The 60,948-nt window shown below is 43.8% G+C and overlaps 2 protein-coding genes across 2 annotated transcripts; one reads left to right on the top strand and one right to left on the bottom strand.

Annotated features, from left to right (window-relative positions):
• Positions 1 to 219: 219 nt before the first annotated feature.
• Positions 220 to 34,751, bottom strand: pdia6 (protein disulfide isomerase family A member 6). Its single transcript, XM_033022075.1, has 14 exons — positions 34,622 to 34,751; positions 32,158 to 32,273; positions 27,746 to 27,936; positions 27,609 to 27,666; positions 27,387 to 27,513; positions 27,195 to 27,301; positions 22,425 to 22,549; positions 15,212 to 15,326; positions 12,391 to 12,528; positions 9,901 to 9,988; positions 9,728 to 9,800; positions 7,881 to 8,039; positions 6,605 to 6,695; positions 220 to 672 (listed from the first exon to the last, which is right to left on the bottom strand). The coding sequence occupies exons 1-14, from the start codon at positions 34,749 to 34,751 to the stop codon at positions 607 to 609; spliced, it is 1,584 nt and encodes a 527-aa protein (XP_032877966.1). The 3' UTR covers positions 220 to 606.
• Positions 34,752 to 40,424: 5,673 nt separating this feature from the next.
• Positions 40,425 to 45,010, top strand: kcnf1 (potassium voltage-gated channel modifier subfamily F member 1). The gene has a single exon (XM_033021594.1). It carries the CDS (start codon positions 42,955 to 42,957, stop codon positions 44,398 to 44,400), a length of 1,446 nt encoding a protein of 481 aa, XP_032877485.1. The 5' UTR covers positions 40,425 to 42,954; the 3' UTR covers positions 44,401 to 45,010.
• The last annotated feature ends 15,938 nt before the right edge of the window (positions 45,011 to 60,948 follow it).

Raw genomic sequence — 60,948 nt, 5'->3', positions numbered from 1 at the left:
ATTTTTAAGCCTTCCATCCCACATTCCAAGCCCTCAGAGATATCCAATTTATCAGTTTAAGTATGGATGCCCAACAGCATAATGGAATTTCTGGAACCATGAAATTCCACCATTGATTACAAAAGCAGTTCACATGCTGGTCAGAAGTTGTATTCCACCAAGTATTTTGGATTTATAGGATCCATAATTCAAATTTTTCAATGAGTAGTTCAAAAATGTATGTTATCAAAAATATTTTTATTCTGTAACTGAAGTACAGGGTATTTCCAAAGAATACAGAAAATGAAAAACATTTATTTTGTACACAGTGGAGAGCAATTTTGGATCTGAACAAGCTGACAAAGAATTTCTACTCTACTGAGATGTGCTTAACACACTACAAGTTTTGTAAAAAAATAAGCAGGTTGAAGAATTTGAACTGATAGATGATATTAAGCTGTATACAAATATGATTGTTGGAAAACCTGCTGGGTGATATATATTGCTTAATTAAATAAAGGAAATATATTCCAGGCTCTAAAAGCACTTAAGGTTATGAAAGTACTTAAGCAATACAGCATTAATTTCCTCTGGAAATTGGAAGCCTTGAAGGAGTTAAGTGTTGACTCACAACTCATCATTTTCTAACTCTTGAATTGTTGGGCCACTTAGGATAATAGGATCTTGAGGAAACTTTAAAACAGAAATATGCATATATTAATTTCAAATATTTGAGTACCCTGTATAATGTATTAAAATATAAAATGGTAATCTGGATACCAAGTTTTAACCACTATGGCTGTTTCATCCATCTCTAGCAGTAACATAGGAAAGTAAGTTCAAGAGAAATTTTACCAATCTCTCACCAAAATTATAGTGGAAGATGTTACTCTTGTGAGCTCTAAATAAATAACGTAGATCCTAGGCTTATAATATGGAACAATTTGATTACATTTGTAACAGTGAATTTGGAAAAGTGAAAGGATAATGATCCAAAAAATGCAACATCCTAATGTAATAGGTAGGATATTGGATATAGGTAGGTAGGATCCTTGATGTATGATAGTTCCTCTCGAACTAGGGGTCACTGGGTCATAAGGGTCACCCATTTAAAACAGATGAGATAAACCTTTGCTCTCAGAATTGTAGGTTTTGGAACTTTACTGGGTTGAGGAAGCAGTCTTTGAATATTTTTACGATAGAGGTGGATAGATTCTTGATATGCAAGGACATTAACCTTTTATACTGGCAGGTGGGGTTGTGGAGTAGAAGTTACCATCAGATTAGCTATGTTTAAGAAAGAACTGCAGATGCTGGAAAAATCGTAGGTAGACAAAAATGCTGGGGAAACTCTGGAGGCAGCATCTGTCGTGGCCATTTGGCTTGTTTTGTGCATCATTAATGTTGGCATGTGTCTTTAAATTTTAGACTGCCCGTTATATTGTGGGTGGGATTTATGGTGTATTTTAGGGCGTGTTTGGAGCTGTTTCTTGCACAGAAGCTTAGTTTTCAGTTTAGTTTTGGATGAGCATGGGGAAGGTTTACCCTTTGACCATGCGAAGTGTAATGGAGACAAGAGGAGTTTTCTAACGTTTAATGCAATAAGCTGGAGTTCGATGAAGATTATAGTGTACGAGTCGGAGGAAGTTTGAATGTACCTTATTGTTTTTCATCAACAATAAAGAATTTATTAATCAAAACACTGTATTTTGAAGATTTATCTGTGAAGAAGCTCTGAAGGTCCCCGACGGAGAGCTTGCATGCGTACAAAGACATTCCCCTTAACTATGTAGCCCATTTAGCGGCTAGAGGGAGTAATCTCTTGAACAATATAAAAATCTGCCGCTACAGCATCTATGGAGGCTGAAGCAGGGTCTCGACCCGAAATGTCACCTATTCCTTCACTCCATAGATGCTGCCTCACCTGCTGAGTTTGTCCAGCATTTTTGTCTACATCAGATCAGCACCGACTTAGTCCCCCTACATATCAACGGCGAGTGTGTGGAGAGGGTCAACACCTTCCGGTTTCTCGGCGTCCTCATCTCTGCTGACATCTCCTGGACAGACAACACGACAGCGGTCATCAAGAAGGCTCAGCAGCGGCTGCACTTCCTGAGGGTTCTCAGGAAGCACAACCTGGACTCTAACCTGCTGCTGACCTTCTACCGCTCGTGCATCGAGAGCCTGCTGACATACTGCATTACAGCATGGTACGGCAGCTGCACCATGGCAGACAGGGAAAGGCTTCAGTGGGTAACTAGGACAGCACAGAAGATCATTGGTTGCCCCTCTCCCCTCCCTGATGGATATTTACACCTCCCGCTGCCTTAGCAGGGCAAAGAATATCATCAAGGACAGCTCCCATCCTGCGTTTGGACTGTTCGACCTGCTGCCCTCTGGAAAGCGCTATAGGTGCATCAAAACTAGGACAAATAGACTCAGGAACAGTTGTTTTCCGAAAGTCATACCTACTCTTAACTCACACATGCACTGACTTCACAGCCCAACACCCGGACTTCCATCTATTCTATCCACGTACTGAAATTTGGAACTGTAATGTGTATTGTAACTGTAATTTTTAATATTTTTAAAATAATTTTTAATATTTTAATATAACTTTTAAACATCTGCCTAAGAATACTACCTATTCATCCTTCACCATTTTGCCTTTATAGATATGTATATAGCGCCGCAGAATTGTGCATCTATCCCCCCCCCTTGTTTTGTTTTCTGTTTCTTGTTTTTTGTACTAAATTATATGTATGCACTGAGTACGAGCTGCTTTTAATCTCATTGTACATGTATAGTGACAATAAATGGCATATCTATATCTATCTATGATCCTATTAAAGTGAAACGGGGTCAAGGCACCAACTAATTTACTTGTGCTTCTGATTCTTGAGTTCATGTGTTCACATGTTCATTAAACACATGTTCATATCGCACAACTTTCTCTAAGCTAAGGTTCCCATAAACATTTAAGTCCAAAGTGCAGAAAAAAAGTTGAGATCAAAATTTAATATAAACATACTACATAACTGGAGATCTCTCAGCTCTGCAAAGTTATTTACACTAAGTATTTATTTCCATTATCTAAGAAATCTGATAATTTTTAACATGGTGTAATACGGGTGTATTCTTGCATCAACACTATAAAGGCCTTTTTGATACACTATGCGAGCCAGTCCCAAGTAATAGCACCTAGCGAAATTCATACCAAATCCTATCAATATAACCACAAAGAATTCCATTCTCTTTGTTTTTTGTGGAATGGTACTACATAGTGGTGTGAAATAAATTGGTAAATTAAACTTCACATAGTGCTAATTGAAACTTTGGGTTGCACATTTGTGTGTATAATACACAAGCATAAATTATGCTGGGCATGCAGTGGTAATACATTGCAGATCTGATTCTACTTTTGCCTCACTGGACTCAATACTTACAGAAAATAAATTGTTTGGCACATACACAGGAAAGCATGTACGAGCAGAAGGTGCCACACCTGCTTGTGTGCTACTTAAAGGAGTACTTACAAAATTCTTAAGGGGTTGGACAGGCTAGATGCAGGAAGATTGTTCCCGATGTTGGGGAAGTCCAGACCAAGGGGTCACAGTTTAAGGATAAGGGGGAAATCTTTTAGGACCGAGATGAGAAAAACATTTTTCACACAGAGAGTGGTGAATCTCTGGAATTCTCTGCCACAGAAGATAGTTGAGGCCAGTTTATTGGCTATATTTAAGAGGGAGTTAGATGTGGCCCTTGTGGCTAAAGGGATCAGGGGGTATGGAGAGAAGGCAGGTACAGGATACTGAGTTGGATGATCAGCCATGATCATATTGAATGGCGGTGCAGGCTCGAAGGGCCGAATGGCCTACTCCTGCACCTATTTTCTATGTTTCTATGTTTTCTGACAATTCTTTACAGTAGATAAAGGAATCAGCTGAATTGCAATGATGGGTTGCATTTCAATTTGTTATTTAGTGAGGTCTTATATATTTTGTTGGCTGCCTGAGTGCTCCAATTTCCTTTCTCTGGTGCCGAGCTCTGCCCCAATGATCCCCAAATCATTATTAGAGAAAGCAGCATGTCTGCTGCCATGTCCATTTCAGCATTCTTTCTAAACCATTGCACAATTTCCAATAGCAATTGCAGTTGAACACAGGTGCTTTAAAACCTAGTCGAAACAACATTAGTGCAAGATCAGGCGCACAATTACATGCAATTAATGTACACAGCACACTGAACATCTAAACCATACTGCTTCCATGAACTAAGTCGTATGTAATGTGTATTGGTGAAAATTGGTCGCTTGTGGCACCAGAATAAACTGGCCCACGTCTTATGAGTAGCACCTTGTATAATTTCTTGCAAGTAAGAACTTTTATGGCATTAGTCATAAAGGTTTTTAGGACAGTGTCAAATAGAAAGCTAATGATCTCTCACTCAGCCAGGCAGTAGTGCCCAACTGTCTTAAGAGTGCCACCATCGTCCCTGTCCCGAAGAAACCAAACCCAGCCTGCCATAATGACTTTCGACCAGTGGCTCTAACACCCATAGCAATGAAGTGTTTTGAGCGACTGGTTATGCAGCACATCAAAAAGAGTCTACCTGCCGACCTAGACCCACTGCAGTTCGCCTACAGAGCCAACCGATCCACAGAGGACGCAGTCTCAACAACACTGAACCTCGTACTGTCACACCTTGATCGGAAAAATACTTATGCCAGGATCCTCTTCATAGACTTCAGCTCTGCGTTTAACACAATCATTCCGCAGCAGCTGGTGGAGAAGTTGGAGCTATTGGGGGTTGATGCTGGCACATGTAACTGGGTCCTGAACTTTCTAGCACAACGGCAGCAGACAGTCAGGGTGGGCAGTAGGACATCAAAAACCATAGCCGTGAGCACTGGCTCGCCCCAAGGCTGTGTCCTAAGCCCCCTGCCGTTTAGTCTGCTTACACACGACTGTACTGCTAGACTCAATAACAACTTCATCAACAAGTTCGCTGATGACACAACAGTGGTGGGTCTCATCAGTGACAATGATGAGTCGGCGTACAGGATGGAGGTGGAGCTGCTCACAGGAAGGTGCAAATCCCACAACCTCATTCTCAACGTGGGAAAAACTAAGGAGATGGTGGTTGACTTCAGGAGGGCGGGAAAACAACACCATACACCTCTGCACATCGATGGAGCTGATGTGGAAAGGGTCAGCAGCGTGAAGTTCCTAGGACTCCACCTGTCAGATGACCTGATGTCCACAACCAACACCACAGCACTGGTCAAGAGAGCCCAGCAGCGACTACACCCTCTCCGAAGACTACGCAAAGCAGGTCTCCCCACTACACATCTACGAACTTTTTATAGGGGGACTATCGAGAGCACATTAACCAACGGCATCACTTCCTGGTTCGGGAGCTGCAAGGCGTACGAATGGCACCAACTTGAAAGGATTGTGAAGACCGCCAGCAGGATTATTGGTGCTCCACTCCCTTTCTTGCTGGATATATACAGGAAGAGATGTATCAACAGAGCCATCTCCATCATCAAAGACCCCTACCACCCATCGCATCACATATTCTCCATCCTGCCATCTGGGAAGAGGTACAGGAGCATTAGCTGCAAAACCAGCAGGATGCTCCTCAGCTTCTTCCCGCAGGCTATAAGACTGATAAACGGACTTAGCCCCCTGCCAAAGTATCGCGCACCAACCATCAACCTGGACACACTGCAGCAGCTGTCGATCGGAACGCCTGTTGATGTTTAGTAGAGAGTAGAGTGTTTAATTTAATTTGTTCATGATATATGTTTTTTATTTCTAGTTATTTGTTGTTATTTGTACTGCACACTGAATGGACACTGGTTGAGCAATGTTTTTTTGTTTCCTCTGGGTATGTGAGTACTCAGGAAATGACAATAAAGATATACTGATACTGATACTGATACTGATAATGGTCAGGACAGTTAATGAAGTGGTGTGTGTAAGGGGAAAATGGTAAAATCACATCCGAGGTGAGCAGTGATAGCAACCACAAGGCAATTTGCCTTTCTGTAAGTGTGTGTAACTCCATAAAGGAGATGTGGATTAGCAGGAGCAAGATTCACAGGCAGCCATAATTCAGAATTCGTACAATCAGTGCTTTGAACATTAATGTGTGACATCAAGTTGTAACACATGACCAACTTCTTCAGTTGTGATTAGTATCAAGTAAATAGTGTATTGATATCAATCTGTAAAATGCAAGTACCAGTTTCTAATGTTATTGGTGATTGTCAAGAATTTGCAAGTATTTGTCCTCCGAGTATATCAATTTATACAGTTTTCTTTATAAATGTAATAAATGCCTATTTTTGAATAGATTGCATTGATTGTATTAAAATGTAATAAAAATGAACTGCAGATACTAGTTTGTACCAACGATAGACACAAAATGCTGGAGCAACTCAGCAGGTCAGGCATCTCTGGAGAAAATAGATAGGTGATGTATTGGGTCAGGACCATTGTATTTTTGGGAATATAACTGAGATGTAATTTATAATTGTTTAAAAAAAATAATTATTTGTCATTTTTAAGTACAGTAATTTATCTTCTCATCAAGGGTTAATTAAATGCAAGAAACTTACTTCTTCTTTGCTATCCCAACGTTTCACAGTTTGGACTTGAGGAAAATTAGCGCTCAGTGGTATTCTGGCTACATGTCCCAAAGATAGTTTTCTATGATTAGCAATAATTAAAAAAACAAAAAGTTACTTCAGTAAATTACCGAGGAAACCTTCAACACAATGAGATTTACATCTTTATTTCATCATTCAAGTATGTGAATACCTCACAACAATTTTACTGTTAAATCTTTAGAAAATATTTAAGGTAAGGGACCTTGGCTGAACTAATTCTTGCATTTAACAAACTCTTTCAATTCCATTTATTTTCTCCAAGTCAGAGGCATAGCTATAGGACCTTGTATGGGCCCCAAGCTATGCCTGACTTTTCATTTAATTCATGGAATAGTTCTTGATCCAGCTCTATTCAGAATCCCTCATTACACAGATGACTACATTGGTGTTACTTTTTACACATCTGTAGAACCCACAGATGGTGTTATCTTTAGCTACCAATTTCCCCCCTGCTCTCACTTTCACATTGTCCATCGCTGACTGTTCCCTTCAATGTTATTGTTTTTTCCATATCAGGGGATTGATTAGGTACCGATACATTAAAAACCCACAGACTTCCACAGCTATCTTGACTACACCTCATCCTACCCTAATTCCTAAACAAATTCCATTCAAATTTTCCAGTTTATCAAAAAAAAATGTGGGAACTCAGGAGAGACAGCATCTGTGGAGGGAATAAACAGACACTGCTTTGGGTTGGGACCCTTCTTCAGACCTGCTGGTGTCTTAAGAAGGGTCCAAACCCCATACACCATCTGCCCATTCTCCACACAGTTGTTGCCTTGCCTACCGAGTTCCTCCAGCACTTTGATTTTTGCTCAAGATTCCAGCATCTGCAGTTATGTATTTTCAGTTTATCTCTGTCCACTGACATGACGCTCCACCTTTAAGATCCTATTATTTTCCTTAATCTGTGGCTTTGATTCCAATAGAATTGACAGGACCCTCAACCACACCACCTCTATTTCCCACACCTGTTTTCAACCCCCCTGTCCTTCTAGCCAGAACACCGATAGTTCCACGGCAGCAACTCCCATATTCAGCAGATCATCCTCCATATATTATTACTTCCAACAGGATTCCATCACCAGACACGTCTTCCCCTCTCCTTTCAAAGCATTCCAAAGTGATTCACTTTCTCATTCCAGTCATCTCAATAAACACATTCAAAGAAGGCACTCAAACTGTGATTAAAACAATTCAAAAACCTACTTGATATTATTACCTAAAGAATTCAATTATTATGCGTTCACTAAATGACCCCTTCAAGAGCATATATTTTTTCCTTCTTGCATCAATAGATATTATGTTAGGATATGCAAGGTCTTTAATACCCAATGTACATTCCAACTTTGGCTGAGCCCCGGTTTCTGTCCACAGCCAGCTAAAATGAGAACAATAACATTGTCACATTAGAAACACATGGCAAAAATATATTGTTTTATCTTCATAAACAGTCACATGAACTTAGCTTCAAATTTAATTGAAAATTATAAAAGTTTTAAAACACAAAAAGACCATTTTGTCTTTCAAGTCTGCTCTGCAATTCAGTTAAAATGGAGAAGTAGATTATTTGGCTTTTCATGCTTGTTTCACCATTTAAGATCATGGTTGATCTTTTACCTCACTGGTATTTTCCAGCACTCTCCCTGTATTTCTTGATTTCTTTAATATCCATTTCCCTGATCTACATAACCCTATTCTTATCCCTATCAATTTAATCAATGAATATACTCATTATCTGATCATCTGGGTCACTATTAATAAAAGGTTGATCATAAATTAGATAATGATGGTACAGAAGACATTTGCTGGATCAAAGAACTGCCAATTGTACGAAGCCGTGCCACATTATCATATTTACCTGTTTTTGCGATGTTAGAAATTACCTTAAAATAGCTCATGTTTCACAAATAGTCAAAAAAATAGAACATAACCTTGAAATAAGATCAGTCACAGTTGGTGATATTTTCAAATTCCACCTCCCACAAATTGAACTACTAGTTTCACAAAGTGCTCAATGCACAATATCCCCATGACTCAACTATCAATGATATGTAAGATTTAAATCTACAGTCACTGACTTTAAGTTCCTGGGAATATACATCTTCCAGGATCTCAAATGGACAATGAACATCGTCACTCTCGTGAAGAAGTCACAGCAGTGGCTGTATTTCCTGAGGTCTCTGCGGAGAGCAAACGTTTCACAGCCGCTGCTGCTGTCCTTCTACCGGTACATCGTGGAAAGTATCCTCTCCTATGGCATCCTGGTGTGGTTTGCTAGCTGCACTGTGGCTGAGAGGAGGGTGCTGCAGAGAGTTATTAAAACTGCACAGAGCATCACAAACGCTCAACTGCCCTCCCTGGATGACATATACAGGGCCCGATGCTTGCGCCGGGCCACAAACATCAAGCAGGTCACATCCCACCCTGCCAACCACCTTTTCATCCTGCTACCCTCTTGGGAGGCGATACAGGTCTCTGAAGGCTCGGACCGGTAGACTAAAAAATTGTTTCTACCCATGTGCGAGAAAAGAACTTAACTCTAACAGAGAACACTGGGGGAAGCACAATATAATTCGGGGTGCAAGATAATGCGCAATATTCTTTTAAAATATTTTTAATACCTATTTATTATTTTCTTTACTGATCTTGTGTATATGTGAGTCAATGGCTGTTGTGTTTTTATCCTGTGTCTTTTATGTATACACCGAAGGAGTTGCAATGGAATTTCGTTGACAATAAACGTATTCTATTCTATTCTAAATCACCATGAATTTTTGATAACCATCGGTAAGGTCTATGATACCACTGACTTTAGTGTCATTGACAATCTTACTAGTCATACCTTATACATCTCATCCAAATCATTGATATAAACTGCAAGCACCAATGGGTCCTGCACTGATCGCTGAGGCAGGCCACTAGTCACAGGCCTCTAGTCCGAAAAAAAAACCTTCCACCACCACACTCTGCTTTCTTCCACGACATCAATTATGTATACATTTAGCTAGTATTATGATCCAATGAGAATTGAACTGTTGATTCAACAAAAAAGTGGAAATCACTTACCCCCATTTTTTCTTCTTGTACCTGTGTGCTATTTTCATCAGTAAGTTCAGATAATCACTTCTGCCACTGGTTCCTGGTAAAAGAGAGAGTTCATTTAAAAAAAAAAGACAATTAAAAATGAATATAGGAAATCTTCAAAACACAATTGTGTATCATTCAATAGAATAAGATACCTGTGTCAGAAATGTGTGGCACCACAGCAATAATACATAATTCCCGGAGACCACAGACTGATTTTAAGATCTCTTCACTGACCATTTGCTGGAACATATTAAAAATATAAAGTATTGTTAACAAAGCATATTACACTGCAAGTAAAATATCAGTGAGTGATAATGGTTGCGCTGTTGTTCACTGTATTTCGTTACATGTGACAATAATAAACCAATTCCTATACAATCTACATCCGAATTAATGCTGATGCGATTCATCAATCCTGCTTACCAGAGGACTCCTAATCAAATTATGTTGTTTAAAACAAAAGTCAGGCAAATATCAATAGTTTGGAACTTTGCTTTTCTTGCTATTACAAATAAATAGCTGCACTAAACTCTACATATAAATGGATTTACAAGAAAATGCCAAACCTTTATTTTTGTTAGACCCCAATAATCACCAAATTTCTATTTATTTGGCTTATATACAGTAAGAATTGCTGAAACTAGAAAATAGCTCAAGAGCATCCTAAATTCAAACATATGAATTAGGAGTATGGTTGACACTGCTTTGCTATTTTAAAAGGTCATGGCTAATCTGATTGCAACATTAATGCTGCCTCCCCATCTAGCTACAGTAACCCTTCATCTCCTTACCTATCTGGTACCCATTTACCTACACCTTAAGAGTACTCAAGACGCTGCTTCTACCACCCTTTGAAGATAGTATTTGATAGACACTATGTTCCTCAGAATATAATTTGTCTCTACATCCAAAATATTTTTAAACAGGCCCCCAGTATTAATGCTGTCATAAAAATAAATAGCCTTTCCACTTCCACCCTTCTCACTCTTCTAAATCCCACATAAGACATCCCATCTATTTGAAGTATTATGGAACCTTTCCCAAACTACATTAACACCCCAGCTGAAATGGAGAACAAAATTGGTTAAGAATATCAACAGGCATAGAGAATTGCAAAATAGATTGTTTTCAGCTCTGCAGATTTTACCAACATTTTTGGAGATGAACAAAAATACGAACAAAAAGCTCAAATCACTTTCTCCAAAACAGCGGCATTGGTGGCGGCGCCTTGTGGCAGCGGCTCGACTGCAGTCTGTCCGTTTTTTCTTTCTTTTTATCCCGTTAGGTGTATGTTTTTGGGATTTTTTTAGATGTGTATATGTGGGAGGGTGGGGGGGGATGGAAACTTTTTAATCTCTTCCCTGTACGGAGATCCGACCTTTTCCCTGTCGGGTCTCCGTTGTCGTTGGGACCTAACATCGTGGAGCCGGTGGCCTCCAACCAGAATCAACCTGAGGGCTCCAGTCGCTGACCCTGCGGACTCACCATCACAGAGCTGGCCGACTTCGGAGCGTGGAGAGCTGTGGTGGCGCGCGGCTGCGACCCGACTTCAGAGCTTCAGAGGCTCCAGCCGCAGGACCGGTGGACGGTAACATCGGGAGCTCGCGAGTCCCTGGTGGGAGACCGCTTTTCGGAGCTCCCGCAACGGCAACTTCTCCCGCCCGAATCGTGGGGTTAAAAACGACACGGAGCGGTGCCTTACCTCGCCCCGCGTGGCTCTAACGGCTGCGGGACTTACCATCGTCCGCCGGGGGCTCCAACATCAAGACCCGGAGCAGGGCCTTACATCGCCCGGCGCGGCCTTAATGGCTGCAGGACTTACCATCGCCCGCGGGGGCTTTAACATTGGGAGAACAATAAAGAACAGGGGGAGACAAGGCTTTGCCTTCCATCACAGTGAGGAGGTGTTTGGAGATTCACTGTGATGGATGTTTGTGTAAATTGTGTGTCTATGTTTTTTTTCTTGTTCGTATGACTGCAGAAACGAAATTTCGTTTGAACTTAGGTTCAAATGACAATAAACGGTATTGTATTGTACATTGATCATTATAGCATTATTTAGTCGACTGACTTCAAGTGTCCAAAAGGCTAATTTTAGTTATTTTTGTGTTGAATCACTTGGTGGACATTAAACATATTTGAAATAGCTTGGTGCGCAACACAAACATTTAGAACCATCATCTAAATATGCCTTTTATGGAGTTATACAAATCACTCTAATTGGAATTACATTTTTGTTGGCAAAAATACCATCTGGGAAAGAAAGTGGTATTTAAATTAATTCAAATTATAATGAACCTGACAAATATATTTATTAATTAAATTTATGGAATTGCAAAAGCCATATCTTATGGCCTATTGTTGTTTTATGACGCATATATATTGCTATCAGTATATAAAGGAAAACAAAAGGTTAAGAAAAAGTACAATAGAGAAAATAAAGTACAGTTGACTATCTGATGTGGAAAAGTTGCTCTAATAATGGAAGGAATCCTGACACATCAGTATAGAAAACATTGTTTCACAGTACAACTTAAGCATTCCCAGTTATGTCACCTGTGCCTACATTGCTGCTGTCACAATTTGCATATTTACCCCAATCTTTTGTCATCCATATAACTCTTTCCAAGCCCAGTTCTTACCTCAAATGGCTTATATAGTGGCATCTTAGAATACAGCTCAAGTCCTGTGGCAATAAGGCTAGGTGCAGATATCTCACCACTATAGTCAATGACTTCTTTGTTTGTTTGAAATATCTTAATCATTGGCACTTTTTGTATCTAGGAAGTAACAACAATTCCTGCAGGCTTAAGATGACATGATTAAATAATATGTTCTTCGTCACTAAAATTACTAAGGATAAATACCAAAAACATGGTAAAAACTAAGATCAAAACAGACATTTCACTGTTCATCAATTGAATGAACCCAAAACAAGTACATTATCTCAGCAACATAATGAGACTGAATGTTCCAAATTAAGTGATTACAAAAGGTCAACTGAGAGCAAGGGAAGGACAAAATAAATGGATTATAGCCTTAAGCGGAATGAGTGGATACATCCATCCATTCATATTCATCCATATCTTATATACTTAAAACTCTGATCTTGTATGTGTCTGTAATCACATCTTCTCGAAAAAACGACGAGCTAACGGTAAAGGTTTCACACATTCCGATAGATTTATTCCCTGGAGTCCAAAATCACCTTATCTGAAAATTTTGTGCTTTATTTCTCAAGTTATTTATATGAAAATATGAAATAACTTTGAAAATACATCGGCTCTTTCGCTAATGACGTCACAATGGATCTGCTCGCTGCCGTCTTGCTCTCTCTGCGGGTGACGTCACCCCCCCCCCCCCACGTTATTCAAAAGACGCTCGGGCATTGTTGTCTCTCAGGGCTTTCTCTCGGCTCCTCGGTCGCCTCCTCTCTCTCCCCCCGGGCTCTCTCCCCCCGGGCTCTCTCCCCCCACCGGGCTCTCTCCCCCCAGGGCTCTCTCCCCAAGGGCTCTCTCTCCCTGGGCGCTCTCCCCCCCGGGCGCTCTCCCCCCAGGGCTCTCTTCCCACCCAGGCTCTCCCCCGGCCTCTCTTCCACCACCACTCTTCCCCCACCTCTCCCCCCCTTCCTCTCTCCCCACCCCCCCTCCTCCTCTCTCCCCCAGCCTCTCTCTTCCTCCCCGGCTGGCATCTCTCTTCCTCCCCCTCCATTCCCCCCTTTCTCCCACCTTTCCCCTGCACCTCTCTCCCCCGTCTCCCCCACTCTCCCCCTCCCTCACCCCCCCCACTCTCTCTCTCCGCCCCCTTCTCCACCCCTCTCTCCGCCCCTCTCTTTCCACCCCTCTCTCTGCCCCTCTCTCTGTCTCTGCCCCCTCTCTCTCTGCCCTTGCTCTCTCTCTACCCCCCTACCTCTCCCTCTCTAGACGTGCCTGCGAGTTGGGAGCTATGTGTGAGTGGATAGGGCGGGGATGGGGTAAAAGGAGCGAATGAATAATATTAATATAATATCAAGGGGGGTGGTTAGTGTGTGTATGTGTAGGGGTGGGTTTAGTATGTGTGTGACGCCCTGCGCGCAACATTGTTGCTATCCAAGTACACTGAGACTTGCTAGCCCTAGCAAGTGCAAATGCATTTTTTTAAGTCACAGCACAGTGACTTCTGCTAGCTAGCAAGTGCAATTGCATTTTTTTAAAGTTTAAAAATGAAGGAGGGTAAATATGGCGAAATGAGCAGCCCCTGCGCAGTTGTCAGCTATAGGTGAGTGGTGGAATATTGCATTGGGGAACGGGTTGCGTTGGGGGACCAGGCCTCCCGTGGGGGCTATGGGTGAGTGGTGGAATATTGCACTGGGGAACAGGTTGCGTTAGGGGACCCAACGGGTCCCACTTGGTCTAGTACAACTATAAAACTCTGATCTTGGATGTGTGTATGTGTGTGTGTGTGTGTGCGTGTAATCACATCTTCTCGAAAAAACGACGTGCTAACTGTAAAATTTTGACATATTCCGATAGAGATTTATCCCGTGGAGTCCAAAATCGTCTTATCTAAAAAACTCATGCATTATTTCTCGAGTTATTAATCAAGATGTTCAAAAATGTGAAGAAACTTTGAAAATAAAACTGGCTGGCTTTGGTTGATGACGTCACAATGGGTCTGTGTGTTGCGTTTCACGCGCTGTGAGTGACGTTGCCCGGCCGCTCACTGCCCGCCCCGCTTGCTGCCCAGCCACTCGCTGCCCGCCCTGCTCACTGCCCGGCCACTGGCTGCCCGCCCCACTCCCCACCTTCTCTCCCCCCTCCTCTCTCTCCCCCCTTCTCTCTGCCCCTCTCTCTCTCTCTCTCTCTCTCTCTCTCTGCCCCTCTCTCTCTGCCTCTGCCCCCTCTCTCTGCCCTCTCTCTACCCCCCTCCCTCTCCCGACGCGCCTGCGAGTTGGGGGTTATGTGTGAGTGGATAGCGCGGGGATGGGGTAAAAGGAGCGAATGAATAATATAAATATAATATCAAGGGGGGCGGTTAGTGTAAGTGTGATGCCGCAGGCCGCACCCCCCTCCCCCTCCCTCCCCTCCCCGCAACCTCGCATTGAGGGGACGGGACCCAACGGTCTTTTAGGACTGAGATGAGGAAAAACTTATTTACCCAGAGAGTTGCGAATCTGTGAGAAGTACAATGCTAAACATGGATTATGTAGCAAACTTCTTGAGGGTTGAAGTGTTCTGAAAGGGACCCACAGATAGTCATGATACAATAAAGATGAGAGAGATTAAGAAAAATGGAATCTTAAATAAATGTTGTCAAGGAATTTGAAGTGCAATAATATTTTGAGAGTGGCATGACTGGTTTGTTAGACATCAATGAGTATGGTTGCATACTTTTAGATTCAAGTGATATTACCCATTTTGAGTTGTAAACAATAACAAATAAATCAAATAAACAAACAAACTAATAATAAATACACACACTCACTCTAAATCGAGTGGCTAACATCACATTTATTGTAGAATCCACAGCTGCAAGATGGATCTTTCCCTTGGTCCGTCTTGTAAGTTCAACTACTGCATTAGTCCATTCAGGTTCTTGACTAAAAGACAATTGTGTTCTTAAAATATTAAATTATAAAATCATAGGAACAAAAATCATACATCAGTAGAATCTTGATTCAAAAGTAATAACCAAAGACAAAAACAATTACTTTATTACATTGTAAACATGTCAACTTTTTGTTTTTTTGTCATTTTAACATGCATTTTCAATATCTACTTTCAGTATTTATCCTTTCATTATAGCGCACAAAAACATTTAAAAGATTGAAAAGCCAAAAAATGCATATTCTGGAAACCTGGAATAAAAACCGAAAATTATCGAAACAGTCAGCGGATCAAGCAGCATTTGTCAAGTACCCCACATCAGTACTGGGAGAGAAAACAAGTTAGTTTAAAGTTGAAGGGAGGATGGAGGAGTGGTTGGAAGGACAAGGTGCATATTTCTGATAGGACTGGCTAGGATAATTGTGGTAACATAGAAACATAGAAAATAGGTGCAGGAGTATGCCATTCGGCCCTTCGAGCCTGCACCGCCATTCAATATGATCATGGCTGATCATCCAACTCAGATAGATAGATTAATGGAACCATGAGAGAGAAAACAAACAAAAGCCAAAAGGCAGTTCAGAGCTGTTGGCACTCCCCAGCAGATCAGATAGTATTGGGGGAGAAAAAATGAATAAACATTACAGGTAGATAACCAGCAGCATAACTAGCCACAACTGTTAGAGCAAGCAGGATACCTGAAATCACTGAATTCAAAGTCTGTGCATGTGCATTCACATCGGTGATATATAGGCCACATCAGGATCACCAAATGTATGAAGAGGTTGGAAGAAGTGCATGTAAACCTGTGTCTCACATGGAAGGGTAATACAGTCACAGTCACAGAGGCCGATGTCAGAGGATCCTTCAAGCACCTGGACCTGATGGTGCCCAGTCGAGTTCTCAAAACCTGTGCAGACCATTTGCCTGGAGTTTTTGCAGCCATTTTCAACCTCTCATTACTGAGGTCTGAGGTTCCCACCTGCTTTAAGATGCATCAATAATACCGGTGCCCAAGAAGAGTAAGGTGACGTGCCTCAATGACTATCAACCAGTGGCATTAATGTCCAAGGTGATGCAGTGCTTTGAGAGGTTGGTTATGGCACATATCAACACCTACCTCAACAAGAACCTCAACCCCATTAAAGTTTGCCTACCCCCATAACAGGCCAATGGAGGATGCAATCTCACTGGTTCACCACTCTGCATTAGACCACTTGGACAATAAAAACACACACATTGTTGTTTATAGACTACAGCTCGGTGTTCAATACCATCATCCCCTCCAAGCTGGTTACCAATCCTCATCTTCGGACACCCTGTGCGTAGGAGAGGATGTCCTGGTTGGCTTGCTCCTGGGCCTGGCCAAGCTGGCCACCCGCGAGTCATCGCGCCAGGTGGAAGAGGGCTGTGCCCGAGCTAGCTGCCTGCCTCTTTTCCGGGGTTACATCCCTGCCCGGGTGGTGTTAGAGAGGGACTGCGCGCTGTCCACGGGCGCCCTGGGGGATTTCCATGACAGCTGGACACCGCGGAGGGTTGAATGCATCCTTGACAAGGAGTGTAAGATAGTTGTATAATAGTTTATCGTTTGTGGTGTATTATGGTGGTGGGTTCTGTTTTGTTTTTTACTGTACTGTACATATTATTTTAATATTTGAATAAATATTTTTGATTTAAAAAAAAGTTGGTTATCAAGCTCACGGAACTAGGTCTCTGCACATCTCATAGAATCATAGAGTGATACAGTGTGGAAACAGGCCCTACGGCCCAACTTGCTCATTCCGGCCAACAATGTCCCAGCTACATTCGTCCCACTTGGCTGCGCTTGGTCCATATCCCTCCAAACCTGTCCTATCCATGTACCTGTCTGTTTCTTAAATGATGGGATAGTCCCAGCCTCAACTACCTCCTCCGCAGCTCGTTCCTTACACCCACCATCCTTTGTGTGAAAAAGTTATCCCTCGGATTCCCATTAAATCTTTTCCCCTTCACATTGCACCTATGTCCTCTGGTCCTCGATTCCCCTACTCTGGGCAAGAACTCTGTGCATCTACCCGATCTATTCTTCTCATAATTTTGTACACCTCTATAAGAGGTGGGTCCGGGGGGAGAGAGAGACCGCTACCCGGAGCTCCCGCAACGCGACGTCTCCAGCCCGTGTCGCGGGGTTGGAACGACCGGCACGGCTTCATGGCCGTGGGACATTCCAGCGCCCGCCGGGGGCTCCAACTCTGTGACTTTTGGACTGGGAGCGGGGTCGTAAATCGCCCGGCACGGCCTAAAATGGCCGTGGGATATAGCATCGCCCGCCTGGGGCTTGGAAATCGGGAGAGAAGTGGAGAACAGGGGAGAGAAAAGACTTTGCCTTCCATCACAGTGGGTCACTGTGATGGATGTTTGTGTGAATTAAATTGTGTGTATGTCTAGGAAATTGTCTTTGTTTGTATGGCTGTGGAAACAGAATTTCGTTTGAGCATCACTGAGGCTCAAATGACAATAAATTGTATTGTATTGAAAGATCACCCCTCATCCTCCTGCGTTCCAAGAAATAGAGACCCAGTAGACTCAACCTCTCCCTATAACTCACGTACTCTTGTCCTAGCAACATACTCGTAAATCTTTTCTGAACAATTTCAAGCTTGACAATATCTTTCCTATAATATGGTGCCCAGAATTGTACACAATATTCTAAATGCAGTCTCACCAACGTCTTATACAACTGCAACTTGATCTTTATATTGAACTTGAACTTCTATACTCAATACTCTGACGGATGAAGGCCAATGTGCCAAAAGCCTTTTTGACCACCTTATCTACCTGCGACTCGACCTACAAGGAACCATACACCTGCACTCACAATCACAATAATACTTTATTAGCCAAGTATGTTTACCCTTCTATGCTCTCCCGTGGTCGGGGGCCTCGAGCCCTCCGTTGACGGGACGATCTTGACTCCCATGGCCGGCGGCTTTTGGGCCCTCCGCATCGGGGCAATCAGCTCCAGTATCGGAGGGATGTCAGCTCCCCCGCGCCGGCGATCGGACCCCGCATCGGGGCTGGTCGAATTTCTGCGTTGTTGGAGCTCCCGTCTAGCCTCTCCGGAGACTGTGAGCACTTGATGGTAAGTCCGCAGGCCGTGGTTGGAGCAATCCTAGGGATCGGCTCCGATGTTGTCCACACCCCGCGGTGGGGCTCAAAGTCAGTCCGAGGAGGCCTCCAGCTCCATTGATGGTAGGCTGCAGATCGGCCGGAGATGCGACCCGGAATACAATTGCATCTTCAGCAAGGTAAGAAACTGAAAAGAAGTTTCCCCCTAGCCCCACATAAAACAAACCGGAGAACATTTACACATCCTTTTAACACACTAAAAATAAAAAAAAGACGAAAAAACAGAAGACTATTGGCGGGGCTGCCAATCGTGCAGTGCCCCCTCCTCGATCCCTCTGCTCTACAACACTCCCCAGAGGCCTATCATTTACTGTGCAGGTCCTACTCTTGTTAGATGTCCCAAAATGCACCACCTCACACTTCTCTGTATTAAATTCCATCAACCAAATCTCAGCCCACCTGGCCAATCGATCCAGATTCTGCTGCAATCTTTCACAACCATCTTCACTATCTGCAAAACCACTCACTTTTGTATCATCAGCAAACTTGCTAATCTTGCCCTGTATATTTTCATCCAAATAAATGATTTAGATCACAAACAGTAACGGGCCCAGCACGAAACCACTAGTCACAGGCCTCCAGTTCGAGAAGCAACCTTCCACCATCATCCTCTGCTTCCTTCCATGGAGCAATTTGCAATCCATTCAGCTATCTCTCCTTGGATCCTATGCGATCTAACCTTCCAAAGCAGCCTACCATGCGGAACCTTGTCATAACTGGACTCTCTGTAACTGGATCCTCAACTTCCTCATCAACAGACCATAGTGGGAGTGGCGGCGCCTGACGGCAGCGGCTCGACTACAGTCGTCTGTCTTTTTTTAAATTTTTGTCTTTTTAAATGTATGTCTTTGAGTCAGTTTTTATTATTTTTTTAGCTGTGTATATGTGGGGGGTGGTGGGGGGGGCTGTGGGGGAAACCGTTAATCTCTTCCCTGTGCGGGGACCCGACTATTCCCTGTCGGATGTCGATGGGCCTAACATCGTGGAGCCGGCGGCGACCTCCGGCCGGGACTAACCTGCGGGCTCCAGTTGCAGAGCCTGCGGAACTGACATCGCGGAGCTGGCCAACTTCGGAGCGGTAAGAGCTGTGGTGGAGTGCGGCTGCGACCCGACTTTTGGAGTTCGGAGGCACCGGCCGTAGATCTGGTGGACGGGAACATCGGGAGTTCGCAGGTCCCTGGTGGGAGACCGCTTTTCCGAGCTCCGCAATGGCGACTTCTCCCGCTGGAATCGCGGGTTTAAGGACATGGAGCCGGGGGCTAACATCGCCCGGCGTGGCTTAAACGGCCTCAGGACTTACCATCGCCCGCCGGGGGCTTTAACATCGGAGCCCCAGTTCGCCTGGACACTGCAGTTGGACTGCTGGACCGCGGGAGAAGGAACAAAGGGAAGAGATAAAGACTTTGCCTTCCATCACAGTGAGGAGATGTTGGAGACTCACTGTGATGGATGTTTATGTAAACTGTATTAAGTGTGGGTCTTGGATTGTTTTGTAATGTAAAAAACTGTAGAAATGGAATTTCGTTCAAACCTAGGTTTGAATGACAATAAATAGCATTCTATTCTTCTATTCTATTCACAGTCCGTTTGATTTGGCAAAAACACTTCTTCCTCAATGACAATCAGTACGGGTGCACCTCAAGGCTGTGTGCTCAGCCCCTGTTCTACACACTCGATATTCATGACTGTAGATGGACAGTCCAAACTACGTCCTCAAGTTCACCGATGACACCACCGTGTTGGACGAATTACAGATAGTGATGAGTGAGAGTATAGAAGTGAGATCAATAGACTGACCAAATGGTGCCAGCACAACAACCTGACTCTCAATGTCAGTAAGGCCAAGGAACTGATTGTGGACTTTGGAAGAAGGATGAAGACCCATAAACCTGTCTATATCAACAGGAAGAAGATGGAGAAAGTCAACTCCGACTAATAGATATATATGACCAATTCTTAAGGAGTTGGTCTCCTTTCATCGACTTTTTGGAATCATGTGATGCAGCGGTACCATAAGGATTGCTGATTTCAGTTCATGACGTGGATAGATCTACATCTCCGAATATAGATTTGAAAAATTCTCTTTTAAGGGGCCTTTTCTTCTATTTTTACTTTCCACCTTTTCTTTTTTATTTTATTTTTTTATTTTTATTTTTTATATCCACACTTCACATTTTTCTACTCTCTACCATCTATTTTTCCACTCTTTCCCCTTTCTATTGTTTTCTTTTTCTTGTCTTGCCTACTCATAACATAAAACTAGAGGTTGTACATAGAATGGATTACGGTATGGCATAGTTGGCACCTAAAATTAGGTGCCACTGTATTGTTTTGTATTGTATTAACTTCTAATAAAATAAAAAATAAAAAAAAATAAAAAAAAGCTTCAAATTCCTGGGCAGCATATTTCTGAAGATGTTTCCTGGATCCAGCACACTGATGCAATTATAAAGAATGCACATCAACACCTCTACTTATTGAGAAGATGACAGAGATTCGTTATGTCAGAGAGGATTCTCTTGAACTTCTACAAGTGCACAGTAGAGAGCAAATTGACTGGTTACATCACGGCCTGGTCCGACAATTTGAATACCCAGGAGCAAAGAAGACTGCAAAAAGTTGTGAATACTGCCCAGTCTATCACAGGTTCTGGCCTCCCCACCATCGAAGGGATTTACCCAAGTTGCTGCCTCAAAAATGCAGCCAGCATCATCAGAGACCCACACCATCCTGGCCACACACTCATTTCACCCCTGCCATTGGGAAGAAGGTACAGGAGCCTAAAATTGTAATGTCCAGGTTCAGGAACAGCTTCTTCCCTACAGCCATTAGGCTATTAAACACTGCAAACTCAAATAAGCTCTGAACTACATTGACTATCATTGTTATTATTGCACTATTATTGTTTGATTGTTTTTTATGTGTACGTATGCATGTGTGTATACACACACTGAACTTTTTTTTCTCATTCATTATATTGTTTACAATGTACTATGTTTACATATCCTGTTGTGCTGCTGCAAGTAAGAATTTCATTGTTCAATCTGGGACATGGCAATAAAACACTCTTAACCCTTGACTCTTGAAGGGTTGCTAGACTCCCTGGCTGGAAGAGAGAAGTACAGGGACAGATGATACATATAGTTGCAGGGAAAAGCCCGGGAGAGGGGACGTATTAAGTGGGAAAGGCTGAGTGAATCAAGGAGTTGTGGAGAAAGTGATCTCTATGAAAAGTGGAAAAGGGTGGGAATGGGAAGATGTAACTGGTGGTGGGATTGTGTTGAAGATGGCAAAATGTTGGAAAATTATGCGCTGAATTGGAGGATGGCGGAGTGAAAGACGATGATCTGGGGAGCTCTATCCTTGTTTGGTCTGCAGAGAGGGGGAGTGAGGGCAGAACTGCGGGAGTGGGTGGAGAAATGGGTGAGGGCTCCATCCACAACAACTGGGTAAAACCATGTTCACTGAAGAAAGGATATCTGATATCCTGGGGTGAAAAGCCTCATCTTGGGAGCAGGTACAGCACAGAGAAATTAAGGGATGGCGTCTTTGCAACAGGCAGGATGGGAGGAGAGGGTGCAGTCAAAGTAGCTGTGGGAATCGGTGGGCTGCAGTAGATTCCAGTCGATAATCTGTTGCTTGTGGTGGATTCAGAGAGAATGAGATGGATGCTAGCATTAAAGTTGATGAAATCAACATATTGTGATTGGGTGCAGAAAGCAGTCACGTTGCAGTCATTGAAGCAGTGGAGAATGCATTGGGGAATTATTCTGATACATTTGGAACAAGGAGTGGTCAATATAACAAACAAGAAAACACGACTATACCCTTGTTTTAAGTAAAACACTGCATCATGAATGGAGCTTCTAACCTACCTCAAAGGCAAATCGGCATGAAAAATTGCAAGGAATTTTATAACCCACCTTAAACAGTGCTCACACCAAGGTGCATAAAACTCCACGATCCATATTTCATCATCTCCAGCCACTTGATTGTCAAAATTGCTATCAGTCAGTTCAAAAGCATCTTTATCTGTTATGCGGTGACACTATATCAAAGAAAAGAAAAATGCTGCTGATATAGTTTTAGAAATAATTTCATAAATTAATGGGTGTCTGACACTTAAAATTTGTTTTCACTTATATTTAGCATTGAATTATTCAGAACATAGCATAAACATAAATCATGTTTAAATTCTCTTAGGCTTTTTAAATGAATTACAAGCAGTCCTCATTATCTGCTCATTTGCTATCAGCAGATCCCCATACTGGCAGTCATTCCTAAACCTTGTTTCAATTGTTTTTAAATGTATCTAAATGCATGTACAGACCGATAATCCTTATCTGTATGAATGCAGTTTTTTGACTAATAATATTAAGTGGATCCCTGCTGTGCACCATTTTAATAGAGTGGCTCTTGTTTGTGCAACTATACCTTGTGATTTCAAAACAAATCACTTCAAGTTTCAGTAGTAGTTTGTTGATTGGTAACATTTCCATTTTTATATTTAACATTTTTAATGTGCTTATTAATGTATGCTGATGCTTTGTAAACATTATAGGGATACTAGACGAAGGGCAGACCCATTGGGTCTGCTCCCCCAACGCAGCAGTCGTCTACCTGTAGCCCCCACGGGGAGCTTGGGGGGCAGAGAAGGAGCGTGAGGGGGGCAGAGAGGGAGCGGGGGGCAGAGATGGAGAGGGTTAGAGTTTGAGGGGTGGGGGGGCGCGTCGTCACAGGGGAGGGCTAGTTCCAGAGTGTAATACTCCCTCGCTCGCGGCTTACGCCTCCCGGCTGGCGGCTCCCAGCTGCAGGCTCCCCTCAACGCACCCGTAGCCCCCAGGGGAGGCTGGCTCCAGGGCCTGAGTACAGGGGGGTGTGGTCGTGGGCTTGTGGTCGCAAGGGGGGGGGGGGGTATGGGGGTGGTACAGGGGGGTGTGGTCGCAAGAAGACAGTGGGTTTTTTGTCAAAGTCTTTTCAGATTCTTGAACATTTTCATTAACAACTGGAGAAACAAAGCATACATTTTTCAGATAAGGCGATTTCGGACTCCAGGGGGAAAATCTCTAGCGGAATATGTAAAAATGGTAACGTTAGTGCGTCGTTTTTTCGAGAAGATGGGATCACACACACACACAAGATCAGAGTTTTAATAGTTACTAGACTAAGTGGGACCCATTGTGTCCCAGGTTCACACGGGAGGGCTGGTCCCCCAACGCAATATTCCACCTCTCCACCAATTCCAATATTGGTGGCCAGTGGGGGGGGGGGGGGGGTTCCGGAGCGCTAGCATGGGTGTTGTGGGTCAAGTCAAGTCAAGCACAGTGCGCGCAGGTTCAACAATCCATTTCAATCCATTTCAAGTTAAGTCAATCCATTTCAAGTCAAGACAAGTCAAGTCAATCTCAGGGCAGACGGGCCAGCCAACAATACAATCCATTTGCTTTCATTTCAGGTGAGGTCAAGCAAAGCAAAGGCAAAACAAAAGCAAAAGCACAGGGCAGGCCGAACAACTAATTTCATTTCATTTCCATTTCCATTTCCATTTCCATTTCAATTTTAAGCACAGGGCAGACCAAACAACTAATTTCATTTCATTAAGGGCTAACAAATCATTTATTGCAAGCACATTAAGGGTTAACAAATCATCATTCATTGCAAGCACCTTGCTGGCTAATAAATCATTTACTGCAAGCACATTAAGGGTTAACAATTAATCATTCATTTCAAACACATTACTGGCTAACAAATCATTTATTGCAAGCACATTAAGGGTTAACAAATCATCATTCATTGCTGGCTAACAAATCATTTATTGCAAGCACATGAAGGACTAACCACATAAAACACATAACCACATAAACCATATAAAGCGCATAAAGGGTAGACTGACAGTTCAGTAGACTCATAGCACAATCAGAATTGTGGCCTTTCCCTCGCGATCTTCCAGAGTGACTGACTCACATCCAGGCATCCGAGGTTTTATAGTCCTGCCCCCCCCCCCCCCCCCCCCCCCCCGGAAGAGGCGTTACCTTCATCATGGTCATTGACAGGCGAGGACACCAATTAGCTGATCTCAAATTTTTTTAAACTTTTTTATTTTTCATTGATGGGAAAAATCCTCGGGGCTGCCTCAGCAGAGAAGGACTGTGAGTAAGATGGCCAAAAATCATAGCGATATATGGTAGCATTTTTTCTAAAATCAATATACAGCGCAGACAGGAAGTGGTCAAGATGAGACTTTTAGTTATATAGAAATGGATTTTCTAGAGGCACCAACGTCATGAATAAACAGTTTCTTTATTCGGGATTTATAGGTTAGATATACATGCACGTTTAGTCCTCTAACACAAAAGTAATTATTGCTGCTGTGAGGCTGAAGCCCCGTGGGCTCGAGCTGAGCTTTCGCTGAGGTGGCAGGACACTCATGCGAAGAGAGAAGAGGAAGAGAGAGAGAAGTTTGACCCGGGATTCGTTATATACTAGGACACACCCCTATACCCCGTGACAACTCCTCCCCGCCATTACCCAGTCACGTGACCCAACTCTCGAGGGTTCGCTTAGCAAGCGGCCTAACCAGCGGGTGCCGCTACAGGACCCCCCCCAGAGGCAGGAAAACGAGCAGGCCGCCAAAACGCGGCAGCCTGAACTCGTAAACACACAGGCAGACCGTGAGGGCAGACGTCAAAAAGGGATAGAGTGCGCTCATCCTTCTACTGGAAGGTGCGCAAGCATGGTTGAGGGTGGCTCCTGCTGTGGGTCGGGGGCACCCTGGCTGTCGGTCGGGACGGTGGGACCTGCAGGCGCAGTCGACGCTCCGGGTGTAAGCCATCCCGGCCGTAAGCCGAGGGGTGCAAGGAGACCAACGCAAAAGTCGCAGGATGGATGAGGTACAGGCCCGTCATGTCGACCAGCATGGGATCGTGTCCTGAGAAATACAGCGGCCAGCGACGGCTGGGAGACATCGGCAACAATGCAAATACAACAAAGAAATAACAAGAAACGAATAGCAATATTGAGCTAGTTCATTACAGTGTAAAATGAAAATAAAAACTACAGTGAGCAAACATACAGCAAAGTCCAAAGTGGTCGGGTGCCGAATGTTCTATGGTTAGAATTAAGCTGGGTAGGACAGGAAACCAAAGTTCGAATTGTCCAATGTACGATCAGAAGCTTGTGCTTGAAACTGGAGGCTGTAGTGACACTTCGGCCTGAGGTGGCGCTGTTGATGTTGGTCAGGCTGCAAAAACACCATCCGACCTGAGGTGGTGATGTTGACGACGGTGGTCAGACTGCAGTCACGGCATCCGGCCGGAAAGTGGCGCTGTTGACGGCGGTCAGAGCAGGTCGAACGTCGCTTCTGGCCGGCCGCGGCGGCCATTTGGGCAGTCGACTGCAGCGACCATGTGGTAGTAGACCGTGGCGGCCATTTTGGTAGCCGACCAGGGTGGCCTTTACTGGCTGCCAACCGAGGCGGCCTTTACTGGCTGCCAACCAAGGTGATTCCCGGATGCGTGCGGGGCGGCTGGCATCGACGGGCCTCGCCCCACCATTGCAGGTAGGAACTCCACACACCGTCGCCGGTGTAGTCGGAGACCGGCTGCGCTGCCGTGCCCTCAGTGGAGACTGGAAGCGGCCGATGGATCCGTCGCGGGTTCGCCGACTCACGACCAGCCGAGGCTCTACCCCGCTGCTGGGCCGACCACAGCTCGACCGGACAGGCAGTCAGCGGCCGGGGATCTTCAGAAACCACGAGGAGAAGGCGGACATCAGCGGGCAGGTAAGACTGCTGGATCGGGAGGGATGGCCGGCAGCTGTCAATCAAGGCCAGGATCGCGCCCATCGACCCGGACGGCCTGCGATCGGCGAGACCAGGCACAGGCGGGAAGCGAGCGGCTGACCCCAGCAGTGGGGCCCAAAGTAACGTTACTGGCTGGAGTCGAGCGGCCCGATCGCTGCGGTTGGACCCAAGGCGGCGTCAGGGTGTGCTGGGCTGCCGCCTGCAGACATCAGGTCACCACGGTAGAGGTGGGTCGCCGGCTGCGTGCGTCGGGAAATCAAAAATCTCCGTTTTGGATCGTCGGGGTCACCAGTGTAGAGGCACCAAACGTCATGAAGTAAGTTTTTTTTTTAGTATTAGACAATAGGTGCAGGAGTAGGTCATTCGGCCCTTCGAGCCAGCACCGCCATTCAATGTGATCATGGCTGATCATCCCCAATCAGTACCCCGTTCCTGCAGTTTCTTTATTCAGGCATTATTGGTTAGATATGCATGCAAGTTTAGTCCTCTAACTCAAAAGTCATTGGTGTTGCTGCAAGGCTGCTGCCTCGTGGGCTCGAGCTGAGCTCTTGCTGAGGTGGCAGGACACTCACGCGAAGAGAGAAGAGGAAGAGAGCGAGGTTGATCCGGGGTTCGTTATATACTAGGACACACCCCTATACCCCGTGACAAGTCCTCCCGCCATTGCCCAGTCACGTGACCCAACCCCCGACTGCCGAGGGTTCGCATAGCATGTGGCCTAACCACCGGGTGCTGCCACAATTTATATTTAATGGAAGGTGTAATGGACACATACGAAAGGAGCACTGATCATATGTAGTTTTGGTTTTCTGCAGGTAGTTTGTGCCTTTATCCCATGTAGTGTAGAAACTGATTCTACTGATGGTGTGTAAATACAAAATATATAATTTACCTGTTCTTCAGATCCACATATGTTGCTTTTTTCAACCAGTCTCTCCCTTACAATGAACCGAATAGAACTGAGGACTCCATTAGTTATGGCCACACTTGACCTTCCACCTGAAACATTTTTTTTAAGGTATTTTAAGCCAAATGTCTTTATTTAAAAGTCAATGTGAACATTATGAAGCGGTTAACTGCATACCATAATACTTCTCAGGCTTGTTCTTATTAACTCCAAAGAACTTGATGGTGGGAAATTCTTCAATTTCATATTGATGTCCTATAGACGCATATTTAGTCACATCTATTGCACCAACTTTAACAATACCCTGTCACAAAAATAAAGGTAGCCTCCATCTTAAAATCAGACGTATGGAAGTGAAATGACATATTCAAATTACTTTAAATGATATATTCAAATTACCTTCAGAGCACTAGCCACCTGAATCCATTCTGGAACAAACTCTTCACAATGTTCACACCTGAAATATACATTAAACATGTCACCAGGTCTACATCACAAATAAAGTGTACAATTAACTAAAAAAGCATTTCACTTACCAAAGGACATAAAATTCTACTAGCCACAGCTTGTCACACTGAATAACTTGAGAGTTGAAGTTAATTGAGGTTAACTTTATCACATCAGTTGACGAGTAGAATGCATTCACAGTCACAATGCATGTGAATGCTAAAATACCTGAAATGGAAAAAACATTTTTCCAATTATTACAATCTGTACTTATATTGTTCTAGTCATCTTGTCGCTGAAAACTAGTTTTAATATTGAGCCAGGGATAGATATGAAGTCTATTCAAATAATTAAATCAAAGAAAAATAGGGCGGCACGGTGGCGCAGTGGTAGAGCTGCTGCCTTACAGCGCCGGAGACCCAGGTTCGATCTCGACTACGAGTGCTGTCTGTACTGAGTTTGTACGTTCTCCCCGTGACCGCATGAGTTTTCTCCGAGATCTTTGGTTTCCTCCCAATCTCCAAAGATGTACAGGTTTGTAGGTTAATTGGCTTGGTATAAGTGTAAATTGTCCCTAGTGTGTGTCGGAAAGCGTTAATGTGCGGGATCGCTGGTCGGTGCGGACTCGGTGGATCACTGTATCTCTAAACTAAACTAAACAAGAGAATTATTTGCTGAACCTGTAGCTAACAATTAAATAATGACTAACTACAGAGCAATGACCACCCACATGAAACATAGAAAATAGGTGCAGGAGGAGGCCATTCGGCCCTTCGAGCCAGCACCGCCATTCATTGTGATCATGGCTGATCGTCCCCTATCAATAACCCATGCCTGCCTTCTCCCCATCTCTGTGGCTATGATACCAAGAATAACCTTTATATTTTTGTATCTTTATTTATTCAATCGTCAATAGATCTTCTCAGTTTGTCTTTTGTTATTTCTGATGAGTGGCACAAGGATCCAATCTAAAGAATTTTGTTTTTTTTTAAATAAAGTAACAATGATGTGATGAAATCATACAATTCAATTCCTGCACAGAACCAAACATTCTGCGATGAAGCTCCTCTTTCTGTTTTTTTTATGTAGATTCCCTCTAGTGAGTGATGCTTCACTTATTTTAAAAACAATTCTGAGATGTTTAGGGTACCATGCAAGTCAGTGTGCAGATTTCCCTGTGGCAAACCTGCTACACCTGTTCACAGAGAATAGTGGGATTATGGATAGTGTGCAGCAGATGCAAGTTGGTCTTGGCATCATGTGTGGCAGACATTGTTGGCCGAAGGCTCTGTTCCTATGCTCTAGTGTTCTCTGATTATTACCTCACCAAACTCATACTAACATGTTCCCAAGACTCCCAATATGTGTTTAGATACGTCAGTGGTCCACACTTCAGTCCTGCAGGATGCTCCCAGGATGAGACGTTCCACACCAGGGCATCGGAAATGTCCTCGTTCTTCAGGGAACGGGGATTCCCCTCTGCCACCATAGATGAGGCTCGCACCAGGGTCTCATCCATACCCCGCAACACTGCTCTCTCTCCCCATCCCCGCACTCGCAACAAGGGCAGAGTCCCCCTAGTCCTCACCTTTCACCCCACCAGCCGGCAAATACAACAAATAATCCTCCATTTCCGCCACCTCCAACGTGACCCCACCACTCGCCACATCTTCCCATCTCCCCCCATGTCTGCCTTCCGCAAAGACCGCTCCCTCCGCAACTCCCTTGTCAATTCTTCCCTTCCATCCTGTACCACCCCCTCCCCGGGCACTTTCCGTTGCAACCGCAAGAAATGCAACACCTGTCCCTTCACCTCCCCCCTCGACTCCATTCAAGGACCCAAGCAGTCGTTGCAGGTGCGACAAAGGTTCACCTGTATCTCCTCCAACCTCATCTACTGCATCCGCTGATCTAGATGTCAGCTGATTTATATCGGGGAGACTAAACGGAGGTTGGGCGATCGTTTCGCTGAACACCTCCGCTCAGTCCGCAATAACCTACCTGAACTCCCGGTGGCTCAGCACTTCAACTCCCCCTCCCATTCCCAATCCGACCTCTCTGTCCTGGGTCTCCTCCATTGCCAGAGTGAGCAACACCGGAAATTGGAGGAACAGCACCTCATATTCCGCCTGAGTTGCTTGCGTCCGGATGGCATGAATGTTGAATTCTCCCAGTTTTGCTAGCCCTTGCTGTCTCCTCCCCTTCCTTAACCCTCGAGCTGTCTCCTCCCATCCCCCCGCCCTCGGGCTCCTCCTCCTCCTCCTCCCTTTTTCCTTCCTTCTCCACCCCACCCCCCATCAGTCTGAAGAAGGGTTTCGGCCCGAAACGTCGCCTATTTCCTTCGCTCCATAGATGCTGCTGCACCCGCTGAGTTTCTCCAGCATTTTTGTGTACCTTCAGTCCTGCAATTTGGATTTACTTTATCTGCATGTCAACCCTAGAATTTTGGTCAAAGCCTTTGGTGGGTTTAAATCTATTTTTGAAGTTCTCCTAAACCATTCAGAATGTGGCCATTACATTAAACTGCCTGAATTTTAATCAAATTTCCACATTCTGCCACTGGAGGGCTCTCTTTGCTCATTTGATCTCGAGTTTATAATTGTTTTTATTGCTATTGGTTTATTATTGTCATGTGATTTTGGAAACTAGGCACCAGCTCTCCTTCTAAATTAGTGAATCATGTCAAGGGAAATTGAAGATTTACATTGCAAAATTTCAAGGACTCCAGAAGCATTTCATTGTTATTTTATTCTTAGATTTTTCATTGTAAATAATTTGAAAATTTTAAGTCAATCATGGCAAGCTTTAAAATGTGCATCCTGGATTACTATGCAATATATAAAGACAATATTTCTAGCTCGCCTTCTTAGGCATTCCTTTGGGGGTGAGGATGACTTATTTTCATTACAGTTCAGTGGACTTGCAGGCTTTACCATGGGGGATGGCAGGAAGGGCAGAGGTGTTGGACTTCTGCCACTGTTTTTGCTGGGTTCCACATGCTCAAAGAATGATTGAGATGCTCCTTCTCCATTTTGACTGATCTCAGAGCAGAGATTCTCAGGAGTCAATGGGGATATGTTATCCCACTTTTCAGGAAAGGAGCGAGAGAGAAAACGGGGAATTACAGACCAGTTAGCCTGACTTCGGTGGTGGGAAAGATGCTGGAGTCAATTATTAAAGAGGTAATAATGGGGCATTTGGATAGCAGTAAAAGGATTAGTCCAAGTCAACGTGGATTTATGAAAGGGAAATCATGCTTGACTAATCTTCTGGAATTTTTTGAGGATGTGACAAGTAAAATGGATGAAGGGGTGCCAGTGGATGTAGTGTATCTAGACTTTCAGAAAGCCTTTGATAAGGTCCCACACTGGTGACTAAATTAGAGCACATGGTATTGGGGGTAGGGTGTTGACATGGATAGAAAATTGGTTGGCAGACCGGAAGCAAAGAGTAGGAGTGAACGGGTCCATTTCAGAATGGCAGGCAGTGGCGAGTGGAGTGCCGCAAGGCTCGGTGTCGGGGCCACAACTGTTTACCATATTTATTAATGATTTGGAAGAGGGAATTAGGAGCAACACTAGCAAGTTTGCGGATGACACAAAGCTGGGAGTCAGTGTGAACTGTGAAGAGGAGGTTAGGAGGTTGCAGGGTGACCTGGACAGGTTGAGTGAGTGGACAGATGCGTGGCAGATGCAGTATAATATAGATAAATGTGAGGTTATCCACTTTTGCGGCAAAAATAAGGGGGCAGATTATTATTTCAATGGGGTTAGGTTAGGTGCAGCGAGACCTGGGCGTCCTTGTACACCGGTCACTGAAAGTTGGCTTACAGGTACAGCAGGCAGTGAAGAAAGCTAATGGAATGTTGGCCTTCATAACAAGAGGATTTCAGTATAGGAGTAAAGAGGTTCTTCTGCAGTTGTATAGGGCTCTGGTGAGACCACATCTGGAGTATTGTGTACAGTTTTGGTCTCCTAATTTGAGGAAGGACATCCTTGTGATAGGCAGTGCAGCGTAGGTTCACGAGATTGATCCCTGGGATGGCAGGACTGGCATATGAGGAAAGATTGAAAAGACTAGACTTGTATTCACTGGAGTTTAGAAGGATGAGGGGGATCTTATAGAAACATATAAAATTATAAAAGGACTGGACAAACTAGATGCAGGAAAAATGTTCCCAATGTTGGGCGAGTCCAGAACCAGGGGCCACAGTTTTAGACTAAAAGGCAGATCATTTAAGACAGAGGTGAGAAAAAACCTTTTTCACCCAGAGAGTTGTGAATTTATGGAATTCCCTGCCACAGAGGGCAGTGGAGGCCAAGTCACTGGATGGATTTAAGAGAGAGTAAGATAGAGCTCTAGGGGCTAGTGGAGTCAAGGGATACGGGGAGAAGGCAGGCAGGGGTTATTGATAGGCCATGATCACAATGAATGGCGGTGCTGGCTCAAAGGGCCGAATGGCCACCTCCTGCACCTATTTTCTATGTTTCTATGATATTACATTTTGCAAGGAAACTTTAGGGACATCCTTAATATCTTCTTCTGTCCACCTGGTAATTTTTTGCTGTGGCACAACTTGGGATAATGTTTTAGGAATCTGGTTGTAAATGATGTGGCCTGTCATAGAATCAAACAGCACAGAAATAAGGCATTTTAGCCTACTTTATCCAGGATGCCTAGCAACACTAATCCCATTTGCCTGCATTAGGCCCTTATCCTTCTATACCTTTACTAACAAATTACCTGCCCGAGTGCCTTTTAAACATTGAGATTGCATGTGCCTATACCATTTCCTCTCGCAGATCAGTACAGACAACCATTACCCTCTTTGTGAAAAACTTACACCTCAAACCTCTTAAATTAACTCCACCCCATTTTAAACCCATGCCCTCTAATTTGCCAGTTCAACAGAGCCAGTTCTGTGTATTTGATGCTGGGAATATTAACCTGGGAAAGGATGCTGACATTAATTCACTTGACATTCCGGTGAATCAAAATAATTTTAGTCATATAGTATGGAAACCTAAGCTTGTCCCATTTTCCCATATTACAGATATATCTCTCTAGACCTTTCCTATCCATGTAGGAAGTCACAGGCAGAGAACAAATGAGATGCCCAATTAAAGTGACAAGGAACCGGAAAGTAACGGTTTCCTCTGTGGACTAAGCAAAGGTGCTCCACAAAAGTCATCCAATCTGCATTTGGTTTTTTAAACGTAGAGAAGACTACATTGTGGACGCAGAATGCAGCTCATTAGATTTCCAAAAGTGCAAGTGAATGCTGCCTTATTCGCAAAGACTTCTGTGTTCTTGTGTGTTAGAGGTGAAAAACAGGTATTGCTCCTGATGTCCTTACATGGCCATGAAAGTGCTATGAGTGGAGATTGGGAATTAGACGAGAGAGCTATCGAGTCAACTCGCCCTTGCCAATCTAGATGTCAGCCTACAATGGTCAGATTTGCCCGCATCTGACCTCTGTCTCTCCAAATCTTTGCAGAGGGAACAGGAGGAGAAGATGAGTTTGGAATTGGCATCTTATTGAAGGTAGAGGAAGTTGCTTCTCCAGTTATACAGTTTCAGTTTTACTTGTCATATGTAGGTTAACACAGGGTTAATGGTACAATGAAATGTGTTTGACAAGACAACGGGTCACCTCAGCAATAATATAACAAGGATAAAATAAGATAAAAATGACATTGGTAAGGTAAAAAGACAATAATAAGATAATCAACATATATGATGTGAAATGTGTTTATGAGTTCAGAAGCCTGATGGTAAAAACTGTTCTTAAGTCTGGTGGTACGTGCAGCCATGCTCCTGTATCGTCTGCCTGATGGTAACAAGGATTCTGGGTGGCTGTGGTCCTTGATGATGCTGTGTGCCTTCCGCAGGCACCGCCGGTGGAAAATGCCCTGAATGGCCAGGAGACAGTTGCCAGTGATGTGCTGTGCCACCTTCACCACTCTCTGTAGTGATTTGCAGCTGTGGGCAGAACAGTTCCAGTACCAGACTGTGATTCAACCCGTCAGCAGGCTCTCGATGGTGCATCTGTAGAAGTTTGTGAGGATGCTGGCATTCATGCCAGACTTCCTCAGTTTTCTCAGGAAAAAGAGCCGCTGGCGGACTTTCTTAGTTATTGTGTCCGTGTGCAGTGTCCAGGAGAGTCCTCAGTGATGTACACACCAAGGAACTTGAAGCTGCTGGCCCTTTCAACCTCAGCATCACCGATGTGGATGGGGAGGTGTCCACTCCCCTGCTGTTTCCTGTAGTCCACGATCATCTCTTTATGTTTTGTCGACATCGCGAGAGAGGTTTTTTTCCTGGCACCAGCTGTTTAGTGCCCTTACCTCCTCTCTGTAGGGCATCTCATTGTTGGCTGTGATGAGGCCCAGAATGGTCGTGCCGTTAGCAAACTTTAGGATGTTTGAGCTGTGCAGTCGTGCATGAACTGTGAGTACAGGAGTTTGGCAGTACAGTCGTGCGTGAACTGGGAGTACAGGAGAGGACTGAGCACACAGCCCTGTGGTGTGCCTGTGTTGAGGATCAGTGAGGAAGAGGTGTGACTGCCAATTCTTACCACCTGGGGCCTGCCCGTCAGGAAGTCGAATATCCAGCTGCAGATGGAGGTCTCCAGTCCAAGTTTTGAGGGAATTATGGTGTTGAATGCCGAGCTGTAGTTAATGAAGAGCATTCTCACATATGTATTTCCTTTGTCCAGGTGGGTGAGCGCAGTGTGTGTTGCCATGGCGATGGCATCGTCCATGGCCCTGTTTGGTCTATACGAAGAGGGTCCAAGGTGTCAGGGAGAGAGGAGCAGATGTGAGTTTTGACTATTCGCTCGAGGCACTTCATGATGACTGATGTCAGTGAGACATGACGGTAGTCATTTAAACAGGAGGTTATTGGTTGCTTTGGAACAGGAATGATGGTGGATGCTTTGAAGGGGGTGGGAACCACAGACTGACTCAGGGAGAGGTTGAAGATGTTGGTGAACACCTCTGCCAGTTGATCAGCGCACGCCCTGAGATCCCGCCCTGGAATACCATCTGGCCCTGGAGCTTTGCGGTCGTTGACCTTTTTGAAGGACCGCCTCATGTCTGCCATTTGTAGGGTCAGTGTGGTAGTCCCCCTGCACAGCTTCTGCAGAGCTCCGGCACGCTTCCCTCTTACCTTTCCTCCTCCACCGTGCAGGTAAACAAAACACCCAGGGGAGGCCGTCGTCCGTGACATCAATAGCCGGCTTAAAGTCTGCGTTGGCTGACGTTTGTACCTCCAAAAGTGTTTGTCGATCACACTGAAGTGATAGTACAGTATGTGCAAAGAGAGCAAGTAGTAAAAAGTAAATCCACACAAGTTTGCTGAGTTGACTCGGAGCTCTCGTCAGTAGAGCCATCTACATGGCGCACCAAAAGTTTCCCAGTGCACCTAAAATTTCCCAGGGCAGAAATTTTACAGGATTGTCATTAAAGGCCGATCTCCCAATGGCCAGGGCCCTACGGCCAGACAAGAGAGAGGCTGATCCTGAGTTTAGTTTAGAGATACAGCAGGCCCTTTGGCCCATTGAGTCAGCGTCGACGAGCGATCCCCACACACTTACACTATCTTACACACTTGGGACAATTTACACATATACCAACCCAATTAACATACCAACCTGTGTACGAAAGGACTGCAGATGCTGGTTTAAATCGAAGGTAGTCACAAAATGCTGGAGTAACTCAGTGGGACAGGCAGCATCACTGGAGAGAAGGAATGGGTGACGTTTCGGGTCGATAAGAAAAGGGTCAGCATTTTTTGTCTACTTTTAACCTGCAAGTCTTTGGAGTGTGGGAGGAAACCGGGGAAAACCCACGCAGGTCATGGGGAGAACGTACAAACTCCGTACAGACAGCATCCGTAGTCATGATTGAACCCGGGTCTCTGGTGCTGCAAGACATCAACTCTACCGCTGTGCCACCGTGCTGCCCCAATGGTCAGCTGTTGACTCCTCGCACAGCGCCGTTAACACAACAAGGGCAGAATCGAGGCCATTCTCCGAGGACCACTCACCCGCAGCGCTTATGCCTGACCGGCGATACTCATGCCCGACCAGTGGAGCTCATGCCCGGCTGGTACCACTCACCCACAGCTAGGGTTGCCAACTTTCTCAATCCCAAATAAGGGACAAAAGGTCAAAATAAGGGACAAATTTCCGACTGCAATTCGTTGACTGACTCGGCCGTGGCTGGGTGAATGATGTGTTTTCCCGGGTGCTGGACTGCACATAAAGCCCAGCCGACGGGCCAGCTGAGGAGTTTTGACCTCTTTAAAACTGCTCAGCTGGCCCGCCAGCTGGGCTTTGTGTTCTGCTGCATGCAAAGTCCAGCACCCCATCCAACTCATGAACCGATGATCGGCCATGAGAAGGAGAAGTGGTGGTGTCGGCGGTAAGTGAAGGTTGGACAGCTGGCCCGGCTGCCCACCGACGGGGCCACTGGCGAGGCGCTGCTGCTGCACTCCATGGGCTGCACTACGTCGGGACAGGTGAGGCGGGGCCGGACGCGGCGATCCGACCCGACAGTCCCCTCCACCCGAGTAGTAGCAGTCAAATACGGGACAAGGTCGGTACCGTAAGGGACAAACCAATATACGGGATGTCCTGGCTAATACGGGACCGTTTGCAACCCTACCCGCAGCCCCGGCTCCGGCGGTGGCACTCCCCCGCCCCTCAGGTTCGGTCGCTGACACCCACCCGCAGCCCGGCCGGCGACACTCATTCCCGGCCGGCGACACTCACCCTCAACCCCGGCCCTCATGCCCGCCGGTGAGAAACGCCTCCGCCCCCCGCAGTCTCCTCGGCCCGGCCGCGACCCGCTCGAGGAGTGGATCCGCACCAACGGATCTCATTAGCATAAACGGTTGTTGACGACCGGTAAAAAGGCGGGAACAGTGGGGCGAGCGCGCCGGGTGGGCGGCGGGCTGACGCATGCGCGCCGGGCGGGCGGGCGGGCGGCGGACTGACGCATGCGCCTTCCGCACACACCGTTTTAATCATCCAGTTGAAGTTCGTGGATTGCCATATGTGGAAGTCTGATTACAACATACTCCATGAAATTCATCTTTGTTTACAAGGTAGCTGAACTTCTGCAACTGTGAGGAGAAATGCCAAAGTCACAGAGAGGAGGCAAAGGGAACAGGGAGGGGGTGTGAGTTTGAAAGGAGCAAGGAGTGTGGGAAAGAAGGGGAAGGTCAGGTGGGAAAGTAGTGAGGAGAATTGAGTGATCAAGAGCCTGATTTCAATCAGAGGAGCTCAGACTCGACCTCTGGGAGAACGAGAGCTGTGCAATTATTCTCCACTATCCACTCTCACAGACTCTCTGTCTTCACTTTCCCTCTCCTTGCCTCTGTCTTCAGTATATTCCTCCTCCCTTTCCCATCTCTCTCTTCCTTTCTCCTCCATTCCTCGTCTCACCTGCCCAGAACATAAGAAATGTAAACAGAAGTTGGTAATTTGTCCCTTTTTTGCTTACTCAATCATTCACTAATATCATGGCTGATCTTTTACCTCAATGTTACTTCCTACATTAAACCTTGATATCCTTTTTTGACTTAATTTCTAAAAAATCTACCAATAGGCTCACTACCTGAGCAATTGCAACTCTCTTGGTCCGAGAATTCCGTTTTTTCGGTGTGGAGGCGCCTTGTGGCAGCGGCTTGGCTGCAGTCCGTCCATCTTTTCTTTCTTTTCGTCCCGTTAGTTGTATGTTTTTGGTTTTATTTTTTAGATGTGTATATGTGCGAGGGGGGGGGGGGGAGGGGGTCGGTGGGGGAAACTTTAAAAACGTTTTAATCTCTTCCCTGTACGGGGACCCGACCTATCCCTGTCGGGTCTCCGTTGTCGTTGGGCATAACATCGTAGAGCCGGCGGCCTCCAACCGGAATCGACCTGAGGGCTCCAGTCGTGGAGCCTGCGGTCTCACCATCGGGGAGCTGACCAACTTCGGAGCGCGGAGAGCTGTGGTGGCGCGCGACTGTGACCCAACTTTGGAGCTTCGGAGGCTCTGGCTGCAGGCCCGGTGGACGGTAACATCGGGAGCTCGCAGGTCTCTGGTGGTAGACCGCTTTTCGGAGCTCCCGCAAAGGTAACTTCTCCCGCCCGAATCGCGGGGTCAGAACGACCCCAGAGCAGGGCCTTACATCGCCCGGCGCGGCCTTAGGGGCCGCGGGACTTACCATCGCCCGCCGGGGGCTTTAACATCGGGTGCCCCGGTCGCTTCGGGAGAAGAATAAAGAACAGGGAACAGACAAGAGAGACAAGACTTTTACCTTCCATCACAGTGAGGAGGTGTTTGGAGACTCACTGCGATGGATGTTTATGTAAATTGTGTGTCTTGGTTTTTTTTGATGTTATGACTGCAGAAACGAAATTTCGTACGAACCATGTCTGTATGACAATAAATGCTATTCTAGTCTATTCTATCTATTCTATTCTATTTCTGGACTGTCCCTAGTAAAAATGCACACAGAAAATTAGAAGAAATATTAGCAACCAAAACATAATTAGCAAGCTTCCAAACTCAAAATTAAGAGTGCCACAACCAAAATTTGAACCTCTGCTTGTCTAATACTATTCCAATGTCCAATATGCTTGTTCAGTCTGGGAATGCCCTCGCCATTACAAACAAATAGCCACTGGGCAATCAGACAATAAGGAGGGGAACAAGTTAGCTAGATATTAAATCTTCCTAAATTCAAACAATTTAATCAATAACTCAACTGTGTCAGGAATCTTAGTGCTCGGATCCACATGGGCATCAGGGTGATTGAACAGCTTCGTATAGAGATAGACTATCTGAACGTCACTAAACTGCCTTCACTTCTAAGTCAGCCAACATAGGAAAATGGGAACACTCAATGGGAGTAAGAAGAGGAGATATAGCCAAAGACAGACCCCATAATTACTTTCTGGTTTGCTTCCTGATTAAGAACGGTACCTGCACGATGAAAGATCTTGCCATTGCCAATTTTTGAGGATTGAACTTGCTCATGATAGGAAAGAAATATGACTTTAGCATATGACAAGAGAAAAAGACCATCTCCCTATCTCTCTCTCTTTCACTCTCCTTTAAGATGATTCTTTAAACTTACCCCTGACCAACTCTACTGATCTGATCTCTGTTGGTCAGTACTCTCCATCTATGGCTAAGTTGTATTTTGTCTTTTTTTTTGTTTGACAGTTAAGTGCTTTGGGACATTTCATTATATTCAAGATAATAGACAAATTCAATTTGGTATTATTGAAAATTCCCGCACATAGATTAAACAATAATTATGGACTGTAACTATGTTGTAACCAGATTTCCACATATGACAATCCATGAACTTTAATTGGATTGACACCATGCTGGCACAAACATTGTGTGTTATTCTGTATTTTATAAAAAGGCAGAATAAGGCAGATTAGTATATCAAGCCTATGCTATAACCTAGCCTATGCCTATGTAATCTGACCAATCACATTCCTCCATTGATTTTACAGTCACCTCACACATGGCCATTAACTCTCCTCTGATTCTCCAACCAACTGCCTACACTAAGGACAATTTACAATAGCCAATCAACCTACCAATAACAAATCTCTGGGTGCACAAGAGCAAAATCCACACAGCCACAGCGAGTACGTGCAATCTCCACAAAACAGGACCAAGGTCATGGTTGAACCTAAATTGTTGGAGCTGTCAGATCAATTGCCGTTCCACTGACATGAACATGGGCGACAGTAGTTTTGTAATCACAGTTCCAGTTATATGATTCACTTATATCGTTATTTTTTTAGCTTACATTAAACTTTTAGTTCCATTAGAAAGTCAGGATTACACATCAGAAACAAGAAGAAAAATAATGGAGCCGCTTCAGTTCTACTTCATTTCTGGCCAAGTATTCCAGCAGTGCTGTTAAAGGAGTCATTTACAACAATATGAAGTTGTTTTCTCCAGTAATATTTCACATACAGTATTTACTACCAATCTGGGTTGGAAGTGGAACAGTTCTGATTACAGCTCTTGCTTGAAACAATACTATGGTATTATTTTGTAATCATAGTCCAAATTAAAGGATGTAATTATATCTTTATTTGATTAGGTCATATTAACCTTTCATTTCTATTGGAAAGTCAGGATTACACATTAGAAACAAGAAGAAAAATAATCTCTCTATTCCTCATTCAAAGTTTAGTCACCCAACCTAAGATGTGTAAGCAATTCAATAAATTGTTTCCGACTCATTGGGGAATATCTTTTGCATAGATACGTCCAGTATCATGAGATTATGGCACAGAAACCTCATGCCTATCACGTTCATGCTAACATTGTTTTGCCCTACACTAATCTCTATTGCTAGTATTAATACTATATGCTTCTAGGTCTACCTTATTTAACTATCTGTCTAAACGGCATTTAAACACTGTAATTTCACCAATTTTCCTAGTTGGGATTACCAGATATCAACCACTCTCTGTTTAAGAAACTTACTCCTCCGTTCCCTTTCAAAACTCTTTCCACAAAGATCAGAGCATCAAACCCAGATCATTGGCACTGTAAGGCAGCAACTCTACCACTGCAGCATTTATTTCATTTCTTAAATAATAAAGATAAATAAATAAAGGACTCTTCCTTTAAGTTAAGTATTGACCTAACATTGTAGTGAACTGATATCTGATGAAAAAAAGTTGTATTTAATGTTCAAAAGTGAGAAATTTATTGTTGTCTTTAATGTCACAATATTCATTCAGCAATATTTAATTGTTGCCATGTAATTTAGATAACAGGAATGTTATTATCAAATACAATGTGCAGAAAAGTAAGCTGAATAGCCAAGTCTGTTCAGAACTTTGAAATATTTTTCAAAGTGCTCTCCCATGCATTTGAAATCGGTTTGAGATCAGTATCTGCAGAGTTTATTTGAACGAGCAGTTTTAACACTCACGGCTCATGGTTCAGGTCAGCAAGAAATCCATTGCATGTGCATAAATCTGCTCTTTTGGTTCCCCTTTGTTGCCTCCTGGAGGGAGAAGTTAGCAGTGGTTGAGCTCATTATTTTTTAAAATAATATATACTTGGCTAATGCAAATCCTAAAAAGTGAAAGTGTTTGAAGAAGGATCCCGAACCGAGCTGCCTGACCCATGGAGTTACCCTAGTATTTTGCGTCCTTTTTTGTAAATCAGCATCTGTAGTTCCTTGTTTCCATCTAAGAAATTGTGTTAGGTTGGCTACTACAGCAGAACATACAATGAAGGTAAAATCATTAATGAAGCAATTAGTTCATCTGAAATCACTGCCCTGAAAAACAGCAGCAACAATTGCCCGAGGGTTCCAAAATCTCTGACAATCAAGGCGATTAATCTGTGCAGTAGGAGACGTGGAGAAACTAAGAGAAACATGAGAAATCAGACAGAAGAATGGAAGTCCAAATAAATTATGAAAACATTAAAAGCAATAATGGGGAGAGGTGACATGCTATGGAGAGTGTATTGAGCAGACTGTAAAATTGAAAGACATAGGGGATAGGATAAAGAAGAAAATGTTGGAGAAATAATTTCAGGAATGGTTACCATAATTTTCTTTTCCTTCCTACAAACATTATTCATTTGCCACCCAAAGACTTTACATATTTTAAAATTAGGATATTCACAATTGACAATTATAATATTATTAAACTGATGCCAGGAGACCAATTTGTTTCTAAAGATGAAGACTGCAACAAAACTGCACCCTTTCTGTTTATTGCTTTGGTGGAAAATGTATATGTGATTGTCGATTAGAAAATATTGATGTACAGAGCGATCTGGGTGTTGTACACAAGTTAGTGAAAACAAACACACAGATGAGTGTTAAGAAATATGAAGTAGTTAGGAAGGCAAATGATAGTTAACATAAATGTTTCTTAAAAATTGCAGAGTAAAAAGTAAACTACTGGAGAAACTCAGAAGGTCAGGCTGTATTTGTCGTGGAACCGATGAGCATAGTCTTCATTTCGAGAGCTTTTGAGTAGAGGTGCAAGGATATTTTACTACAACTGTGGGGGGGTGGGGGGGGGGGGGGGGGACTTTGGTGAAACATTACCTCGAGTCTCGTTTGCAGTTTGTAAATGGCAAAATAAGTCTGAAGGGCCAAATGGCCTTCTCGTGCTCTTATTCTTTGTTTCTGCGTCGACTGTGGTTATTTTACTTCTTTAAATTGGTTCTGCTGTTCATGTCTCTTCGTCGATGCTAATTTAAATCTGACCGACACGGTCAATTATCATGCGATTTCCCGCTACTTTGAGGAAGCCAACAACAGGTTCCGGTCTCGATACCAATAGGAAAATGCTTTACAGTTGCACATGGTCATGCACCAAATTCACAAAAGCAGGATTTTGCGTTACAAACGAAAGATTGACATAAACAGAACTAAAGGCGATTAACTAGCTTGTATATTACACTCGGCAAACGAATTAAAATAATCAATAAATGTTATTGCATTGGTTCAGCAAAGCGTAAGTGCATTTTCCGTGGCTTGCAGCGATGCATGTTATCGCCGTGTTATAACGTTTAGTAAATCGCTATGGTTCCCATGTGTTTGTTTTGTGAAATCTAAAAGCGTGATAGAGCTTTCTATATTTTCCTTGACTATTTTCAGACGCGATGTAGCTGTTTCACCAACAGGGTGCGAGGCTGGCTGCGAGCTGCCTGCAACGTACTGGATGTGAAGAGTTTAAGTACGCGTCCAAGAGGCAGATTATGTTACCTTTTGTGATCCGAACTGTTGACATTCTCTGGGGCTATGGGTTGCAGTGATAAAATGTGCCTTATTCACTGTGTAACAGTGCACAAACCCAGCAGACAAATTATCATCCCGTCTGCTTATCAAACTGCCTGCAGGAGAAACAGTCTTTGTCAAACTCCACGTTTGTGTGGTACAGTTTTGTTCTGCTTTCATGAGATTAGCGACCTGTCAGAATGCTTCGCGTTTGGTTAATTTAAATATATCCCATTAATCGACTGTCAGACGCTGACGTGCGACTGTATTTGGATGGTTCTCCAGGGGGAGGTTTAGAAGTAGGCGATTCCAACTTTCAGCGCGACACATTAGCGCTGTTCTCGCTGTATCCCACGAAGAAGCATTTCCCTCCAACTGCAATTCCGAGGGTTATTGCAATGATTTGTTTCACATGTTCTGTTATTTTACGATATAGCGAGGTAGTCGATGCAAGTCGTTGAATCCGGACATTAACAAAAAGAGCGAGGAGTGTTGAACTTGTGTGGAATAAGGTATTGAAACCATGGGGACGGAGCCCAGAAGCCCAGATTCGAGTGAAACAGATTATTCGGACGATCAGGAGCTGGTTGTGAACATCGGCGGGGTCCGCCACGTACTGTATGGGTATGCGGTGAACCGTTACCCGGAGAGTCGGTTGGCAGAACTGATGGACTGCACTGACAACGAAGCCATCTCCTCTCTCTGCGACGACTACGACAAAAGCAAGAGAGAGTTCTACTTCGACCGAGACCCAGACTCCTTCAAGTGTGTGATGGAACTGTACTATTTCGGAGAAATCCACATTAAAAAAGGGATTTGCCCCATTTGTTTCAAAAATGAACTAGACTTCTGGAAGATCGACGTGGACTTTCTGGATGAGTGTTGCAAATGTCACCTGGGTGAGAAGAACGACGAGCTGGAGGAAATTGCCCAACAAGTGAAGCTGATCCTGGCCGACAGGGGGGAATCGGCTGATACCTGTTGGGGCAAAACTGAAAAATTCCTCTGGAAACTGATGGAAAAGCCGGATTCGTCTTGTCCGGCCAGAGTGATTGCCGTCTTATCCTTCCTGTTTATCCTGATCTCCTCCGTGGTGATGTGCATGAGCACCATACCCGAGCTCCAGGTGATGGACGAGGATGGGGACCTGGTGGAGCACCCAGCCATGGACTCAATCGAGACGGCGTGCATCGGTTGGTTCACGGCCGAGTACATCCTCCGGCTGCTCTCGGCGCCCCACAAGCTGAAGTTTGCGCTCGCTTTCATGAACATAATCGACGTGCTGGCCATTCTGCCTTTCTACGTCAGCCTGATCCTCACCACGGTCGGGGCGACCCTGATGGAGTTGACGAATGTGCAGCAAGCCATCCAGGCTCTCCGAATCATGCGGATAGCACGAATCTTTAAACTGGCGAGACACTCCAGCGGTCTCCAGACCCTCACCTACGCGCTGAAAAGGAGCTTTAAGGAACTGGGCTTGTTGCTCATGTACTTGGCAATTGGCATTTTCGTGTTTGCGGCTTTAGGTTACACGATGGAACAAAGCCACCCCGAAACGCTCTTTAAAAGTATACCGCAGTCCTTCTGGTGGGCTATCATCACCATGACCACCGTTGGATATGGGGATATCTACCCAAAGACAACTCTGGGGAAGATCAATGCGGCCGTCAGCTTTCTCTGTGGCATCATAGCCATCGCCTTGCCTATCCACCCTATTATTAATAACTTTGTCAGATATTATAATAAACAGAAAGTATTGGAAACAGCTGCAAAACACGAACTTGAATTAATGGAATTGAATGCCAAAGCCAGAGAGGCCGAAGATTCCAGACGTCAACATATAGATATTGTGATCACCAAAACAAGTAACCTCTCGCTCAATAAGAGTATTAACACTTACAGCGACGCTTTTACTCCACTTTTAGCAGAGGAAAAATTGCATCGAAATAGGCTTCAGAGCTGCAAATGAACTGATAGTTCACTATCGGTACAGACTGGGAAATGTGCAATTTTATTAGGTGTACGGAATGCCAAACGTATCGTCTTATCTCTCGTCAAACACTGAAAAAGCAGACGTTTATGACTGTATGCATGATACAAAAATATAAGATACTGTCATTGTTATTTTCAGTTACAATAAACCACACTTACCATAATGTTCATTTGGCATAGATAATGACATTTTCATTTTTTACATTTTAGAAAAGAGTTGGTCAGTACAAAAGAGAGTTGGGTATATTTTATGGGGTATTTGTAACTTGAATTGTTACATAGAGCCAGGTAAAATAATATTCCCCAGTTGAAGCCTAAGGACAAAACTATTAGAAGTGGTTTAACACTGTGACTTACATTTACAGGTTTTCATAATAAATGATACTGTGCCACAACCTCTTGTATACATGCCACATGTATTATTTCTCATAATTGCGACATGTGAATTGTGGCATTAGTTGATCCTAAACATTTTCATGAGTAATTTGTAATTTCATAATAACATGTCCTTAATACTGTACCAAACAGGGCACAAGCTGCTACAAGAATGAAAAAAAGAATCAAAATAATGGAAACTAAATTAGACCTGAAAAAACCCCAGAACATATGAATGAATTAATAAGTTTATTGGCCAAGTAATCACATACAAGGAATTTGCCTTGTATACAATGTTAATCGAGATTTGAGAAGATAAAGTTGTTATTGATATGTTCTGCCTGTGGCAATGGATCAAAGGTCAAGTGTTTTATTGTCATATATCACTGACATTCTTACTTGCTGCTCAGAAACCCCCCCCAAACAATAACAGTGCAATAATAATAATAACAATAATAATAATAATAATAATAATAATAGTCTATTGTAGTTCATAGCTTATGAGGTTGTAGTGTTTAATAACCTGATGGTTGTTAAACACTACAAAGGTTACCTCATTTTAGAAGAAGGCCAACATAGGCATACACATTTTGGTTTAGACATTTGTAATATTACTTAAATACCCAGAATTACAAAACAAATGCAAAAGAATCAATTTTTATTTGAGTCCATTTTAATACTAGTCAGTAAATAACTATCAAATGGGATCTCAATTTAGCTAGGATAGGAAGCACAATACCGAGTGGCAACAAGAGAACACTCATTTCAGTATTACTATATTAATCATACCGTAAAAATGTGTGTCCATCAATCTCAGTGGTACAGTTATAGTTTTTATATGAATGCAATGTTACCATTTTTAGTAATTTTAAGAGCAGTTTAAAATTTATTACACACTTGTAACGGAAATAATGTCCCAAAGCCCGACATTATTATTTTCCGAACTGCTATTTCCCATGTTAGCTATCTTTGATTAATTAGATCTGCTGTACAGTGATTATATTATTTGTATTTGAACTACTTTTGTCACAGTGCAGTTATTATTAACTATATCTGTGTTAATACTTCCTGTTTGATTTTGTTAATTGTACAATTTTTGTATTTTCAATTATTGAAAAGTATCAAAAATATAATAGCTTCAAAATCATGCTTTATATTTATAATGCTGGTATTAAGTGGAGAATATAACAGATGTATCCAACATGCTGGTTGCATTTATCTATATTGCAATAAATCTTTAAGCTATGCATATCATACATAAAATAAATGTCTTATGTGATCTGTAACACTGCACTGCCATCACAGGGATAGGAATGTGTAATTAAAATATGGAACATTTACTTAGACAGTGTCCTATTTAAATATAAACATAAGAATATATAATGATAACATGTGAAAATGGACAGAAAGTTTAATTATAAAGGAGGACACATTTGTGTGCCCTTGTCAAGTTATATGCTATCCTTCAATCCAGTTTTACCCGTATCCCATAATTTGTTGTAACTGTGCCATGAGAAACCATGAGAAATCAACTGGTTGATGTTACAAAAAAAAATGTAATTGTGAAATTAATAAGAAAAGCAAGCAAATTTTAACAAACATTGTACCATTGCATTATTGGCCTAATTTAACCTTCCAGTTCATTGCAGTAATGTGCAATTTAATAAATAGTGGCATATATATATTTGTTGTAAGGCATTATTCATTATTCAAGGTGTGTGATTTTACCCCAATTTGGTAGTAATTTTGCCATCGATAAGCGTTACAATGCTAACATATTTTGGCAATGGAATGAATATCAGAGGCATAATAGAATGCGCTAATGCAACTAAATACCATGTTTCATGTTACTGACTAGAAATTATTTTGGGGGCAATATTGAAACAGCTTATGGCAAAGTTTATATTTCCTTTAATTAAATTGCATAAATCAATGCAGAATAGAACTAAGCATGATGCATGCCTGATAAAAGTTTGTATTATTGTGTCCTATTTTTGGTGATTCAGATAATCAAGTTGGATTTGGGGTCTGTTTTCATATGTATATATCATGGGCTCATCTTGTTCACTGGAGTATTACTTCAGACATCTACATAAGAAAACCATTTTCACTGCAGTTATCATAAGACAAACAATAAATGCTATTCCTACTGTGCTTATTTTTAGATTTTGATCTTCAAACTCTTTTCCTGAAATGATCCATGTTTGTGCTAGGCACTGAAGGCAATGAGGAGTTTCATTATTGATTGCCTTCATTGAGTGGTGGCACCCATGACTTGAGGACAGCACAGTGACACAGCTGGTAGCGCTACTGCCTCACTGTGCCAGAGACCCGGGTCTGATCCTGGCATTGGGTGTTGTCTGTGTGGAGTTTGCATGCTCTCCCAGTGTATGCTGGTTTCTACCAGGTGCTCCTGTTTTCTCCCACATCCCAAAGACATGCGGGTTTGTAGGTTAATTGGCCTCTTAATATTGTCCCTGGAATGTTGGGAGTGGATGAGAAAGCGGGATAACAGAGAACTAATGTGAAAGGGTGATCAATGGTCAGTTTGGACTCGGTGGGCCAAAGGGCCTGTTTCCATGCTGTATCTTTCATTACTCAAACATGGGAAACAATCCCATATTTTCTAGGGTCTCCATTGGTCCTATGGTCAGAGGCAGTGTTGTTGACTGGAGATAGATAAGCAGATAACTTTGTTTTGTGGATGTGGAGTGTGAGGTTCATTAGCTCTTGATTTAGTGAAGGAGTTGATGATGACTTGCCTGTGGGAGGCCGTCTATGGTATTGCAACAGGAAAGAAGGCACAGCCCTGCTCAATAGCAGTCAGCATTGAAATTGAGTTTGCTGCATTTGCATATAACTAAACAGTTGTAAGATGGAGACATGTTCCTGCGAGCAGCCAAATTTGAGAGTGATACTTCATTGCCCCTCTTCTTATATGGAATCAGAGGCTTTATCAAGTCTAAAAATTGCCACATGCAACGAGATATAGTGAAGGTCACGTTCAAAGAAATATTGCGCAGGCAATTTCCACCCCATATGGAGCTTGGTATTTGGAACCACAGGGCCATCATGGACTGTTCTAACAGAGAAAGACCTGAACCATCTTGGGAATCATCTTGGGAATCAAAAGCTTTGACAGCAACATCTCCACCCTGAAGGAGGTACGCTGGGCAGAAGATGTCCATCTTAATGATGACAATGCAGTGGTATACATCCTCTAGAAGGGCAAACCAGAAGAGGTGAGCTTTCCCACCAAGAATGAGTTAATCTAGTGACCCAACGACCCTTTCTGTGGGATAAACAACCATTTTGTAGCCAAGGATTTAGAAGAAAGTAGCTATAGAGACAGTTGAGTACTTAGTTTAAAAACTCATTGAATCCTAGGAAGGTAACAGCCAATTGGAAAACCATGACTGTGATTCTATTGTTCAAGAAGGAATACAAAAAATCAGTAACATTCGGCCTGTTAGTTTAACATCTGTTAATGGCAAGATTATTACTGGAGTCTACAATCAAGGAAGAAATAGCCAGCCATTGAGATACTGTAAGCTTAATGTAACCAAGTAATTCAATAGAGTTTTTTGCAAGATTAATCATGTTTTACAAATTTGCTAAATTTCTTTGAGGATGTAACAAGCAGAATTGATAGAGTGAAGCATGTAGATATAGTGTATTTGGATTGTCAGCAGATAGTTAACAAGATGCTAGACAAAAGGCTGATGCACAAAATAAGAAATGGGGAGAAGCATGTTAACATTGACTGATGATTTGTTATTCTGTAGAAGACTGCTCATAAGGAATGGATCTTTTTCAGGCAGGAAGGATTACCTAGTGGAGTACCACAATGACCAGTCAGTGACTTTCAATGAGTTACTATTTATATTAATAAAAAGCAGAGGGTAAGGTATCCTAATTTTACTGATGACATGAACATAGATGGGGGGGACGTAAGGATATTAAATCTATGCATATGGATATAGATAGGTTGAATGTCGAAAACAGGCAAACTTAGGCAAATGGCGTTTAATGTGGGAAAAAATGCAGTCTTGTATTTCGTTGAAGAGAATCCAATTGCAGATTATGATTTAAATGGAGGAATATTTTAGCTGAAGGAAATGCAGAGAGACCCAGTTGTTCCTGTGCCCTGTGCTGGCTTTGAGTTCTTGATCTTCAAAGGCACTTTCTTTGGACTGCCAACAGTTGTGTTAGTTCATTTAAGATATTGGTGAATTATGTGGTCAATTTTTACCTTCATTGAGTGCTGCGTCTAAGAACTGTGAAGCCTTGAAGCTATAGATGTGGCCAAAGAAGAGTTCTATGCCCTTGAAAAAAATCCTGGCCCTCATCCTAGAGAGAGAAAACAATTCCATTGGACAGCTCAATGCCAGAGTCAGAAGAGACAGAATCCTATGACAGGGTACAATTAGCAAGGAGGGAATAGGGTAGGCTAACTCCAACAGAGCTCTCCTGACAAAATGTGTAGGAAGGAAATGCAGATGCTGGTATATGAAGATAAACACAAAAAGCTGGAGTAGCTCAGCGGGACAGGCAGCATCTCTGGAGAGAAGGAATGGGTGACGTTACGGGTCGAGACCCTTCGAGTCTGAAGAAGGGTCTCGTCCCGAAACGTCACCCATTCCTTCTCTCCAGAGATGTTGCCTGTCCCACTGAGTTACTCCAGTTTTTTGTGTCTATCTCCTGACAAAATGCTTGGATAAGTCTTGTCACAACCAACATCCTGTTTACTCAGAGAGACCACCACAAGACCTCATGACAACATGCCCAATTTATGCACTGGCATCGGTTAGACTATGAGCGAGAGATTGGATGGATAACTGTTTTGCCTAAACAGTCATTGATGACTGTTGGATCAATCACCACTTAATCAGCTCCATCAGCCTGGACCACAAAATAATACAGGAATGGAAAATATTGCAAAACAACTCATCGGTAATGCCAGAAACTCCCAGACAATACTTGATCAACAAACTGTCAACAGAAACATTAAAGGGCTTGTCCCACTTGGGCGTCATTTGCGCGTCATTTACTCAACATCATTTACGCGTCACGATGCACGACGCGCGCATGGAGTGCATTACGCGTGCGTGGCGTGCAGTGACGCGCGGTAGCGCGCGGCGCCCCAGGATTTGGGGATTATCAAAATCCTCGCTCGCCACCTGCGTGCCGCGCAAATGACGCCCAAGTGGGACAGGCCCTTGACATATTTTTCTGCTGGGGATAACCTTCCCTCTGAAAATTAGTTCAAGATCTCACTGATTCAAAAGCAGTTGCCATTAGTTTGCACAATTAATCAATCCCAATGGTAAAATGATTAGCAGGTAGCAGTTTGACAAACTTGTTTCTATTGCGAAGAACTGCAGATAGTGGTTTACAAACTCCCACTTCCCATTCCATCCTTTCTGTCCTGAGCCTCCTCTGTTGCTAGAAAGAGGCCAGATGCAAACAGGAGAAACAACACCTCATATTTCACTTGGGTAGCTTACAACCCAATGGTATAACATTGAATTCTCCAATTTTAGGTAAACCTCCCCACTTTCCCCTATATCGTGGCGTGCACCCATTTCTTTATTGCTGCTATTACATCTTTCGTCTTTGGAGACATAATCTTAACTCCATTAAATCTAATTTGTTTTGATGTAGTTGAATGGAATTAAAATTACCTCTTGGGACTACCTTGCAAAAACAAAGAAATTAAGATGCCATGTATGGATGGAATTATTTAAAAGATTTTGCTGGTAAAATGGAAATTTAATAGTTTCTGAAAAATAGTCAAATGAAATGTTTTTACATAGCACTGATGAAACATGGAATATGTAACAGAAAAAGCAGTGAGAACAGAAACCAAAAAAATGAAAAGGTGTTGAATGGAGAAAATTAAATTTATTTTTCAAGCTTTGGCATAAATATCCAAAAGCAGCTGCAAAATTCTATTATACAGGGAGAATCAGGAAGTGGCAGTTGAGTTCAATCTTAACATCAATTTTTAACAGATAAGGTTGCTTCTACTAATTTGGCACAGAAGTAGCCAGAAGCAGCTAATCTGGCATCTGAGTAATGATCTCAAAATACATCTGTTTAAGGATCTCGTTATTATTGTGCATCTGATACAAAAAACATCTGATGGTCTGCCAATGCACCACTTTTATTTTCAATTCTACAGTGTCATAATTTTCTGGTACCATAGAAGTTTGTTTATGTTACTTTTTCCCTTCTAATGGTACTCATTTAATTTTGGAACACCATTCCTTGGAAATATGTAGATTTTCAATACTATCCCATCCTACATATGTGCCCCAGACTTTTGGCAAGACAATCACCACATCATTGTCATAATCAAACTTGTTTCTGACCCCACCTGTACACACCGTTCTGATTAGCAGAAATACAGGGGGTTTTGTTTACCCTTCCAATGCCAGATGCCCAAAGTTCAATTTAATGTTTCATAATTATTATCCTTTTTAACATGAACAGTTCTACATGACCCAGGAGTTTAATTTGGAATATTTCTAGATTATGTGTTAGCATCACAACAGATGTTCATATGTAGCTGTTAAAGGCACCAGAGGGAGAGGCTCTTAGTGCTTGTAATTTAGTTAAGAAAACCTGACTGGAATGATTACCTTCCAGAAGTAGATATTCTACAATGCAAATTGTAACATGTCTCAATTTGTAGGAAAAGCAGAAAGTGGAAGAACCATACTTTTATTTGTCCAAACTAGCAGATTTAATAGTAAGCTGAGGAACATTTTTCACACAGAGGGTGCTGGGCATGTGGAACAAACTGCCAGAAGAAATAGTTGAGACAGGTTCAATAACAACATTTATCAGACATTTGGACAGGTACATGGATAGGAAAGGTTTAGAGGTACATGGGGGAAAATGGGGATAAATGAGGCATCTTGGTGGTCATGGCTGAGTTGGGCAAAACAGCCTGTGCCTGTGCGGTATGACTGATTCTATAACAGTACTTCATTTGAGAGCAGTCATAAAAAATGAAATATAATGCAGTTCTATTCAAATTGGAGTAACCAATTAAATATCAATGCTATGCGTGTTATCATGCCTGCTAATAGTTGGACAGGAATCTGAAAAGAAAACATATGGTAATCCAATAGTTGTGTTAAAAAGGTAATTGTATTGAATTCCCTGGCTTTTAGTTTAGTTTAGTCTAGATTAGTTTAGTTTAGTTTAGAGATACAACGTGAAAACAGGTCCTTCGGCCCACTGAGTCCGCACCGCCCAGTGATCCCCGCACATTAACACTATCCTACACACACTAGGGACAATTTATACTTATACCAAGCCAATTAACCTACAAACCAGTACATCTTTGAAATGTGGGAGGAAACTGAAGTTCTCAGAGAAGCGCCACGCAGTCAGGGGGAGAACGTACAAACTCTATACAGACAGCACCCGTAGTCAGGATTGAGCCTGGAGTGCTGCAAGTGCTGTAAGGCAGCAACTCTACTGTTGCGCCACCATTCTGCCCTTTCTGCCATCATAATAAAATATAACACCATTTCTACAAATGGGTAGATGAGAACATCTCACTAAGAAACTAAATATCAATAATTAAAGGTTTATAGTATACTAGACCAAGTGCAGACCCGTTGGGTCTGGTCCCCGAACGTGCTTCAGACCCCGAGTACGGGGGGGGGGGGGGGGGGGGAGATGCAGAAGTTTTGCTTTGAATTATTTGCAAGCCACAATTACTATATATTAAGCAACTACGAATAAAAAAAATCATTATATTATAGATCAATTATATATATATATATTATTGGCACAAGCCTGTTTAGCTAATACTAGTAATATACTTCTCATAAAATGAAGCAGTGATATAACAATGAAATAGTAATTGCATCTAAATTAGATCCTCAACTTCTTACAGTAACTCATAAAGAAGCTGATAGAAGCGCTGATTTGAAATGCAGTATGAAATGAACCTAACCATTCAACTATTAGAAACAAAAGCCAGTGAAAAATTGCACTTTGTGATTTAAATAATTCATTAATTCATCTTCATATTTTCAAATGTGATGCATTTTTTCAGACTCTGCTCTATGAAATGTGTTAACATAATATCCTGCAACTCACTGCAGCACCATCAGGTAAGTTAGATCATTAGTATATTGGTGTTTGCTGAGGAGTTGAGACATTTGGTCTAAATGAACTGGATGAATCTCACATAATGCAAATATTTCAAAAAACAAATCTTTATTTAATCAGAACTTTGTAATTTTATTTTGATGTGATGGATAAATTATTAATTTCATCAGAAGATAGAGACCCTATAATTTTGTGATATGGTAATAAGGTTGGGAATAATTAGCAGGGGGTGATGCAGTACATTCATATTTCTAATATTTTGGGCAATTATGAAAATATGAAGAACGTCATTTAACTCCAGTGTTTAAATGGTGGCTGGAGTGCAGGTAAGGATCGGCAGCTGTGGCTTGGTCCCTTCACAGCCTGGAAGGGGCCAAAGAAGCAGTGTGGGCCGGGGCTGGCGGCAGTAAGTTCGGCCTTTAAGCAGCCAGGGTGTCGGTGTTGGCCGTCATTGGCAACCCGGCCTGGAAGCGCCCAGAAACTCGGAGTGGGCCAGGCATGGCGTAGGTAGCCTGGCCTGGCGGTGAAGGTTGGTGGGTCCATTTGCAATCACCAAAATACGTTATAAAGAGGTCTGTAAAAAGTATGTCTTGATTTTCTCATTAGAAACAATATAATCTACTGGCATCAGTTTTCAAAGTTTGCCATTAACAATAGCCATTTCACTGAGGTATATGAGGGGAATGGGCTCTCGTTGAACCATACCCACTGAAGTCTTAGATTACACTATTATCGTAAATACCTAATCACCTGATGCACTTATTACCGGAGAGACGACATTTACATTACATACAACCCCTTTACATTACAGACTAAGAGCCTCGTCATCTTGTACTCTGCGGCCTCAGGAAAAATTCCATTGAAAAAGAAAAAGAATTAATGAGAGGAAACCTTTACAATACAATACAATACGGGTGTATTCGTCACATTGCACATAAAGTGCAAGTGAAATGAATTTGTCAGCAGCGGTACAATGAGAAAGAACACACAATAAGGGACTGAAGTTTAGGGGTAACATGAGGGGGAACTTCTTTACTCAGAGAGTGGTAGCTGTGTGGAATGAGCTTCCAGTGAAGGTGGTGGAGGCAGGTTCATTTTTATCATTTAAAAATAAATTGGATAGTTATATGGATGGGAAAGGAATGGAGGGTTATGGTCTGAGCGCAGGTATATGGGACTAGGGGAGATTATGTGTTCGGCACGGACTAGAAGGGTCGAGATGGCCTGTTTCCGTGCTGTAATTGTTATATAGTTATATGGTTAATACACAATAAAAATTTAACACAAACATCCACCATAGCATTCATCACTTTGGTGGAAGGCACAAAATTTGGCCAGTCCTCCTCCATTTCCCCCCCTGGTCGGGACCAGAGTCCAGAGCCAGTCCAAAGTCGGCTCTTCCCCACCGGAGACCGCGGCTTCAAGATGGTGTAGGCCGCAGGCCGGCGGTCGAAGATTTAAAGTCCCCGCCGCACCGCAGCCAGAAGCACCGCAGACCACAGGGCCGGCAGTCGAAGCTCCCCTCCTGGGGTGATGGTAAGTCCGCGCCGGGCCCGCGATAGAAGTAGGCCGCGGGACGGCGGTGGAAGCTTTTTCTTCGCCCGGGTCCCCCACGAGGGGTCCCGGACTGCGGACGCCGTGCCAGCTGGAGCTCTGCAGACCGCGGGTTCAGGCTGCCGACAGCCGCGGGCCAATGAAACGGAACGCTCCCCTCCGGAGAGTCCACGCTGCGCCCACCGCTGGAGCCCCGGGCGCCTCTCCGGGAAAACCGCGCCGATCCTTGCTGTTAGGCCACGGGGGAGACGACCTGGAAAAAGTAGCCTCTCCATGGAGGAGGTGACCAAAACGGTTTCCCCCACACCACCCCCCACACAAAACACATAAAGGAACATTAAAAACATACTTTAAAACCTACTAAAAAAACAAAGAAATTTGAAAAAAACGGACACGCTGCTGACAGTGCGCCGGCTTGCAGCGCCCTCACCGTATATAGTTGCATAGGATTTGTCAGCCTGAATATGGTTTGAGAGGTAGGAAGTACAGCGTGGTGGTAGAGAATTGTCAAGCAATGTCGGCTCCTTGATAAACGCCTGCTGACATTCTCATCCTTCTATAGCCCAATCAGCTCATAACATAGCAGGTAACCTTTAGGGCCTGTCCCACTTTCACGAGGTAATTCACAAATTCTCCCCAGTTTTCCCCCTGATTGAAACTCGCAGAATGTTCGTAACGAGTCCGTAGGAGGTCGTAGGAGTTCGTAGATATATTGTAGCGGCTCGTTATGCTAGCCGTAGGTACTCGGGGCATCAGGTAAGTCGGGACGTATATTCCAGTCCGATGAAAAATGTCCACGAGTAAAAAAATAGTGGGGATGAAAAAAATTGCAACTTTTTACTCGTAGTTAGGCCGTGAGGGTAGTCGTGGTTACTCGTAGATATTCGTGGGTACTCGTAGCTCGGCAGCTGGACAGAGAAAAAAAGGTGAGTGAAACAAAAGCTTAAGTCAACATCAGCACGTGACCTCTGTCACTCCAGTTCGTGAGCATATTCGTGGAAGGTCATAGGAGTTCGTAGATTACCAAAATCTTGATTTTTTTTTAGGTCCTTTAAACTCGGCAGAGGTTTTGGATTAAGTCGTGAAAGTGGGACAGGCCCTTTCGGATGTGTGAGGGATCCTGACTTTGTGGGCATGAGGAATGCTGCATGAAGAGTTTGTGGTCCAGAAGGGTATTTGGACACTGGCATCGGAATGTTTGATTGAAAAATAGAAGGAAGTAACAAAGCATTTCAATTCTGACAGGAATACCCACAGAGCACTCAGATATCCAACGTTTCAATACTTTGCTTTTGAACGAATAGGAAAAAGATTTTAAGTCACCTTCAGAATTGCTTTAATGGACCCAAAGATAATGATATTTTCTTCAAGACAATTATACTACATATGGGACAATATGTGACTCAATTTAATGTATGCTGTAACAATAAAAACAACAGCATGTCAGGCTTTTAAAACATCCTCAGTATGCTGCACAGGAGGTTACCAGTGAGCTAGATGTTACAGAATGTCTTAAAGGAGAAGGAGGTGGGGTGATGAAAAGGGGTGAAATTCCAGAACTAAGAGCCAGGGAGCTAAAGGTATTGCCGTGGATCGATTAAAGTCAGCGGCCAGTTTGAAGAAGGGCAAAGATTTTGGATGCTTGCAAATAATACAAGAGATATGAATGGTGAAGGCATGGCAGGATTGAAACTCTGTAACTATCCACAATAACATTGTGGTGAAGTTACTGGATTAGAGTCCAGGGGCCTGAACTATTGATATGGAAACATAAGTATGATCATGGAGCTGGGTAATTTAACTTCAGCTAGACTAAGTGGGACCCGTTGGGTCCCTGTCACACGGGAGGCCTGGTCCCCCAACGCAACCCGTTCCCCAATGCAATATTCCACCACTCAAGCATAGCCCCCAACTGCACAGGCATGGCTCATTTCCCCTCATCCCCTAGCACTCCCTCCCACTCTTCAAACACCCTCTTCTTTCCCCTCTCCTCCCCTCCCCTCCCCCAATCCCTCCCTCACCTCTCCCTCCCTTTCCTTTCCCATACCTTCAGTCACTCCATCCCTCCCTACCCCCCTCCTATCCCTCTACCCCCCCCACTCCTCACCTCCCCCTATTCCCCCCATTATCCCTCCTGACCTCCCCCACAGCCCTCCTCTCCCTCTGTTCCCCACTCCCAAGCAACCCCACACCCCTATTCCCCCTCCTCCCCCACTCTCCTCAGCACCCCCACTTTTCCCCTCTCCCTCTCACTCAACCCCCTCCCCCACTCTCCCTCCTCACCTCCCCAGGATCTTTCCCCTCTCCTCCTCCCCTCCCCAATCCCTCCTTCACCTCTCCCTCCCTCACCTTTCCCCTACCCTCAGTCACTCCCTCCATCCATAAAAAGCAGCATCTGCAGTTCCTTCCTCCACAGGTCATTCATTGTTAGCTGTGGTTTAGTTCCAGTTGACTTGACGATTGGACCAGCTTGCATCGTGTGTGCGTGTGCGTGTGTGTGTGTGTGTGTGTGTGTGTGTGAGTTACTCAAACTCCACGCAAACTGCTCGGCCACACTGCAACCCAACTCTCACGCCCTCCCTCTGCCCACTCTGGCTCAGCCGCCACTCGGCCCGTCTCCGTCCTGTCTGACCGCCTGCTGCTGCCGCTCGGTCTGTCCCTGCCCTGCCCACCCACCTACCTGCCTGCCCGCTCTTGCTGCCGGGCCAGGCTATGGGGGGGCATGTACGGTGGGCACCACGAGTTTCGATGTGCTGGTGGAGAAGATCTGAGAAGGCCGTGAGGGTGAGTTACCGCAACGGCGGCGGCGGAGGAGAAGGACCTGGGGGGACAGGTAGATGGGACCTCCATTGTCGCAGAGGATGGGTGGGAGGGAGGGGTGAGTGATAAGGGAGAGTGAGATGGGTCCAGGGCCTCCACTGGGCCTCCACTGAACCCCCCCCAGCGGCCGCCGCCGGTGGTGGGGGAGACGATAGACAAGTTACTGTGAGGAGGGGAGAGAGGAGATTGCGAATGGGGCAGGAGAGTCCGCCGCCGGTGGGGCAGGAAGGGGCATCGCCATCCTGGCCGTGGTATTGACTGACAGGAGAGGAGACCAATCTGCGTGGCGTTGACTGAAGGAATCTGTGCACGAGCGGTTTTAAAGATTTTTAAACCTCGATAACTTTTACAATATACCACCAATCGGAACGAAACTTGTTACACTTGCAGCACAGGAGAACGGTGAGTAGCCTGGCTAAAATCGTAGCGCTATCTCGTACCGATTTCGCGCAAATTGAAATAACGCCTAAACCAGAAGAGCACAAGATCAGAGTTTTAGGTAGATAGATAAGACAGACAGACAGACAGACAGACAGACAGACAGACAGACAGACAGACAGACAGACAGACAGACAGAAGAAGATAGATTAATCAAAATGGATCCACTTCAATGTGCCGATCAACGCAAGAGGTCAACAGCAGATACTAACTCACTGGCTCTCCACCCTACTCTGGACCATTTGGATATCAGACACACACACACGTCAGGTTGCTGTTCATTGACCATAGCTCAATGCCATCACCCCCACCAAACTAATCCCATGTCCAAGACCTGGGCCTCTGTACCTCTCTTTATAACTGGATCCTTGACCTTCTCATCAACAGACCTCAAGCTGATCAATAAAATATCCTTCTTATTTATCTTCAACAAAGGTGCATCTCAAGTCTGCATGCTAAAACCCCTGCACACTCATGACTGTGTGGCTACACATAACTCCAATAGCATTTATATATTTGCTGCTGACACAACTGTGGGTGACTGAATCAACGATAATGATGAGTGACAATACTGGAGATGGATAAAACACATGGCTGAGTGGTGCTGCAACAACCTCTCACTCAATGCCAACTAGATCAAGGAAGTGATCGTTGACATCAGAAAGGAGAAGTTGGGAGACCACGCACCTATTTTTATTGGTTGGTCAATGCTGGAGAGAATTAGCAGCTTCACATTGCTAAGTGCTAACATCTGGCATGACCTACTCTGGGCAAACCCATGTGAAACACTCAGTGACAGAGAGACTACACAAATCGAATTTTACCATCAACTATCCCACTTCACTCCACTGATTCTCCTGCTATCTCTTACACCTGGGGCAATTCACAGTAGCTAATTAACTTACCAACTAGCATGTCTTTGACATATGGGGGAAACCAGAGCACGTTGGAGAAAACCACACAGAGAAAATGCAAGTTCCATATAGGCAGCACCAGAGGTCAGGATGCTAATCGTTGAAACAATAGTTTGGTTGGATAGCTTTCAAATTTTGGGCATGTTGGCTGAAAATGGGGTGATTGGAGGTCTCCCCTAAACTGATGGTTCCTATCATTTCATAGTCCATTCTACTCTCAATACACACACACATACTGTATATACTCACTCAATTTCACTAAATGATCTACTCAACCAGAAGGCGCTACTAATTTTACAAATTCTAATGTGCACACGATTGAACAATTGTCATCTATATTTTGTTTCTATATGCACAGCTGGAATAGCTACAGCATATAGTAAATACTTCAACATTTCACAGTACAGCAACCAGCTGAGACATATCCAACGGGTTCTGTAGGGTGATACTAACAAAAGTTCCCAAGGGAACTTACCAGTGAGTAGGAGCATATGGTGAAGATAATAAATGGGGAAAAGAATGTCCCATTAGTAAATACTGGCTTGTGTGTAGTTGGGACTGAATACTGATTCACTACTCAAGACATGATCATCCTAATATTCACAGGCACAATATCGGATTCATGAAACAGACATTCTCTTTGAAGTTCCTTCACAACAAAAGACTACCTATTGGTCAGACTAAAGAAATAAGTGGTCATGGGGTTGTGAAACTCATGGCCATTAACCAATGGTGTTCAAGAGCCCTATCTAGCTCTCTCTTGAAGGCATCCGGAGAACCTGCCTCCACCGCCCTCTGAGGCAGAGACTCACCACTCTCTGTGAGAAAAAGTTGTAAATCTTCGTTCTAAATGGCTTACCCCTTATTCTTAAACTGTGGCCCCTGGTTCTGGACTCCCCCAACATCGGGAACATGTTTCCAACCTCTAGTGCGTCCAAGCCCTTAACAATCATATATGTTTCAATGAGATCCCCTCTTATCCTTCTAAACTCCAGAGTGCACAAGCCCAACCTCTCCATTCTCTCAGCATATGACAGTCCTGCCATCCCAGGAATTAACCTACGCTGCACTCCCTCAATAGCAAGAATGTCCTTCCTCAAATTAGGGGACCAAAACTGCACACAATACTCCAGGTGTGGTCTCACTAGGGCTCTGTACAACTGCAGAAGGATCTCTTTGCACCTATATTCGATTCCTCTTGTTATAAAGGACAACATGCCATTCGCTTTCTTCGCTGCCTGCTGTACCTGCATGCTTACTTTCATAGACTGATGTACAAGGACCCCCAGATCCCGGTGTACTTCCCCTTTTCCCAACTTGACGCCATTTAGATAGTAATTTGCCTTCCTGTTTTTGCTACCAAAGTGGATAACCTCACATTTATCCGCATTAAACTTCATCTGCCATGCATCTGCCCACTCCCCCAACCTGTCCAAGGAACCTGTCCTTATGGAAGCCTTGCATAAACAAAATAAGGCTTATACCAAGTTTCCTGCCTACCTGCCCTCTCAGGTACCTGCTACTTCACCATTGGCAGTGCCCTATGGGCCCAACTTGACCTCATCAGTCACCTCAGAATCTTTTAGGCATCCACGCCAACCTTGCCATCTGGAAATTAAAATAAACTTCAGTTTTAACATTTACGAACAGTGCTGGATGTCTGATCAAGTTCTGTACATTTGTGAGCCTTGGAAAGTCAGTGATCCTGCTTCCACCACATGCTCTTGTGCAGTCCAGGTACTCAGCACTCTCTGCGTAATAAATATACCCCTCATGTCCCCTCTACATCATTTACCCATTTCTTTAAACTACGTCCTCTAGTTTTATTCAACTCTGATAAGAGGAAAGTTTCTGACAGTCAGCCCTATCTATAACCACTCATAATTTTACATAGTTCATGCATTTCCCCTTTAACCTCTTCCCCTGGGAAAGCAGACCTAGCCTTTTCAAGCTCTCCTCACAACTAAAACCTTAATCTCTTGATCGCAGGCTATATCCTCGCCAGAATCTTCTCTGCACTTTCGCCAGCATTATCACATTTTTCCAATCATGTGATGACCAGAAATGCATGCAACACTCAAGCTGAGGTCCAACCAATTTTTTGTAAAGTTGAAGCATATCCTCCATGCCCTTATATTCATTGCCCCAACTGACAAGGACTAGTATCCTATATGCCTTCTTAACCTTTTTATCAGCCTGCGCTGCCACCTTCAAGGATCTTTGGATTTGTACACTAAGATCCCTCTGTACCTTAGTACTCCATCAGACTTTATATGAGTATCTCTCTAATG

The sequence above is a fragment of the Amblyraja radiata genome, chromosome 5, assembly GCF_010909765.2.
Source record: "Amblyraja radiata isolate CabotCenter1 chromosome 5, sAmbRad1.1.pri, whole genome shotgun sequence".
Taxonomy (NCBI): Eukaryota; Metazoa; Chordata; class Chondrichthyes; order Rajiformes; family Rajidae; genus Amblyraja; species Amblyraja radiata.
The sequence above is the reverse complement of the archived record's forward strand: the minus strand, read 5'-3'. Positions and strand labels throughout refer to the sequence as shown.

Coding starts and splice junctions, on each gene's coding strand:
- pdia6 (XM_033022075.1), bottom strand. CDS start 34,751: ATGAGGCGGTCCTTCAAAAAGGTCAACGACCGCAAAGCTCCAGGGCCA. Junction 8,040..9,727: donor TACAAGAAGAAAAAATGGGG/GTAAGTGATTTC, acceptor TTCTCATTTTAG/CTGGCTGTGGACAGAAACCG. Junction 673..6,604: donor GTTGGGATAGCAAAGAAGAA/GTAAGTTTCTTG, acceptor TCTGTTTTAAAG/TTTCCTCAAGATCCTATTAT.
- kcnf1 (XM_033021594.1), top strand. CDS start 42,955: ATGGGGACGGAGCCCAGAAGCCCAGATTCGAGTGAAACAGATTATTCG.